The following is a 72,089-nucleotide window of genomic DNA, read 5'->3' as shown; positions in this document are numbered from 1 at the left end:
TTCGCAGTGCCCTCCGAGATCAGGACATGATCGGACAGGTTGCCCTGATGCTGGGCCCACTGAAACTTCAGGTCCCACTGCAGAGCCCGCATCCGCCACCTGGCGTGACGCACCAGAAGGATGCAGGAGGCCATCAGTCCCAGAAGCCGCAGCGTCAACCTGACCGAGACCCGGGATAACGGCCTGAAGACAGGAATCAGAGCCTGAATATCCCGAACCCGCTGCTCGGGTGGGTAAACCCGAAACTGCGCCGAGTCGAGAACCGCTCCGATGAAAAGGAGCTTCCGAGAGGGACACAGGTGTGACTTCGGCACATTGATGGAGAACCCCAGCAAGTGCAGGAGGTCGGCCGTAGTCTGGAGGTGGCTGACGACTGTCTGGGGCGAGCCCGCCTTCAACAACCAGTCGTCGAGGTAGGGGAAGACTGACACCCCTTGCCTGCGCAGATGGGCTGCGACCACCGCCATCACCTTCGTGAACACCCGTGGGGCGCTGGTAAGGCCGAAGGGGAGCACGGTAAACTGAAAGTGCTCTAGGCCTACCGTGAACCGCAGGTAACGCCGGTGGGCCGGCAGGACGGGGATGTGGAAATAGGCGTCCTGCAAGTCCAACGCTACCATCCAGTCTCCTGGGTCCAGGGCAGCCAGGACCTGAGCCAAAGTGAGCATCTTGAACTTCTCCGTCCGGAGGAAGCCGTTGACGTTCCGCAGATCCAAGATAGGGCGTAGGCCCCCTTTGCCCTTCTTGGGTACCAGAAAGTAGTGGGAGTAACAGCCACGTCCTACTTCTGGCCCAGGAACGCGCTCGATGGCCCTCTTGGCCAAGAGGGCCGAAACTTCCTCTTGCAGAAGTTGCAAGTGATCCCCCGACACACGGTGGTATTGAGGTGGCATGGATGGAGGGGAAGACTCGAAGGGGAGGGAGAAACCCCTTCGGACAATTTGCAGCACCCACCTGTCCGAAGTGACTGTATGCCAGTGGGAGAGGTGATGGCGAACCCTGCCTCCCACAGGCGTCACATGGACCTGAAAACTCGGGACTAGGAAGGTTTTGAGGCGGGGGCTGCTGAGGGAGGTGTGGACTGGCCTCGCCGCTGACCCCGACCACCGCCGCGGCGGTTCCCACGTCCGCCACCGCGCTGCTGGACATTTTGCAGCGTGTGGCTGGCGGTCCGTGGTGGGGCGCCCCTTCCGTGGCCACGAAAGGAGCGAAAGGCACCCGATTGCTGGCGTGGGGCCGTAAGGCCCAAGGACTTGGCCGTGGCCCTGGAGTCCTTGAAACGTTCCAGCGCATGGTCTGCCTTGTCGCCGAAGAGGCGACGGCCATCAAACGGCATGTCCAGGAGGGTGGCCTGGACATCGGCCGAGAAGTTGGCGGACCTCAACCAGGCGTGGCGTCGAACCGCCACCGTCGTTGCCATCGCCCTGCCCAGTGAGTCCGTGGTATCCAGCCCACACCGGATAGAAAAACGTGCCGCATCTCGGCCGTCCGCAAGGGTTTGGCTGAGTTTAGCCCTAACCTCCTCAGGGCATTGTGGCAGCACCTCCGCAACCGTGTCCCACAGAGTGTGGGTGTAGCGGCCCAAGAGACAGTTGGTGTTCACTGACCGTAGCCCTAGGCTCACAGACGAGAAGACCTTCTTCCCGAACTGCTCATATCTCTTGGATTCCCTGTCGGGCGGGGCCGACGGGAATGCGGTCTGGGAGTTGGAGGCCTGGATGACCAGACTCTCGGGGGTGGGGTGGGTGGACAAAAAGCAAGGGTCGCCCGGTGCCGGGCGGTAGCGTCTGGCCACGTTCCTGTCCACAGGGGGGCCTGTGGCGGGCTTGGACCAAGTGCCCAGAAGAACGTCACAAAAGGCCTCGTTGAACGGCAGGAGGGGCTCCGCGAAGCCGGAGTGCTGTTTGAGGACCTCAGTGAGGAGATTAGTCCTCACGGCCGCGACGGGGAGCTGAAGGTTTAAGGCCTTAGCTGCCTTCGTCAACACTACACTGTAAGCAGAACCCGCCTCCGAAGCCACAGTCGGGGGCGACGTAAATCCAGTGTCTGGCGAGGTGTCAATACCACTGGCCTCCCCAAGCTCATATGTCCAGTCCTGATGCGACTGGCAATCACGTGCCAGAGGGTCCTCGGACCCCTCCCATTGCTCCTCGTCACCTGGCTCCTGGAGACCAGGATTAACAGCCAGGGCCTCCTCGTGGAGATAGAAGTCTCCAAAGGCCGACGGAATCGGCGCCCCTCCGACTCCTGAGGAGGACCGTAGGAAACATTGGGGGCGGCAACCACATCGGCCGCCGGGGACGACACCTGAAGGGACGGCGCCGGCGAGGTCATAGGGTCGACCGGCGAGGTCCCAGATCCGGAGCCGGATCCAGCGAGGTCGTGCGGCGCCGGGACCGAAGTCGCCAGCGGCGCCGGGCCCGAAGTCGTCGGGACCGAAGCGCCCGACCCGGAAGGACCTCCAGACGGAGCCGATCGGCCCGAAGGCGCCACGGGAACCGACTGAGGAGGGAGGGCCCTCATGGCCATGAGGTACCTCTCGACCTCCTCCTGCGACGCGCCGTGCCCAGGGACCCGAAGGTGTGGGGCAGGCGGCGACGCTTGCGACTCCCGCGGAGCCGCGTGGGCGGTGTCGCCCGAGTCCCCGGTCGCATCGTGCGAGCGACGGGGCGGGTCGGAGGATCGATGGAGTCGCTCCGACCTCTCATGCCTCTTACCTGAGGACTTGGAACCAGACGATCGGTGTCCACTCCCGGAACGTCGATGACTCCGACCTCGCGACCTGTCCCTCGACCTCCCGTGGGACCGGGACCTGGAGCGGCGCGGGGCCGACTGCCTCAGCTCGAGACGCTTGCGGGACCGCTCCCACCTAGCCTTCGACGTCAGGGCCCGGCAGTCGGAGCAGGTTCGATCGTCGTGGTCGAGGCCTAAGCACTTCAGGCACCGGCGATGGGGGTCCGTGACCGACATGAGTCGGCCGCACTTCGAGCAAGGCTTGAACCCGGGCATCCCTGGCACCGATAGTCGAGAATCGACTAAATAGAGGATCAAAAAGATCAAAAAAGTTTTCAGTCAAAAAGTGACTGGGGGTAGAGCTTCTTCCGGATCTGCGCTAGCTGGCGCGGAAAAAAGAAGAACTGACGTCAGCGCGCATGGGCGCCGTCTATATACTCCGACGACGTCATCCCGGCGCTCACGACGCCGACGACGGACGCGGAGCCGCAGACGACGCCTACCAGCGCGCAGGGGTATTGCTACGCAAAAATTTCCGGATCCAGTCTGACGCCTGGGGATATTCTAAGGTAAGGAATCTATCACTAACGTGTCTCTTTCAGATCTCACCGCATTACGCGGCTCCTCTGTCCCTCGTTGTGAATTAGGCAGCACCATCTTGGGGGTATTCTCTTCACAGCAGCGCCACTCAGGGCAGCGTGCTAGGCGGTGTCAAGGAGAGAGAGGAGCGGAGGCTCGAGCGGAGCAGGAGCGGAGGCGCCAAGCTGGGGAACAGATGGCTGGCGATTTGACGCGCATTTTAGGTCAATACGCTTGCGCATTGACCTAAAAGCACATGGGCACAGCACCAAATCGCCAGTGTAGGTAAAGTCTGTTTAAACGCCTATAGTCTCGCTCCGCTCAATGCGCATGCGCATTGATAGGTCACGAGACCTAAAAAAGGCATCAAGAGGTGTCACCAGGGAGAGGAATGAAGAAGAGGGAACGTGGAGGGAAAGTAAATGTAGCAGGGGCCGGAGCGGATCACTCTGAAGTAAGGCGACACTGTGTGTTGGTAAAAATCGCGCTTCACGCCCGTGGGGCGGTGGGTTGTATGGGGCACACACTATGTGTTGGTAAGAAATGTGCTTCATGCCCTTGGGGAGATGGGTTGCATGGTGTGCACACACTATGTGTTGGTAAGAATCATGCTTCACACCCTGTGCGGCAGTGGGTTTCATGGTATGCACACACTATGTGTTGGTAAGAATCATGCTTCACACCCTGTGCGGCAGTGGGTTTCATGGTGTGCACACACTGTCTTGGTAAGAATCGCGATTCACGCCTGTGGGGCGGTGGGTTGCATGGTGCACACACTATCTGTTGGTAAGAATCATGCGTTCCTTGGTTTTTACATACAAAAGTAAGGGAGCACAAGAAACCAACAAAGCCCATTAGGTTAGTTTGGAAACAAACCTAATGGGCTTTGTTGGTTTCTTGTGCTCCCTTACTTTTGTATGTAAAAACCAAGGAACACTTTTGTTGTTTTTCCAGTTACAGTGGGGACTTAGGGCCAGATGTAGGTAAGTAACATTTACCGAATCTTAATTACCGAATTTTACCGATTCGGTAATTAAGATTCGGTAAATGTGAGGGGTTGGTATGTAGGGAATCCAGATGTTCCCTTTTACCGAATCGGTAAAATTCGGTATTTACCGATTCAGTAAATACAGAATCGGTAAAGCCTATTGATTCCTATGGGCTTCAAAGCCCATAGGAATCAATAGGCTTTACCGATTCGGTATTTACCGAATCGGTAAATACCGAATTTCACAAGGGTGCAGGGGGTGTCACTTTGACACCCCCTGGCACCCCCTAAACAGGCGTGGGTGCCATGTGGCAGGCATACCTGCCCTAAGGGCAGGTCTGCCTGTCACATGGCATAGGTGTGCATGCACACATGTGCATGCACACCGGAATCGGTATTTTACCATGGATTTGTATTCCATGGTAAAATACCGATTCTGTAAGCCATGTGCAGGAGGTACATTGCCTACCTACATTGCATTTTCGGTAATTTTACCGAATCGGTAAATATTACCGAATCGGTAATTATTTTACCGATTCGGTACATATTACCGAATCGGTAAATTTACCGATTCGGTAATGATACCGATTCGGTAAAATTACCGAAAATGTGCCCCTACATCTCAATAGCCCTTTACCGATCGGAAACGGCCGAAAATCGGTATTTTCGGCCGATTCCGATCGGTAAAGGGCTACCTACATCTGGCCCTAAGAGTGTTCGCTGCTCTCCCTACCTCTCTTTTTGTTGATCGGTAAGAATCATGCTTCACGCCCTTGGGGCAGTGGGTTGCATGGTCCACACACTATGTGTTGGTAAGAATCGTGCTTCACACCCGTAGGGAAGTGGGTTGCATGCTGCACACACTATGTGTTGGTAAGAATTGTGCTTCACGTCTGAGCGGTGGTGGGTTGCATGGTGCACACACTATGTGTTGGTAAGAATCGTGCTTCACGCCCGTGGGGCAGTGGGTTGCATGCTGCACACACTATTTGTTGGTAAGAATCGTGCTTCACACCCCGTGGGGCGTGGGTTTATATGGTGCATATGCTTAGTATTGGTAGGATTCTTGAGCTCACCTACGATTGGGTGAAAGGATGTGTGAAGCACACTGTACTTTGGTAAAGAACTATGCCTCACACATTATGCGGATGCCTGCATAGAGCACATATCACATGTTAGTATCAAGCATAGCTCGCTCACTCACTCACTCTGTTTGGGGTTGCTGATTCATATACCTTGAGGCCTCATGGTTCGCTACTATCAAAGGATGGATGGTTCAGACACTGCCCATTGGAAGGCCGTGCAGCGCACACTGTCTGCGACATGCCTCGACACCTGGCGAAAGCCTGCTGGTGATTTGGTCCTGAATCATATTCGGTGGACTGATCAAGTCTGGCAGAGACGCCGAGCTCCCCCCTCTCTGTTGGGGCTTTGGCGCCGAGTGCTGGGGGCGTGTTGATGCACACTCGGTGGTGCAAGACCGGGTGAGGGCTCCACACATCTTGTGGGCATGTTTTGGGGCATTCAAACACTACAAGTGTTCCACGCGGGGAAGGTAGAGTTTTCACACGTCGTAGATAAGTGCACTTGTTTCACACGCAAAGCGGCCTTTGCACAATTCCTGCATCTGTTTTTATATCGTAGTAACGTATTATATATAGAAGATTGTTAAATTAAAAAGGCGATTTATGGAATCCATCAACCATACAGGTTAGGGTCGAGGAATTGAACCAAGAGCGTTCTGAAGGGAGAGGTTGGAGCAATCAAAAGGCCAAGTATAGAAAGAATCCATATGCAATTAGTAGGGTGACCAGGCACCAGAATACTATGTTTATATACTCTGGTACTACCCGCGGAAGAATATAGGGTTCGAATGGCTCTGTGTAGACCGTGTCGGGCATCAGAGGAAGCTGCAAGGATCAAACGGTCACATTTGTATTTTATCTGCGTGATGTTCAAGAGGCAGCAGTGGTCGATCACACACTGTACAGACTCCATACCATGAGAGACGCAGGACCCAGTAATCTGAAGGTCGTGTTCCGATGCTAGCTGAGGAAAAATGCAGGATTCAAAATGCTAAGTATAGAATCCATAATCTATATAATGAGAGGCGCAGGACTCAGAAGACGGTGTTATAGGGTGCACATTCTACCTGCAGAAGGCCACGGGATTCTGAGGACGATATATAGAATCAATAAGGTGTCAGAGCGGTGGCGCAGGAATAAAAAGACTGTATATGTAGAACCCACGTGCTATCTAAGCAACACTGTAGGATTCAGAAGGTGATGTACAGAATCCATAGGGTGTTAAAGCGAAGGTACAGGAATAAAACGCCTTTGTTGATGTAGTACCCACCTACTATCCGAGGAAGACTATAAAGAATCAATAAGGGAACGGAAGGCGAAGAAATGTGATAGCAGAGTCCACGGGCTGTCTGGGGAGGACTGCTTGATTTTAAAACTATGGACAGTCCATAAGATCACACAGAGAGGGCCGGAATAAAAAGGCTGCGCTTACACTGGGTCCACTGTCTCTCTGCACAAGAGTGCAGCTGGGCTCAGAGGGAGATGTACAGAATCCATAAGGAATCAGACCGAAGACGGAAGAATAAGAAAGCTGCGTTTTTGTGCGGTCCCCGAGCCCTCGGCGAAAACGGGATGAATGAAAGAAGGGACAGAGAGGAGGAAAGGTGGGAGGGAACACGGCCTGGGGGAAGCTGGCTGGGGAGGGGGAGGAGAAATCCAAGTAAGGCTGTGTGCGGGGAGAGAGAGGGGAGGTGCTGGAGCTGGGGAACAGATGGCCGTGAAAGTTTATGGCCCAAAAGCGCGTGCCTGTGGCCACATGAACTCATAGAAAACCGCACCAAAAAACCCTTGGTTTGACAATTATTTTGAGCACTTGAATTCTCTCCATTTTCCATTCCTTCAGAATGGAAAAGGCGAGACATAAAAAGATAAAAACAAATGCTGTGACCCATGTTGCTGCATAGTGGAAATCAATTCACAAAAGGTTGAATAGTCACGTTTCAGTTGATGGTTTCAAACTTTGACTGCTAAAACTGATACTAGTGAGGTGAAACCTTTGCCCAAACACTGTTAATGCAAACAAATGACAAAGTAATACTATGAACACGTTCTGCATCAAGCCACATAATTTAGTTCCCATGTTATATGGTTTGAGCCTCTCCTGCTGCATAATTCCAGTGCCCCTGGATATATTGCAATTTGTAAATGCCCGTAGCATGCGGGCATGCTCTGTTCAAATTAGTGGTACTTAATCATAAATTGAAACACTTAACCGTAAAAAAAAAATTAACGCCCCTTGACCAGCTGATAAACCATACCTTGCATGTTTAAAGCCGGACATTTTTAGGTTGCAGATGTCTGTAATGTGAAATACAACTTGGGGAGTCAGACGTTGTCCTAGGACTGCATTCTGCCCGTCCCTGGTCATTGGCTTTGTAACTCACATGTTCTTGCCTCCTTTCTTTGCTTGAGGCTGTCCAGGTACAGTTCGTCCCACCCAGTGCTAAAGCTATGTTCACTGTATTCATCCACTAACTTGTTTTCGGTCAACAGGCCTTTAAATCTGGTTATCTCATGAGGTATGCTGGACATTTAAAGACAGAGATCAAATGTCAGGCACGGTCTTCCGAGGGGTTTGTTAGGATTCGCCATCGTCAAATGAACATGGAATAGCTGTAGCAGTTTTTTATAGCGCAAACTCAAGCACTTTACATGAGCGCCAGTTGCATTGCAAAGAGACATTCACATTTAGGAACAGGTAGATTAAGTGATTTGCCATAATCACAGGATGTTGCGCTGCCACAACGACTTTAGCCTGCTTCCCCACTTCCAAAGTCAGCCTCATCCACGTTTACAAGTATGTGCATAATAAACCACAGGGTTTCCATGACTTGTGCCTCAGACAAATAAAGCCTTACGTCAGCAAGCAAATGGACGTGTACTGTACACGAGGGGTCCTATGTATTTAATACTCCATTACATTTAGTGTGTTTTTTTTTTTTTAAATATCCCCTCATTGCATTTAAATACGGTTCAACCTTTTTACTATCACGAAGCTAGATAAAGTGCATGCATCTCCAGTTACCTCCATATACCTATGTATGTGTTGGATTCTGAAGTTCGACCTGCTGTGACAACCATGTGCATTTGAAGGAGGCAATGCTCAGACTCTCACGGCTCATGACCAGCAGGACTTGATCCACACTTCACAGGCAGCCACACGACCACCACTTCTGGCACATCTTGGCGCACACACACCCTTCTTTCAACAGGCACATGCTCACAGCCAGGGTGGCTGTTGATGAAGGTTGGAAACTACAGCGAGATTGGAAAATGCCCTTTTCTGAAGCTTGCTATAAGAAATTAAGACATTGTCTTTACATAAAGTATTGTTCTAACAAATGTTGAATTGGACACTTTACAATTAACACAACACAATGACAGCAGTATTGCAATATTCCATTAAAACTAATAGGAAACTGCGACCATACATAAATAGCAGCCACACAGAGGGTCTAAACAGTCAATCCAGTATCCATTCCATTCCATTCCATCCCATCCCATTCATCATCATCATCATCATCATCATACCAACCCACTCAAATCCATCCACTCTCCACATCAATCAATCTATTCAAACCCAAGCAACTAATCAGTTCACCTAACTTAGTCATCAATCAATTCAGCCCCCGTCTCAGGTCTGTCCAGAAGGCTCCAGCGTGTTAATCCAGGGGTCTCAAACACAAGCACCCGTTTCCATATCAAATGAATCAAGAGTGCCACCCATGATTTAAAAGTTTGCTCTTGAAGAGAGCTTTTCACTCCCTTTACCACAGCTCCACCCTGCTCAGTTATAGGCTTTAACAGGGGTGATTAACAAAACAAACTGCTCTGAGCCAGGCTGCCTCATAATTCGAAGTTTGACTATGCGAGACACAGTCCCTCCAAATGTAATTGTAGTTTGTTTATTAAAACAGCATAATTCAAAGTTGAAATAAAATGTTTAAAAAGCACTGATGATGCCCATGTCGCCCGCCTCCTCTACCTATAGACCTACTGCACAGTAGACGTGCAACATTGCAAAAAAAAAATATAAAGTCAATAGAGCTTGCATAGGCAAGACCCACTGGCTTCGCCAATACGAGTTGTACTTTGTTGGTAGACTTGTGCCAGTATATATATATATATATATATATATATAGAGAGAGGTTTGTCCCCACCCCCTATATGTAAAGCAACCTTTTTTTCTTCTACTGGATGGTTCAAAATTGACAGAATTTGCTACTTGTTGTGTCTAACATTTAGTTTGGTTACTTTTTTGTTACAAAATGTACACACTGAAAGACAGCCTTACCTTGCTGCTTAATTTTTCCCCTCAAAAAGAATATGTATGTAGCATACTATTTTGCATCTGTTTCCCATCAACGACTTTGTAAAGCCGCACTGCACTCAAGCATTTAAACAGATTTGCAAAATGTAGGGGAATTGTGTACATCTGTAAGAACTGCCCAAATGGAAGGGTCCTGGTTGGCTCCTATGCGATAGCTAGCTTAGTGAAGCAGGTTGTTCTGATCGGGTTCTATGTAGATATTTCTAATGTTTTTGATGTTTCTTTTGATGCAAAGTTGTCAATAATTGTTTTGCATCAATAAAGAAGTATAAGTCAAGGAAGCTTCTTTTTTGTGGCATGGCATGGTAAATCATCAACTCACACTAGGTAAGCCAAATGCAGAAAATACCATTGATGTACCATTCTCATTTTTATAGTAATTACCAAAATGGTTACCATTCCCCTCTCATCTGTCCACTGCTCCGAGGTTGGCCAGGTTCGGTGCAAAAATGCAACTCATTGCTGTGTCCCTAATCTGACTTAGACCCTACAAAAAGGAAGACATTTGTCAAAAAGGCCAATGCTTGGTGGAGTGTGGGAACAAAGGACACGTGGCCTCTATAGCAAAATCTTGTATGGTATTTATGCAAATTCACATTAAACATAACTAAGAAATCCTTGTCAAAGACACTCTTGCAAAAAAAAAAAAATCTGCCCTCTGCATGGAATTGTCAAGATTTAAGAACAAATGACTACGTGATCATAACACTTTGACTATGGTTCTAGGCATGAGCCATGGTTCAATAAAATTTGCATGGGCTTGACCTTTGTCATGGGTGGTATTAGGGGGAAGCATTACGTAATTTGTGTTGCTTCTTTTGTCCTTTCTCTGAACAGAATCCAATTACCCCAGTACAGCTTTTTGAAAAGGTAATCACTGGTGCCATGTGTAGCTCTCTGGGACAGGCAAGTATGGTTGCTGAGAGTATGCTGAAAAATTTCATAGGCCGTGTAAGTCCAACTACTGTCCCTCAGATCCACCTCTTTTTTTTTTAATATCAGTTCTGTCCAACATAAGATCACTAGTACGTGCAAGAGTGTTTGTCCTTTTTTCAGGGACTGGCAAATCCTGTGTGGTAAAATTGTAGTCCGACAGACAAATCGATACATCACTCTCCTCATTCATATTTCAGCAGTGGAAAAATGTGTTTTGTTGCACTCCCACCCCCGCCTTTTCAGCACCCCACAAAAGTATGGCTACACTGGTCTTGATTTTGAAGGAGAAAAAAAAAAAAAAGACAAAGAATAATAGATGTGCTACACCCATCACCATTTTGTCCAACCAGATACTGAAGAAGATCCGAACTAGTTTATACAGGTTTTCCTTAAACTGGCCTTATTTGCTCTACAAAAAATGTGGTTTTGTAAACATCTGGATTCAAGTATGAAAACACAAATTCATTGTTAAAGTTAGTGAACTTATTCGGAGATAATTTTTAGATGCATTTCAACTCAGCTAAACATTTAAGAATCTTCCCCAAATATGTTTTGCATCATTTATGGCCTACTTACCCAAGAACCTTTTCAAATTTCGCCAAATCCTCATGACTACATGCCCAGTTCTTACAGCCACTCCATGTGTGCTTCATAATCATTTAAATGCATTTTTGTTGGGGGGAGGCAACTAATACGGACAGCTGGAGCAAAACTGGTAGCTTTGTGTCTCTGCCCACCATCAATAGATGCAAGAGGGGGCCTAAACAGATATGACACTGAATCACTGTAGAGATGCAGTCCCGAGGGAGTCTCGCTTTCTCTCATTGGGTCCCAAATAGCACATAGGCTTCCAACACCAACTACAGGGGGGAAAATTAAATCTGAACATCGCATCTAGTGGCATTATCCAACTGTGGACAGCGCTCTAGAACCATTATACAAAGAGCTTCCTATCCCCACCGCAAATTACATAGTGCACAGCATGTGAATCTATAACTGGATTACACTGAAAGTCTCAAATACACAGAGTAGATATTTGCCTGTGCTTGATTCTCCCAGACACCAAAGCTGCGAGGGTCCTTTATTTCAATTTAAAAAAGTACAGATTTGAATAAAGAGGGCAATGAGGTTGGAGGGAAAAGGTAACTGTGAAGTAAACAGTTTTACAAAGATGCTGTGTTTAGCAGGGGTCATTTTTGTGGGAGTTCTAACGCAATTCGTCACCTCATTCAAAATAGACTTTATTCTACATGTTCGGTCAAAAACAAAACAAACAAAAAAAAAAACACAAGTGCACCACAGTGGAAAGACAAAGAATGCTGAAATTCCACAAGTCATTGGTACAGAACAACACATTTACAGTACACAAACATGGATCAAATTAAACAAAAATAAAAAGTAAACAATTTATAATTATGTAGATAAAAAAAAGCTATTTAGAGGATCCCTGAAGTTACCTACAGACGAGGGCGGAGTTTAGTGCTCATCATTATGAGCAAGATGCTAATTTCTGGTTAGTTTAGTGCTTCCTTCAAACACAAAGTACGAAACATTCCCCAAGTCACACCCTGAACAGACAGTATCAGGCAACAGCAATGAGAAGAATGCACATCATGCCATATATTCACTTTCCCCGCACAGAGCATACTCAAGTCAATCTTCTCACAAGGTACAACACAGCAAGACTATTAAACAAATCATGTGCTCTTTCAAACTGCTAAGTGCATTGAGTATACAGAAGTCCAGCTGCTTTCTTATAACATGCCATGCACTAGGAAAAATGTATATTTGTACAATTTCACCTCTAGACCCCCAAAAAGGTAACAATATACCTAAACCACTCTCTGGCACCAGCAAAATAAATACATTATTCTTTTGCTTCCATCCCAGGCACAAAGCTATCACTAATGCAGTGGAGTGTCAAAAATGCTAGAACTCCTTTGTTAGTCATTTCACTGTTGGTGGCAACACTTTGTTAGTGGCACCCACCATCAAGAACATTCGGAGAATATATTCAATGTGCTTTAGCTAAAATTAAACCCTAGGGTGACAACACATAACAAAGGTGCTAGATCACACACACACACACACAGAGAAACAATGCCACCAGAAGTCATAGCGCCTTTCAGCTTAACTTTATCCCAACACACGACATGCAACAGAATATTAAACACATCAATATAAATAACATGTCTGGCCACACACTGCCAAGAGACAATAATTCAAGTCTCACAATAAACAATCGGTCCACCTGGCAGTGGCTTTTGTTTCTTGGCCCCTAGACAGCTTTTTCAAGTATGCGCACAAGGCATGGGAAAAAGGTATTAAGTGTTAAAGTTGTAACAAACAAAAGTGCACAAAATCATGAACCACGCCGTAGAGATCTTCAACAAACACAAGGAATGTTAGACTTCCATAGAAACTGCATACAAAAGATAGTTTGTGTGAGGAAAAGACTTATGTGAACCAATAAGTACCGGCACTGCCAGCAGAATAATCACCAGCACAGACCAAGTAATGGGCCTGTTAAAGAGGCGATGCTGCTTTACAATCCAAGATTCCTGGCCTTTCATTCTTTGCACCACAGAAAAGCTTTATGACAATGACACAGTCTTAGAAAGAAGGATGCAGTCAAACTGATGCTTCTCCCACAGGTTATCACTCAACTGCATTTCAGCCACTATTGTAAAAGACTTAAAGTGATCCTAAACGCAAGTACTTTGTTTTGTTTTTTTTAAAAAAATTGAAGCTCAGAATTATATTGCTGATATAATCAAACAGACAAAATGCCCAAAACATCAAGTAAAATATTTATGGGAAAGGAGAGCTATGATCGGCCTCCAAATAAAACACAAGGGAAGAGTCACAATTTTCAGTAAAAGTATGCAGAATTAACATATCTGGTCTAATAGGAATTCCCTCGCATTGTGTAAAAGGCAAAGCATTTCGTAATTAAGGTCCTTGGACAACCAAGTCTCTCAAAGAGACCGTACATAAAAACACAGGAGCGAACCAGCCCCCTAAAGAAAACCTTCAGGAAGCTCTTGACATGAAGAGATGAATCATAAAGGTTAAACATTCACTTGTGACCTAGCACCGTGGAGGATAAGGTGCTCAAATGGGTGGCAAGGGTAGTGGGGGCAAAAATTTATGTTACCATTTAAAAAATAAAAAAGTTACTATTCCACCCAAAAAAAGAGACACCCACTTTCAAGGGAATAGACTAGTAGGTCAAGCAGATTAGCTTTTGGTTCTGCATAGTCACACTTGCTCCTGCATTTTTTTTTAAACATTAAACAATACATGCCAAAACCCAATGCCACTGGTTACAAAGGTGGCAGGACTGCCAAGCTGCTTTACTTAAAACCCTTCTAAAAAGGGGCACACCTACCGGTACATAGTTTAAAGATTGTGTATCGGGCAGCCATCGTAATTCAGGCACCAGGAAGACACACCATGTGTCTAAACAAACAGATTTAGGTTAATATGACTAAAGCAGTACATTTGTGAGAAGTGCTGACAGGATGTGATGTTTGCTCCTTGCAGGGGTGGTTATCTTCACCAAATGGAGTAGCCACCATCTGAGCCGCCCACGAAGTAGTTACCCTTCCGCTGTGTCACCACCACATTGGCACCCTGCATAGCTGCCAGCTGGGCTGCATTGGGAGGGACTCCTGGAGGCGGTGGCTGTGTAAACAAAGCAAAAAGATAAATCAATTCAAGCAAAGCCAAAAATAAAAGTTTTATAGAGATATATACACACACGTTTTACCCATACCAACCTAATTTCAAAGGATCAAGTACCCTAAGCACGCATATCTCAAGCAACCACCAAAATTTGAGAATGTGATAATCTTCATAGTCACTCTGTCCACAGTTGCCCCGTTCCACATTGCTATTCTGCATGAGAACCCATTAGTGTTAGCTAATTGCATTTTACTGCCCAGATGCTGGCATTTCAAAATATCCTCGAAGCAAATTCTGTAGTGAAAGTACACTATTCTCCACTCTCACAAATACACACCAGCAAAAAAAAAAAAAGGATTGCTGTAACACAACTTGCAGCAGGTGAACAACATATTTTACTTTTCCTAAACACAAAAGTGCATGTGCTCAACTTAATCCCGTAGATAACAATAGCAAAGCTAAAAACAAGAATCAGACCCTGGTGCTTTTTGACTTCTCTACTTAGGCAGGATTAGAACAGCCAAAATTACCAGCAACATGCAGCTGGCTATGCGTCTAGCCAACATGTCAAGGGAAAATATTGTAACCATACACATAGTTTGAAGACGTACAGCCACAAGTTGCAGTGCACACACCATGCCAGCTCGACAATTACATTTTTTTCTTTAAAATATAGTTCCGTTGTTACTTACAATAGACACACTCTCTCAAAGGGTAGTGGTGCATTGGTCCACTGATGTTCCTCCGAACAAGAAAATACTGCACCAGAGAGAATGGGTTTCATTAAACCAGTTTAACCATCCAACAGTGGAGTAATAACTACCCAGCTAGGGTAGCAGTGCCAGTGATCGGCAGATGCATTGAAATATATATTTATTTAAATGGCTTAAGTCAATGGTTAGTTAACCTTTCGACTTCTGTGGGGCCCTATATAGATATTCAATAATGGGACCAGAGTCATTATTGCTACTGGGGATCCTAAGTAATTTCGATGATTTTAACCACAAAAACAACTCACAAAACTGCAAAAGCAAATACTGAAACAAAGGCAAATAACTAAAATATTGCATTATTTCACAAACAAAATTTTAACGGGAAGGCTGGAGCTTATCTAAATTCAATGAAGGACAGCGATCATCCATACTATATCCTGTTTGATGCACTTGCACTGCTACCACATATCAATCTGATGATACCAACTTCATTTTTAGTGTCCAATTTAAAGCACTTTATGAATTTTACATTGTATATTTTGCTTCTTTATTTAAATACACTTTATCACTGTTATTACCATTTTATTTTCTAAACAGTCACAGATTCCCTCTATAGACATCTCGGACACTCTGGTCCCTGGACCCCAGGTTAAGTACAACAGGTTGAAGTAATAACCAGTTAAAATGCAATGCATAACTGAACGCATTCTTCAAAACATTGGGCAAATCTTAAGAGCAGCAACCAGTTATAAAATTCTGTAAACTTAACAGATGTGTTTCCAAAACAGAACTGTCCCGCTGTACAGAACTCATCGCGACCAATACAAAGGTTAAGCACATTACCATGGATTGTACCCTAAAATGGGATACCCATACTAGTCCCTAATGTTTGCTTCAAAATGGTACTTATACTCATGTGACTAAATCAAAGCAGTACACAGCCAGCACCTACTGTTTTCTAGAACCAAAAGTACATCACGGTTTATTGTTGATAACAGGACAAACGCAGAAGCAGGCATGGTGTTGCAAATTCAGAAACTATGACTACAAGGGGCTTCAGTGGCAGCTCCTCATGGGCCCTCTTGTGCCAGCCAAACAGTCATGCACACTTTACATGTTCCCCACCAGGCTGCATCACACAGCCAGGTGCGAAACATGCACAGGCTCCCGGTCCCCGTCTGAGGACCGAACCACAGCGCTCAGGCCAATCATAACGCAGCTTTGATATTGGCTATGTGGAGCCTGTGTGCCCGGGTGCTTCCCACTGCCAGCCGGGACAGAGAAAAATGTTTTATCTGATGTGCAGCTTGGTTTCTAACCCAGTGTGGGCACATGCACAAGAAAATATACCCTTGGAATGACCGCTATAGTGAAGGTTCAGAATTTAAACTATCTAGGAATAATTTTGGACGATAATCAAAGTTGAAATAAACTTTTAACACCCTGAGCAGTTAAAGTAATTTCAAATTTTGCATGAATACTTTGTTATGAACCTAAAAAAGAACCAATTATGTTGTGCAAAAGAAAGTCTCATATGAGAATTTAGCAAAAAAATTCTTAAGCATGCTACTAGCAACTGCAGGGAATACTGGAAGTTTTATTATCCATTCAGAAAAAGGCTGTGCCGACTTGGAAGATCAGATTAATATTTCTCGTTTATGATTTTGATTCTCTGGAGTGTCCCTTTCTCCATGCAACTTTACAAAAATGTGATATTCCTGCCGGATTCACTGTACTTATTTCCCTACTATATTCTAACCCCTCTGACCGCATCCAAACCAATGGCTCCACTCTCCGAGTCCTTTGCCATATCTTGAGCCTCCAGGCAGAGTTGCCCCCTCTAGCCCCAATTGATCATAGCTATGGACCCATTAATTCGCCATCTCCAAGAACACCACATGCATCATGCCTCCATTTCAAATCTGGGCCACTTCTAGTGTCTATGTATGCCAATGCCATACTACTATTTGTCTGGCATTCATCAGACAATCTAGCCACTTACCAAATTGTGAGGAAAATGATTCGGTTTATCGGTCTTTCTGGCTTATGCATCAATTGGGGTGAGGTCTGAACTATTCCCATTTACCACCCTTTCCACCTGCGAATACCCTCTCAAATGTTCCACCGACACCACTACGTATCTAGGCATCATTTTAGATAGAGACAAAGAACAAGCTATTCACTTTAACGAACTCCTTCTTTGCTTCATTATGCAGTCTCCTCTTAAAATTAGGCTGGGCCGGTCAAAGACCCTGCATTGCCTGAGACACCCTTACTCTTCCGTATAAATACAATGCCTTTGTCATCCGTGACTTTCACATTTATTTTCAGGTTGCCTAGGCTCAATTTACCTACTATTGGTTTTACCCAGACACCAGTCTGCCTTAACTCAAAACCGAAGCATGATCTGGCCGACCCCACACACTTCAATGCACTACAACCATCCCCCACAAATTAATCAATTTTAGTTTTTTACATAGATCCTACACTATACCTATTGCCCCAGTCATTGCAACATTCCGGCCTGCTGTGTTTGGCATCTTAATTCCGATGACCTCGCTGGTCCTAGTGAGGAAATATAAATTTTTGGTCAAGTTGTGTTCCCTATCGTGTACCCCACCGTCTCCATGTACCAGCTTAAAGTGCATGTAACTTCCCTCCTGTGCTAGCTATGAAGACGCAAATACATTTGCGTCCAACGTTAACATGTCCTCTTTCAGACCCACCCTGAATGGGTTGAATATTCAGTTCCTAAGTATGCCATGCCAACGTCTTTTTGTGGTGTACTTTACACGTTTTTCAGCTCTGGCTAAGTAGGCCCTGACTTCTGCCATCGAGCTTTTTTTCCTGCTTTCCGACTCTGAAAGCCTCAGCCCAGGCTGCCTCTGAACCTGTGAACTCTGCCTTACTTCCAGCGCGGCTCACCGCGCTTGGCTCAGCCTGCTGCCTGCCAAGACTGACTTCAACCTTCGAATTATCTGGTCCGCTCCTCGAAAATGCATTCCTGCCTACTAGTTTAAGTAAACATCCCCCAGCTGCAGAGCGAAAGGGCCCGGCCACACTGTCTCTATGCAAGTAATTCATAGCTTCTGTTACCATGCTACCATGGAAGGCCCATGCCCCCACGTTTCTCATGCAGACACTTAGGCGCTTATACACACACTCTCAGCCAGTATAGAATAGCTTCTGCCCCAGAGACCTTTCCGCCCAGATAACTCAGTTCCTAAAACATCAGATATCAGATATGATAGAAACACAAGTTGATCTGACATGCCAGACTTCTGTCTCTTTCCGTCAGTGTAAATGTCAAGTCCCCAGCACCCTCCAGCTTCACGTCAATCACACGTCATGCAGCTGCGCGCGCATCCAGGCCTCAGATTTCTGCTGACATTGCAAGATTCTGCTTATTGTTGCCACCCACTTATGACACCTACCTGTGACGTTTCTAGCACACACCTCTATGTTCACGCCTCCTAATTACGTATCAGTATCACGTGTGTGTTTTATCTTGTTTCTCTCAGCTGTTACGCCTACTGTATTGGTTTCTAGAATGTAACTTAAGTATATAAGCGATGTATTGTCAATAAAATGTTGCTCTATCCCTTCTTACACCCCTGTGGTGGTAAGAACCAGATATCCAGTCATGACCATTCCTTTTTAAGGAATAAAACCCCTAAGAACTCTAACACCACGGACTCTGCCTTTTTCTTTCCGATTTGAGTTATTTTCGATTAAGTACTTACCTGCATAGAAATTAAGACGGTAAATTAAATATTTACGACACTAGAACCCTCCCAATTCTAAGCACTTCTGGGTAATGTCTTGCTCATTCCAAAGAACCTCCATAGTTCACTGCAATTGCATTAGATGAGGGAGATTGCACTTCACTGGCGTATTGCAAAGCGCCAAACAACTAAAGCCTGCCTCTATCTAACCTAACAAGAAGCGTACTCCTCATTGCAACCCACTTCTGCCCAAATTGAAGAAATTTGCCAGCCTCACTGATCCTACTTCTTATATCAGCATCAATAGTCCATCCAACCAGATTAAGCCCCTCAATCACCTGCTGCTACAGCCTCATTATGTCACACAGCCAAGACACCGACGCATAGGCCGGAGTATACCTCCACTCGTGCTCTCCCAATTGTTTATCCTTTTATTATTCAATGCATGGTCAATTGCTATTCCTACATGCGGCATAACTCTACTTAACTGAGTCAAGTCAGGATCATATTAAATGACTATAGTGCTAAATGTCTTGCTTATTTTTCCTGTTTATTCTCTTTACTGTATTCTATTTGTGAAAAATCTCCAAATAAAGAGTTCTAATAAAAATAAAAATTGTTCACCTTTATTGTTAAGGGTTAAATTCTAAAAGGAACAAATGATGGACGGAATGCTGAACAATGCAAGTAAACATTAACCCCAATCACAAGGATCTGGGTTTAATCCATTATTCTTTTGCACTCCACTCCACTCCACTCCAGTCCAGTCCCAGCCATATGCAAATCAGTCTTTCACCGTGCTCCTGATTGGAACAGTCCACGGGGGGGGCGGGGGGGGGGGGGGGGAGACACAGATGGACAGAATGCTGAACAAACACCCCCCCCCGCTCCCCCACTCACAATAACCAGGGTTCTGCCCAGTGAGCACGGGGTGAATGTTTACATTGGATAAACTACCACATCAATCCACTGGTCCCATTTTAGGATCTTAAATGTTTCCCCTTTAACCACACTTAACACAAGCACTGTTTTCACCCACTCTGAGCTCCGTTTAAATAACCAGGTCTGCAAATATTTTCTCATCTTGTCAAATTTGTGTGCATTCAAAAACAATATCAGACACGGCTTTGCTAGGGCACCACTTCGAGAACTTAAAAGTGATAATGGTGAAAGGATTGTTCGCCTGTCCTTCAACCCCCTCCCACTTTGCTGCTTGTTTCAATAGTAGTCATCTAAGTTAGTTTCCGTTTCAACACTGAGCACAAGATTTACTGTTTGACTCAACTGGTCAAAGGTCGTAAAGCTGGGAAAGATGTGCAGTCCAGCCCTTTTGAAATATTTGAGGGAGTATAACAGTGGTGCGGCCAGAAGACGAAGTGTGCTTCCTACATCAGACATGCATTCTTTTTGAGCCTAGCAATTTAGTACGGTTTTTGCGACTCAGTTTTGGACAATCACAGTCAGCTCTTATATGTTTTATGTAAAGGTGGGACACTGGCGCTTATTGTCGATGTTAGTTCTGGACTACTTGTCTTGCATGAGGTGATCATTTTAGACTCTTGGGCCGATTTACAAAAGTAAAGTTACACAAGTCTAACTTTACGACTTTCAGTATTCAAAAACATCATTTACAAGTAGTAAATGCCCTTTGTGTATACAGAAAGTCAAAGTTAGACATTTCGTCTAACTTCGCCTTTGTCAATCCGGCCCATTAGATTTAGAAACTTATATATAACTATGAGCAGCATCAATGTCAGGGATAGTACCATGAGCGAATTTGAACTGTCCACCATTAATTTAATTGTACTGTACGACCTAGGGATGGGATCCGTTGCTTTCACTAATTAACTAAAAAGTTGGAAGGATTGATTAAATGTAACACCATTGGTGTTTAAACTCCTTGCTACTAGCCCATTAAGGGCTTGATTGATAGGGTGTACAAGTGTACATGCTTAGAGATGAGACTCCCTAACACGAGTGAGGTCGATAACAGTATTTATGTGCATATGAAGTTTAAATATGAATCAGGATGTATACTGTGGCCTTTGTGTTTTTTTGAGGTAATCTAAAATCATGGTTGGCACTGCCCATTCAGGGCTGAACAACTTAACCGTAAAATGTTTGAATAATAACGCAACCCCGAATACCTATGTCCACTAATATAGAATTATCTGTATTGCACATTGACATATTCTATTTTATTTCAGTTCTATTACGATTTAGCCACTACAAGATGGCGCTTATGATTTGGACTCTTAGTCCGTCATTTATGTTTATGTATATGCCTTTAATTACTTCTGCCTCACCGACGCCAGTTGACACTGACGAAGGCAGAAGCTGAAACGCGTTGGTCCATTTGTGCAATAAATCGAAGGAGATTTGATCTACTGCGTGTGCTGGTCTGGTCTTTCTTTGGCCGTGGAGCGAGATATATATTTTTTTTTAACCACTCAGCGTTTTTTATTTTGGCATGAAGATCGTGCATATTAGTGGTGGTCCACACATCCTAAAATAGCTGAATATAAGCATATGAAGTACGAGAGTAGGTGGCTTATTTTATTATCTGTCAGCATATAGAACAGTGGGTCACATGCAAAATAGGTGCTTATAACAGCATGCATAAGGGAACTACTTAAAAAACAGATTAATATAAGTTCCTTCTTCAAGCTAGCACACTTTGTAGAAAATATTAGCGGTTTTGTGTTAAGCAGTAGGTATTTTATGGTTGTTTTGTGGGTTGCGTCCTACACCTTCCACAAGCTCTGTTCAAGTGCTTAGAGGAAGTTTGGAACTTGATTTGCTTTATAGAGCTAAACATAAATCATTAAAGTTTTGGAACCAATTCAGTTTTTTTCGTGAGTAGGTCATCCTTTTGTCTGGAATTGATTAATGTACATTACAGGCGAATCATAAAATAGGGAAGTTTATGATTAAGCACTTGAGATTCTCATGTGCATAAACTTACACAACTGGCAATGCACCATACACATTTAAATTTTGACTTAGACTCCAAAAGTTATCATAGAGGGGCCCTGTGCACACAGGACAGGCATCAGATTCTAGATCTTTCATGCAATTGAAAATTATGTTTTTTTATTGACTGTGCAAAAAGACTTACCATCTTGGATCGGTGAAAAAAAAAAATGACACTTGCATCATTCAATTGGTGTGCACATGCTTGCTGATGTATGTGATTGCATACATCAACATGCATGCGGTACGGTAACTGATTGACATTGGCGTGAATATCGCTATAAAGCGTTAGCACAACGCAAATAATGTAATGACTTTATTTAAAAATCAGCGATGGTGCACAGCATCAATAAAAGAAATTGGCAATAGGTCGTAAAGGCAAGACCTCTTGGCTTTATTTTTTATACTGGAATGTATTTCTTCTGCACTGTTATTTATTTTAGGTCTTAACTTGAGCTGTTTTATGTAACAATATTTTTATGGCTATTTGCTGAATAAAAGCTTTTGATATGTAAGAGAAGCAATATGTATAATGAGATAGATTGACTAGAGTCTCACATATATGGTTAAAACTAATCATTCAACTTATGTACCACCAACCTACCTCTAGGTAAACCACAAGGCATCTTGGGATAGCCTTTGCTTACTGTGGCAATTTTAAATAAATACATTGGATTACATTACAAATACCTTCAATTTACGCAACTGGTGAGTTGCTCAAATTCTAAAATGTTTAAGATAATGGGCACACTAAGTGTGCCATTTAGTGTAAATTTATTAACAGAACAGATACACTCTGCAAAGTATAGGCAGCACAAGTTAACCAGAATTTATCTTATACTTACAGGAATGCTGGCTGACGCGCCCGCACCAAACCGAGCCCCAGCATCGTACCCACCATCAACGAGGACTGTGGAGCCTGGTGGGTAGACTGCGCCGATTGGATAATAAGCCATGGGCATTGACTGCCCCATAGGGCCAACAGGCATTGGCTGCGCCATAGGAAGATACAACGAAGTACCAGGATAAGATGGAGACATGTGAGTGATGTTTGGCGCAGGTTGAGTCATATAGCCATGGCGAAAAAGCTGAGAATGAGACAAATATATCTGTTAAACACTAATTTGAGAACAAATCAGCCAAAACGCTGTGCTAAGAAGCCAGTGAATTACGAATTTATGTGCACATCTGTATCAATGGTTAAAAGATGTCTGGACATTATGCCTAAATCCATGAAACTGAAGTAAGACATACGTTTTATGTCACTGCCATCTAGCTAGATGAAGTTGCACAGCCTATTTTTTTTTATATTTAAGCAAGATTGGGTCTAGTCTGGAAGTTGCTCTCCTAACAGATGAAACATCATATATGCAGGACGATGGATTAAAAAAAATTTTAAACACTGGCAGAGGATATCTCCAAAGAAACAAGCATCTCATGGTAGATTAGGTGCTTTCCACCAGTTCAATCAATACATTTCTGACTTTTGAGAAGAGGCAATTGAGATGGGCGAGGCTACATTTAATACCATGTGGCAATTGCACATGGAGAGATTTGACACCAGGATGCTTGGCTTACAAAATTAATGTACTATGAAACTGTTGATTTTATGCCACTTTTATGGCAAAATTAGAAGTATGTTTACATTACAGCGTGGGTAACAAAAAACAACAAAAAAAACTAAACACCAGCCACAAGTCCATTAAATGGTTATCGGGTTAAGTTGGGCAATAGATGGGAAGACTCTGCCGGGAGTGGGCACCCTTCTTGAAAGTTGGGTTTAAACCTTTCTCGCAACACATAATTGAAGCTACAATAATGTGCATGGGGCAAGACTACATGTTTGCTGCTACCTAGCAAGTTTACAATCCAAGCAATATCTACTGAAGGAGATCAGCCCTTTTTGACATTTATTTTTAGTCCACACCCAAGAATCAATGATGATTGATTATCAGTCAACAAAAAAAAAAATAATAATAAAATAGATGCCTGAACTATACTTTTAGTCTAAACCTAATATCAATTTTTCTATTTAATAAAAAAAGATGTTCAAATAAGTTGTTGATAACAATGAGCAAGTCCATAACATAGTCTAACAACAAAAAGGTACTATGTATGAAAATACAAGCTTACACTTCAGTACAGATGGTGGTTTTGGAGGCTACTTACCTCAGAGTAAGCTGGAGGTGCATCAGTGTAAGGAGGAGCCTGAGGAAGATGCATGGACTGTGGGTACACAGGGGGTGCATTGGGCGGCTGGCCTGGATAACCAGGCTGTGACGGATACTGACCTAATGGATAGAGAAGAAGAAAAAGAAAAAAAGTCTACAGTTTGGTTTTTCTGATATTTATATATATACTTGCAACATTTATAGATTTTTGCATAGTGAGACAGTGGCATCTTAGGGTCATTTTTGAACTCTGAAACGGCATAACTGGCTAAGTACATCAGACTAAACCCATTGCGTGCGTCGGCCAATGGCTGTCGCGAGCACTACCTCAGCAGTGCTGTGTACGTCCGTTGACCGATGCTGCCCCGCCCACTCAAAACTCCCACACTGCGGTGGAATTTGCGCCACGGTTAAGGAGTTCACTACTACGTAGATCTTTACAGCGTAGACACAAAGAATCCATTCTGTATTTAGGTATTCTTAGTAAAAAGAAAGGCAGTGATCTGAAAGACAGATAACTAGTCCGGACCTAGGTTTGCGCCGGAGTTTAGGAAACTGGGCTCTTCATGGCCATATGCCATGGTTTGGGCAATTATACACACTTTATTTATGATTGGAATCACCGATGTAAGGCTTCCACATTGATATGGTGAGCAACCAATATTGGAGGGGGAGGGTGGGGGAGAAGAGCGGTAGCTTCAGCTGTAGAGGTAAGATACTAATGGCAATCAACATCTGCTCATGCACAAAGTTATGTAGCCATCTAAAATCTGCAGGTAAAGGAGGAAAAAAAGTTACTTATACCTTCTGTAACAATCTTTTTAAAGCATTCTCTTCCTACAGGCGCATTTCTAACCTTTCAAAAATCTGCCGCCGTTCGGTTGAATCAAAAAACATGTCCACTGGTCCCTGCACCGGTAGGGGGTGCTGGCTCTGCTACAGGACCAGACGCAGCATCCATATGATGTCACTAGACCCCGGGTGTCATTTTCCCATCTATTTTCTACATGCACTGGGGCGGACAGACAAGCTGCTCAATTTACAGGACTGGTTATACCATGGAATCCTGGAAGGCTAATCTTGCAAAGTGACCTTCCCTTCAAACTCCGAGTCCAAGTAGGAATGCTTTGCAAAAGTGTAGAGGGAAGCCACAATTGGCACCTTTCATAGAGAGTTCAACCGGGACTAGAGTTATGGGTTTGAAGATTTTGCTCTTGAAGAATGAGCTCTAATGGCTTGCAGTGGTTCCTTGCATGCCAAAGCATACCATTCTTTGATGCACAAAATGATCAAATGCCCTAGTGTACTGCATTCGCCTGGTTTTGCCTGCATACCCAAGAAATCAATGGCCAGGTCCGGTGGAGAAGTGTGGCTCAATGGTTAGAGCGGCAGACCCTGATGCAGAGGTTTGGTCCGGGACAAGGGTTCAATACCCGCCTCGGCGGGTCTTGGGCTCAATTTCCTCGGACCGGATTATCCTCGCCGCCTATTCTAATCATGGGTCCCAGTCTGCAACTCTGGGCAATAGCTTGCTTAATCTCCACAACAGCACTGGGATGCCTGGCTTCACCTTGGGGGTGCCCAGGAGTGGACATTCCACAGGAAAAAAACAGGAAGTGTTCCTAAGCGGTATACAGACAGCGCCGGGACACCTCCGTTGGAGGTAGCTGTGCGCTTTACAAATGGCATTTACATTCTAAACTACTTGTTTTTGTCAACAGAAGCTGACCACTCTCTTTGGGGGTCATGTCTGTGTGGCTGTTCCTCCTCTTTCGTGGGATGTAGAAGAGGTGGAAAGAAGGCAGATCAATGATGGATTGGCCTAGATGAAAGGGCATAGGCACCTTAGGTTGAAAAACAGCCCTGGTTCTGAGAACCAGTTTGTCAAGAGAAAACTGAAGTTCGGTGGGGCTCACAATTAGAAGGTGGAATGGTCTACTTCAACGTTCTAGAAAGCGTTGCCCCATTGGAAAAGCGATTGTATTATCAGATCAGAGCGACCTGTAAATAGGCCAACCCTGCGTTTTCTCAGGCCCCTCAAGTCAATGTTGCCCTTGAATTTGTTCCTACCTACATCTCACCGCGCAAGATGGTCCCCAGACTATAGGCACTCACACTAGCCGCATCCTCCATTAGCACAGAGCAAGTTCACCCCCCTTGGAGTGCAGAACTGGGCAGGGACATACCTCAGGAACAATGGATATATTGTTGTAATCAGATTATGCGCCTATGCGCCTCTCCCCTATCGCCTGCGCCTCATACATTTTAAATCTCTGCACCGGCTCTATCGCTCCCTTATGTCATTGCATAAGATGGGTGTTGGAACTGGGGTAGCCTGGCCTTGGGCAAGACTAGCATATCAGAGGCACAGTGTAAAGGTTGCAGACCACCCAAAAGTAATTCCACGCAATAGCACTCAAAAAGAAAACACTACACCAAAAATGTGGGAAAATACGTACTGCTTTATAAAAATAATATACTCTGTTCTCAAATTATACAGTGCAAGACATTTTAGTTCTTCACAGAATTATCAATTATACCTTTGATCTAGAGAAGTAAATAGCACTCTTCTTGCTGTGGAAAAATTACAGTTCAAAACATTCAGTTTTCATGAGTACAGAAATGCTTACTTCTGGGATTGAAACTCTCATTAGGATTACACTAAGCAGTGACACTTTGCATTATAAATCAATGACATCAATGTATCCCAACACTTCACCCTGCCAAATCACTGACTGCACCTCTTCTGCAGTGATAAGATCTCTCTCCCCTTATCTGCACCTTAACTTAGTGCTAGATTGCACACACAGAGTGACCTGCAGGAATTCCACTGGTTTTACTGCTCTTCACAACAATTGCTAGGAGTTTCGGAAGGAAGCTCCCTTGCTAACAAGAACTGTCAGCGCTCATCTGATGATAGTTTAAGTTCCCCTCTAATTTCTAGCTTAATAGCCACTTGTCAGAAGCCTGTAGAAGTGAGGTTGGGGTTATGTGACTCTTTTTCCCCCTCGCCTACTCTGACACAGCTCAGGTCTTAACGTTGACGGGATAACAGGACACCCTGCTAGGCGCTATGATTTGTGATTCTAGCGCTACACCAAGGAGGGCTTAGCCCTTTCCTTCCTCACCCCCTCTCTCTCCTTACTGTTATTTTCCTGTCCTGCTTCAGTCCACAGGAGTAGGGCCTTCCAGACGACTCCACCGTAACCACACCGGCAGCAATAGCGGTCGCCTATCCCCGCCCAGCCAGCCTCTTGGTCTAGCGCTGGAATGGGGAAGATTGATGCCAGCAGCCCTTTGCTCTTTCACGCGCTGCCTCAGGCTGTTACCGGTCACGCTGTCGGCAAGCTGGCTGTGGCCCAAGGTTCCCGCCTCGCGGGAAATGCAGGGCGCTCCTCCGCCTCAGTCCTCACCAGCCGGGTTCGCCGTGGAAGCCGGAAACCCGTCGCTGCTCGGTGCTCCCTCGCTTCTCCCTGACGCAGGCCTCTGCTGCGCAGATGCGGGGGAACCAGTGGCTCGGCCGGCACCGCCTCCTTCAGCCGGGAAGCACACGCCTCTGCTCTTGCGCAGGGGAACAGCGTCTCACCTCAAAGTCCGCTACCGGCGTGTATCAGTTAGACGTGCCACTCTCCCGCCGGCTGCACTCCTTCACAGCGCCTCGCGCCTTCCCGACAGAGACACCTCGGCCACACACGATGCCAGAACGCACCGGGCACTGCTCTTCTGCTCCGGTAGGCCTGACTTTTAGCAGGAAGGTGGGGAGCTAATTATTAGACCAATGAGGGGTCTTGAAGGTGAATGTGGGACACGGCCCAAGACCGGGAAAGTGTCCAAAGTTCCTGGTTACTTGACTGGACCAGATCGATATTAGCCCAATGAACGGGTTCGGTCAGAAGCACAAGGGGGAACGTCCTCTGAAAGATGTTGTCAGTTTATGAAACCAACTAGCCTCTTCTAGCGCGTCCTCATCCTCACACTGCAGCCCCTCTCCTATCGCACTGGACTACACAAAATGGCCTCCTGACCCCTGCCCTTTTATAGACTACCCTCACAGAGTCCAGTAGGGTCCAGAAGGTTCCAGAAAGCCTAAGGTTATCCTATGGGGCAGTCTATGGTGTGGCAGTTGGAAACAGTTAGGGCCCTCCATTTTGTGAATTACAGGAGTTTCCTGACAGAACAGGCCTCTGGGCCTGAGGTAAAAAACTATGAGGGACAAAAGAACACCTATCCCCCTGGCCAACACCTATAAAAAAATCAGTAGACAAAAATTATTAAGGGTATGAGGGGCAAAAAGGGGACAAAATAAATAATAATTGGGAGGGACTTCGCCAAAAAGCCAGACAGGTCTAACACGCGTCCCCCCCAGCTGAAAGTGGGGAGAACTACCCAACCCCTTGGGAGTCCTCATCACTAAGGCGGAAATACCTGGAGAGACTGTCTGCATTGGCGTGGTACACTCCAGGCTGATGTTCCACCCGGAAGTCCATTCCCTGTAGGGAGATGGACCACCTCAACAACTTGGGATTTTCCCCCTTCATTTGCATCAGCCAACGAAGGGGTCGGTGGTCAGTCTGAACCAGGAAGTGCGAGCCAAAGAGGTATGGCCGCAGCTTCTTCAGAGCCCACACCACCGCAAAAGCTTCCCTCTCAATGGCACTCCACTTCTGTTCCCGGGGAAGCAGTCTCCTGGATAAGAAAACTACAGGTTGATCCAGGCCCTCTTCATTCAGTTGCGATAACACTGCCCCAATGCCATGTTCTGATGCATCTGTTTGGACAATGAACTCCTTGGAGAAGTCTGGGGCCTTCAGGACCGGTGCCGCACACATTGCCTGTTTCAATTTCTCGAAAGCTTGCTGACAAGCTCCCGTCCAAACTACCCGTCGAGGTTGTTTCTTGGAGGTGAGCTCTGTGAGGGGCGCTACAATAGTGCCATACCCCTTCACAAAGCGACGGTAGTAACCTGTGAGGCCCAGGAAAGCTCGGACCTCAGTCTGTGTCTTGGGGGGTTCCCAGGCCAAGATTGCCTCAATCTTCGCCTGCAGGGGCTGCACAGTCCCCCTACCCACCAAGTGTCCAAGGTACACAACCGACCCCTGCCCAATCTGGCATTTGCTGGCTTTGATGGTCAATCCAGCTTGTTTCAGGGCCTGGAGAACTGCCTGCAAATGCTGCAGATGGTCCGCCCAACTGCTACTGAAGACAGCAATGTCATCCAAGTAAGCAGCAGAGAAACTCTCCAATCCAGAGAGGACCTGGTTCACCAGCCGCTGAAATGTGGCAGGGGCGTTCTTGAGCCCAAAGGGCATCACACAGAACTGGTAGTGTCCCTCAGGCGTGGAGAAGGCTGACCTTTCCCTTGCTCCATCTGTCAAGGAGATCTGCCAGTACCCTGAAGTGAGGTCAAAGGTACTCAGATATTAAGCAGCTCCTAACCGGTCAATCAATTCATCCGCCCTAGGGATCGGATGTGCATCAGTCTTAGTCACTGAGTTCAGTCCTCGGTAAACCACACAGAACCTCAGTTCAGGTGTGGTGTGGCTTTTGGCACGAGCACCACCGGACTGGACCAAGGGCTGTTGGAAGGTTCAATTACTCCCAGCTCTAGCATCTTGGCAACCTCTCCATGGATGCTAGCCTTCACCTTGTCAGACAGCCGGTAGGTCTTGGACTTCACTGGTGGGCTGTCTCCTGTGTCCACATCATGGGTACACAGGTGGGTCCTTCCCGGGACAAGGGAGAACAATGAAGAGTACTGCTCCAGTATCTGGCGGCAGTCCTCCCGTTGCTCAGGAGTTAGAGTAGGAGAGAGATTCACTCCCTCCACTGACCCATCCTTCTCTTGGGACGAAAAGAGATCTGGGAGAGGTTCGCTTTCCGCTTCCTCTTCCCCGTCAGTCACCATCATCATCAACATGACTTCGGGCCTCTCATGGTGGGGCTTGAGTCGGTTGGCATGCAGCACCCGTAGGGGCTGTCGAGGGGTCTTAAGGTCCACCAGGTATGTGGCCTTACCCTTCTTCTCCAACACCTCAAAGGGGCCTGTCCAGCGATCCTGGAGGGCGCTAAGCTCTCCAGGCTCCATCACCCACACTTTCTGTCCAGGCTCCAATTCCACCTGGTGAGCATTGTGGTCATACCACTCCTTCATGACTGCCTGGCTGGCCTCCAAGTTGTCAGAAGCTTGCTTCCACAACTTCGCCATTTGGCTCCTGAAGGCCAGCATGTAGCTCACCACATCCTGGGGGGGTTTCCTGGGAGACTTCTCCCAACCATCCTTCACCAGGCTGAGAGGACCGCGTACAGGGTGCCCATACAGAAGCTCAAAGGGGCTGAAGCCCACTCCCTTCTGGGGCACTTCCCTGTAGGAAAAGAGTAAACAGGGTAGGAGGACGTCCCATTTCCTCCGCAGGCTTTCGGGCAGACTTCTGATCATGCCCTTCAAGGTCTTATTAAACCTCTCAACCAGTCCATTCGACTGGGGGTGATAAGGAGTGGTGAACCGGTAGGTCACTCCACACTCCTTCCACATTGCCCGCATGTAAGCGGACATGAAGTTGGTCCCCCTGTCAGACACAACTTCCTTGGGAAATCCCACTCGGGTAAAGATTCCCATTAGGGCTCTTGCCACTACAGGTGCAGTGACTGTCCTCAGAGGTATTGCCTCTGGGTACCGTGTGGCATGATCCACCAGAACCAGGATAAACCTGTGACCAGCTGTTGTTGGTGGATCCAAAGGCCCTACAATGTCGATGCCCACCCTCTCAAAGGGTGTGCTAACGACTGGAAGTGGTTCCAGGGGAGCTTTTAGCTTCACCCCTGTTTTCCCACTGGCCTGGCAGGTTACACATGTCCTACAGTAAGTGTTGGACGCCACTTTCATCTGAGGCCAGTAAAAGTGGAGGACAAGCCCTGCAAAGGTCTTGTCCTGGCCTAAGTGTCCTGCCAGGGGTATGGCATGAGCCAATTCCAAAAGAAAGGCTCGGTACTGTTGCGGGACTACCAAGGCCCTTGATGAACCAGGCAAGGGTACCTTGGGTTCACTGTAGAGGAGTCCATCCTCCCAGTAAATGTGGTAATGTCCCGTAACATCACCTGCTGCTTGGGCTTCAGCCTGTCGCCTCAGTCCCTCAAGGGTGGGGCACTCCCTCTGCCCCTTACAGAAGTCCTCTCTGGTAGGACCTCCCTCCACGTGCCACTCCGCAGGGATGGGCAAATCCTCCAGAGAGTCTACTTCCCCCTCCACGGACTCCTGGTCCACCACCGCAGGTGGCCGATCTGTCTCATGGGGTGTGGAAGCCGGAGCAGGCTTTCTCTGTCTCCGGGTCTGTCCCTTCTTAGCAGCGGGTTGGGCCATTGTTCCAGGCTCCAACCCAGGCGAACTCCCTCTCCGGGCAGTCGCAGACCGTGTGCTGACACAGGCCCAGTCAGGTGTACCCAGCATCGCAGAATGCGTCCGGTATTCCACCTCTCTCCAAGTGTTGTGTTCCATGTCATTCCCCAACAGACAATCGACTGGCACGGCAGGGCTTACGGCAACTCGAAGTGAACCTGCAACCCCCCCCCCCACTCAAAGGGAACCTCAGCCACTGGATAGTGGCCCATTCTGCCGTCAGCCATCACGGCGGGGTGGAGTACATTAGGAACAACCTGCTCTGGAGACACCAGCTGACTTCTCACCATAGTCATGCTGGCTCCTGTATCTCTCAGAGCCTCCCCTCTCTGGCCATTGATGGTAACCCATTGCCCATACTTTGTAGTATTTGGGGGCACCTGGATCTTTGGCACCATCTCCCGCTCTCCCAGGGACACTAAGGTGACACCCGCCCACTCACCCCCCTTATCTAAGGGCAACTCCTCCCCGAGCGCTACACTAGCTACTCCCGGTGACTTTCCTCCGGTGGGAGGGGGTGGCCTCTTTGGGCATCTGACATCCCCCTTATAATGTCCAACACCACCACATTCAAAACAGTGGAGAACCCTTGGCTGCTGGCTTTGGCCAGGATTAGTGTTTCTGGGCGGGTTTGCCCTAGGGGTGAAACCTGCTCCCTTCCCTTGGAAGTTATTTTGGGGACCTTTAGAGAACCCTTTCTTTTTCTCTCCCCCCTCCTTCTTCTGGGGGGCGCCCTGTCCGGCTTTTGGAGATTCCCCTCCAGTCCCCTTGGAGGACACCCGGGTACTTGTCCAGATGTCCGCCTCCTCTGCAAGCTTCCGGGGATTGGTCAGCTTGCTGTCCACCAGGTGTTGGCGCAGCTCGGGAAAACATTTCTCGAGGAGGTGTTCTCTCAAAAATAGATCGTACAGTCCCTCATAATCTTTCACCTCACTGCCCTGGACCCAACCCTCTAAGGCCTTTCTGGCGTAGTCAAGGAAGTCCACCCAGTTCTGAGTGCTCAATTTGTGGCTCCCCCTGAACTTCTGTCGGTACCTTTCTGGGATAAGCCCGAACTTCCTTAACAACGCCAGCTTCATGGTGGGGTAGTTAGTTTGTTCCTCTGGTTCCAGGGCCAGCAAGGTGTCCCGACCAGCAGGAGGCATGTACCTGTACAAACCACCCCCCCAGTGCTTCTCCTGCACCCCATGAACCCTCAGAGAAACCTCATAAGCAGCCAGCCACTTAGCTATATCGTCCCCCTGACTGAAGCTCGCTATCAGGTCTTTTGGTAAATGGGGTTTGGTCTCCCTGGCTGACTCCTTTGGTTCGCTGCCACCAATCCTACTAGGAGAGGACCCCCGTCGCAGACTTTGGAGCTCCAGTTCCTTCAGTCTGAACTCGTGGGCCATCCTCCTCTCCTCTTTCTCCTGCTCCAACTTAGCCAACTCCCACCTTAACTGTCTTTTCTCCCTCCTATCGGTGAGCTCGGCTTCCGTCAGGCTTCCCCCAGAGATGCTACTGCCCCTTCTGGAGTAGGACACTGGTCCTGGGAGTAAGTTTTCCCCTTCAGTGTGGAATAACTCTTCTACCTCCCCCACCGTGTCCTGGTCGGCCTCTTCATCCTCCTCCTTCTTTCCTTGGTGTGCCTCCACCCAAACCCTAAGACTGGTCTGGAGCTCCCCCTTCCTGGCACCATGTTTGAAAAATACCCCCATTTGCTGGCAGAACATTTTCAATTGTGACACGGAATAGACCTCTAGGTTTTCCACAGCGAACTCCATTGTGAGTCAGGCAAACCTAGATGCACACCAGAAATTTCAGAGTTGCAAGGGCAACCTAAAGCCAACTCCACCCACCACCAGGAATAAATTTGGAAAAATCAAAAAGACAAATTGGGAGGGCCGCCAGGAGAAAACTCCTGGTGTAGGTTTAGTGTATTACGTCAAATTACTAGTGAGTAGCTGCAACCAAGTCAGAATCCCACCGCTAGGCACCAATATGTTGGAACTGGGGTAGCCTGGCCTAGGACAAGACTAGCATATCAGAGGCACAGTGTAAAGGTTGCAGACCACCCAAAAGTAATTCCACGCAATAGCACTCAAAAAGAAAACACTACACCAAAAATGTGGGAAAATACGTACTGCTTTATAAAAATAATATAATCTCTTCTCAAATTATACAGTGCAAGACATTTTAGTTCTTCACAGAATTATCAATTATACCTTTGATCTAGAGAAGTAAATAGCACTCTTCTTGCTGTGGAAAAATTACAGTTCAAAACATTCAGTTTTCATGAGTACAGAAATGCTTACTTCTGGGATTGAAACTCGCATTAGGATTACACTAAGCAGTGACACTTTGCATTATAATCAATGACATCAATGTATCCCAACACTTCACCCTGCCAAATCACTGACTGCACCTCTTCTGCAGTGATAAGATCTCTCTCCCCTTATCTGCACCTTAACTTAGTGCTAGATTGCACACACAGAGTGACCTGCAGGAATTCCACTGGTTTTACTGCTCTTCACAACAATTGCTAGGAGTTTCGGAAGGAAGCTCCCTTGCTAACAAGAACTGTCAGCGCTCATCTGATGATAGTTTAAGTTCCCCTCTAATTTCTAGCTTAATAGCCACTTGTCAGAAGCCTGTAGAAGTGAGGTTGGGGTTATGTGACTCTTTTTCCCCCTCGCCTACTCTGACACAGCTCAGGTCTTAACGTTGACGGGATAACAGGACACCCTGCTAGGCGCTATGATTTGTGATTCTAGCGCTACACCAAGGAGGGCTTAGCCCTTTCCTTCCTCACCCCCTCTCTCTCCTTACTGTTATTTTCCTGTCCTGCTTCAGTCCACAGGAGTAGGGCCTTTCAGACGACTCCACCGTAACCACACCGGCAGCAATAGCGGTCGCCTATCCCCGCCCAGCCAGCCTCTTGGTCTAGCGCTGGAATGGGGAAGATTGATGCCAGCAGCCCTTTGCTCTTTCACGCGCTGCCTCAGGCTGTTACCGGTCACGCTGTCGGCAAGCTGGCTGTGGCCCAAGGTTCCCGCCTCGCGGGAAATGCAGGGCGCTCCTCCGCCTCAGTCCTCACCAGCCGGGTTCGCCGTGGAAGCCGGAAACGCGTCGCTGCTCGGTGCTCCCTCGCTTCTCCCTGACGCAGGCCTCTGCTGCGCAGATGCGGGGGAACCAGTGGCTCGGCCGGCACCGCCTCCTTCAGCCGGGAAGCACACGCCTCTGCTCTTGCGCAGGGGAACAGCGTCTCACCTCAAAGTCCGCTACCGGCGTGCATCAGTTAGACGTGCCACTCTCCCGCCGGCTGCACTCCTTCACAGCGCCTCGCGCCTTCCCGACAGAGACACCTCGGCCACACACTATGCCAGAACGCACCGGGCACTGCTCTTCTGATCCGGTAGGCCTGACTTTTAGCAGGAAGGTGGGGAGCTAATTATTAGACCAATGGGGGGTCTTGAAGGTGAATGTGGGACACGGCCCAAGACCGGGAAAGTGTCCAAAGTTCCTGGTTACTTGACTGGACCAGATCGATATTAGCCCAATGAAAGGGTTCGGTCAGAAGCACAAGGGGGAACGTCCTCTGAAAGATGTTGTCAGTTTATGAAACCAACTAGCATCTTCTAGCGCGTCCTCCTCCTCACACTGCAGCCTCTCTCCTCTCGCACTGGACTACACAAAATGGCCTCCTGACCCCTGCCCTTTTATAGACTACCCTCACAGAGTCCAGAAGGTTCCAGAAAGCCTAAGGTTATCCTATGGGGCAGTCTATGGTGTGGCAGTTGGAAACAGTTAGGGCCCTCCATTTTGTGAATTACAGGAGTTTCCTGACAGAACAGGCCTCTGGGCCTGAGGTAAAAATCTATGAGGGACAAAAGAACACCTATCCCCCTGGCCAACACCTATAAAAAAATCAGTAGACAAAAATTATTAAGGGTATGAGGGGCAAAAAGGGGACAAAATAAATAATAATTGGGAGGGACTTCGCCAAAAAGCCAGACAGGTCTAACAATGGGCCTACTAGATCACAATAGATGTGTACGCTGTTTTGCTACTGGCATGGACTTCGCCAATCTGGCGTGGCTTTGCCCAAGAGTTTCTGCGTTCTGGCAGGGTGTATGCACCACCATTAGCGCCATCACACTTGAGCGCATCATTCCTGACCCCCTGGTGTGTTTTCTGGGTTATGTCAAACATACATCAGACACAATTGGCAAACCTTCTGCAATGCTGCTCATCCTTGCCAGGCGCAGGGTGTCCATTCACTGGGGGAGAGGACCGGCACCCAGGGTGAAAGCTTGGTTGGGTGATGCAGCTCACTGCCAGACACTCCTGGGCAAATTTTGGGATCTGATGCCAGCAGACACCTGGACATTTGGACTCCTCTCATCTACACCGCTTGACTGCCTTAGATGACACCTCCTTGAACTTCCCCAGTACGGACGTGTCCGGCAATGGAGATGCGGTCGCTGGGCTGGCCCCCCCCACCGAGTCCACCCTTAAATGCCTCACCTGTTGGCACCTTGACCGCCACCTTCCAAGGACTCAAATGTGCATTGTGCCTCTCCTTTTTTTAAACACTTTATTATCGACTGCAAAATCAGCAATGGTAATAATAGGTACATGCAATATGAACAGTCTTTTCCGGCTTACATCCCCCCCATTACATGGCAATCGTATCCATATCTCATGTGCAATACAAGGAAACTTGTCAAGAGGTAATCGGATCATAGGCATGGTTTAACATATCGTGTGAAGGGTATCACAACACAATTTAAATAGAGATGTAATAATTTCCCTTTTATATAACTATAGGCAACCCCTCAACCCAAACCCACCCTATCCCACTCCTGGTCATTCCATCATCAGTAGTTCCACTGTCCGGGGGGGGGGGGGTGTCTAGAGGCTGTCAGACTATAGGGTACAGATACCCTTCAACTACTTGTCGGTGGAGGGGCCCTACATTGAAAAGGACCTGCTAGTTTGTGCGTATTATTGGGACTTCACCACCTATGATGGGACCAGGTCGAGCGTTTCTACATCAATCAACATGGCTTCCCAATCTAATACTATGGGCTGTTTCCGTAGTCCTCTCCTCCCTTCGAAGGGCGGCTCCCTCCACCCGTCCGCACCATACCAAGTCCGCCTGCTAAGCAGTCACTACAGGGAACCTGGGGGATTTCCATCTAATTGTTATGACCCTGATCGCTAATAGAAGTGCAAGGTCCCGAAATTTTAGCTGGACTTTCTGCTTTCCCGACCGTCTACGTAATCCCACGAGGCACGGTAGGGCTTAGTCAGGGACCCGGCAGCTGTGTCACAGTAGTTAGCGCTCGGCGAACTTCGGCCCAGTAGCTCTGCAGTCATGGGCAGGACCACAGCATGTGCAAAAAATCCGCTTCATTCCCCTCTACAGTGAAGGTAGCAATTGGGAGGGGGGGGAGGGGTCTTAAGGGTAAGCCAGTAATCAGCATGAAGGATTCGTGGTCCAGCAAGGCAGCTCCAAAAAAGGTCCCCACTTCCTCTACCCCACTATCCGCCCAAGGCTATGGGACGAGGAGGTTGGCGCGCTGTGAGGGGTCTGATTGCTTCTAGGGGCTGCTATCCCCACTTCTGATGCTGTCCCTCACCTATGGACCTGGCCAAGCAAGGAAATTGATAACTGAAACTACCGACATGGAAGAGGCGTGTGACTACCTCAAGTGGGGCAGTCAGGTCATGGACTAAGGGGGAATTGTCAGGTGAGAGCGCTGAAGGCTGCCTCCTGTACGAAGTCAAGACCCCTGCAGAGTAGGCCCCCGCCCTAGCTGTCATCTCTTTTCCCGGCACTTGCGTATTCTCAAGGCACTGCCTGAGTCTGCTGACGGTGAAAAAGGAACTTACCCATATCGCTGCTGAGGACCCCGGGTCTACCTGGACTCCCTGTGCTGGTTGGCTCGCCGCCGCCAGACTGTGAGCTCCGACGGCCAGCGGGGACGCAGTGTCCGAGGGTCAGAGCCAGCTGCCTGTCAGATCCCCGGTTACTTCGGCAGGAGGCGGGAGTTGGTGTTGGGCCCAGTTTGTGGGCCGGCTCCTACTGGGAGAGCCTGAGGGGGGGGGGGGGGAGGGCAGCGTTGTCTGGAGGAGGGGTGCCCCACCTCAGGAAATTGGTCACGAAGTGGAGGAAGCTTGGAAGAGGCCCCGCCCTTGCACTGACTGAGAGGAGCGCCCGGGGGAAGCGAGGCGGGCCTGGAGGAGGTAAAGAGGGAGGAGTCCGCCCTCCTTGTGCCTATGCCAAGATACCCCACGCGCAGAGTTCGGTTTTTCCTGAGGGCATTGACATTCCTGAAACCTCCCCACTAGAAGATCGGGTGCTTGACGGCCACGTGCCCGACAGCACCATTTCTTTGATATACAAGAAATTGGTTAATAATCGAACGGATCTGTTGGTGCGGCTTCGAGAGGTTTGGACTAGTGATTGTTTGGAATTGGATGACGAGGACTGGCAGTCGGCGCTATCCTCGCCGAGAGAGGTCGAGATTCCGGCCCGTCTTCGATTCGTTCAACTTAAAATCCTACACCAGATATATGTCACCGGCCCGCGCTTGATTCACATGGGTTATTCAGTAGATGGTTTATGTAAGCGTGGTTGTGGATTGGTTGGCACTTTCCTCCACATAATTTGGGAGTGCCCGGAGTGGTGGTGTTCTGGAATAGAGTGCATGCTGTGACGGAAAGAGTCACGGGGTGGCATTGCTGCCCAAAGCAAGGCGTTGCATGTTGAATGTCTGGGAACCGAATGACTATGACGTGGCACAGATGCAGTGGGCGATCCTTGGGAATATGATTGCTAAGTGAGACATCGCGCAGTTGTGGGGCTCCCAGCAGCCGCCCACGGTCTTGGCGTGGAAGGAGAACATGGATAGGTGTATGTGGCACGCGGTAGACCCAAGAAATGGAATAAAATTTGGAGCCAGTGGAACTCCTACCGTGGAAACATATGCACGCCTCCATTCGTGGAGACCCCAGAGGTTCCTCTCTCCCCCTGATCCGGCATTCCAAGTATTGTGTAACCTTTATGATCACTGCTATTGTTTCCTCACTGCCCCCCCTCCACCCCTGTGCCAATGATGTCTGTATTAAATTGTACTGCGGTTTCCTTACTTCTTGAACACATGTCCGAATGTAATGTCTTATTGCCTTGTGTGCAAGTTCTTTTTTCTTTAATAAAATAAAAATTATATTAAAAAAAACTATACGGATCGGGACACCGCCCTGCAACTCGCCAGGGAACGCAAGAAGGTGCTCTTTGAAGGCATAGAAGTTTCACTATACGTAGGTGTCACAATGGGCGCCCACGAGGGGCGCTGAAAGTTCCTTCCCGTGAATAAAAAACAACAAATGAACAGAGTATGCCATGCTCTTCCTGGTGCGCCTCAAAATCACTCACCGGGGTAAACACTTCTTTACTAACCCTCAACATGTATACAACTTTCTCAAAACCTTAGCCAGTGTATCCGCAGCCGTACCTCCCCCTCCACTCGACCCACTGACGATGGGGGCACATTGGATATACAGTAATGCTTCTGCCCCACCCAAGGACTCTGCCGCGATCTCTACTTGGTCACTTTCATGGCTGCAGATCCCTGTTGACCCACCGCCTGGAACACTGAGCCCCGCGTCATGAGCTGCTGCAAGACCCCCGCTGGGCCTCTCCTGCAGATGGTGTAGTGCTCCGCTCAAAAGCAGTTCTATACCACAGACATTCTGGGCTGAGGACTTCTACAAGAGTATGGAACATGGGGACTTTGGGAAAGGGGCGGGAGGGATACACGACACAGCAGGTTTGGGCTGCTGTTGTGGGTGGGGGGAAAGGACTGTTTATGCCTTTTTACTGAATGGACTAGCACATGTAGCCCCGGTTTAGTTGACCAGCTCAGTAAGCACCAATTACCCACCACTAAAATGTTACACCACCATAGAGACCCGACCTAGTCCCCCCAAACTATAACTTCCTGACATGGAACGTACGTGACCTGGAAGACTCTCGCAAGTGCGGACACATCCGCTATTACCTAGATCGACCAATGGCCACTGCGCTATGCTCCAAGAGACATCTCGGCCTCACCGCGCCTACTTCATTCACATCCCGATAGGCGACCTGTAGGTGCTTCTCATCTTACTCCTCTTATGCCCAGGGGACAGTTATATTGGTGATATCGACACTCCCTTACACCGACCCACAAGGCCACTACAGTATTTTATGGAGCAGATTGGCTGCTCAGTGTATAACTTTTGTCTCCTGCTATGGACTGAACACTGCGATCCAGAATTCTTTCGGCTTCTCTGGGGTAAAATACTTGACATTGGCTCAACACATTTGAAAGACTAATGTTACCCTGGATCCGACGCTAGACCGTTCACACCTGCAACCCCATCACTACTCCAACGCACATCACACCCTCAACCACATTATCAATGGTCATCCACACGTTCGGGAAGGCTCCTGCTTCTCCACTGCTCACTCCTCTTTGTCACGAATAGATGGCTGGCTTCTCACTAGAGGGTTAACCCCATGGTTGTCGCACACTTCTCACCTCTCTCGCACATACTCCGACCATTCACTGGTGCTCATCACTCTTACACCCCCTCACGAAGAAATCGCCATACCTGTCCTGGGGCTTGCCCCTGCAGGCTCTGTTAGACCAAGTATTCAAGGAAGAACTTGAGCAGGAGATTACTGATTTTTTCCCCCCGAAACAACAACTCTGTCACACAATACTCCACAGTCTGGGAGGCCTTTAAGGCCACCATACGCAGTATCTGTATCGCCAAAAGTGGGGAGATCCTGAAAGGTATCCGCTCTACACTTCGGAAGTGAGAACTAGAGCTCAAACAAACCGAAACACAGATACACACTGCATCCACCCCAGAGTTGAGAGCGCGCCTGAGACACCTGCTCACTGACTATCAGGAGAAGGCCGAGAGGGAATGTAAGTTTAGGGTGAAATACCACCAAGCCCACCGTTATGGGAGGGGAAAGACCAGGTAAAGCGCTCGGGTCTCTGATTCGGTCCCCTATATTCTCCAATACCGTCCTTGAAATCGTTGAGGAGGATAGTCAGCTACACAGAAACACCCCAGCTATAGTGCAGTCTTTAAACGGTTCCACAAAACCCTGTACAATACACACAGGACGCAACCAGTTAATTTCACTTCTTTTTTGAGGGCACCGCGATAGCCTGGCTGGGAGATACTCGGAGGAAATTACTCCTTGCGCATCATGAGGACAAGGAGATTATATCCGCTATAATGCAACTACAATCCGGCAAGGCCCCAGGACGTGATGGCCTACCGGATTAATTCTATACAACATACCGCCATTTACACACTCCCGTGCTTCAGCAGGTCTTTGAGGAGGCCCGTGAAACTGGCATATTGCCCCAAACAATGCAAGAGGCGCTAATAATATCCCTGCAGAAGCCGGGCAAGCTGGCTACGCAATGCGACTCATATAGGCCCCTCTCCCTAAAAAGTGTAGATGTTAGGATTTTAGCAAAACCGATTGTGAATCGCATTAGCCCCTCATGACTGCCCTGGTCCTTCCCGAACAGTCAGGGTTTGTGCCAAGCAGAGGCACATCTCACAACTTGCGCACCCCGTTTGCCGCCCTCCAAGACATTGACCCCGATACGAACGCTGCGGCAGTCTTTCTCGACGCCACCAAGGCGTTTGATTCCCTAGAATAGGATTACCTTGCATTTGTCCTGCAACGTATGGGGTTCCCCGCTCCTTTTCAGCTTGAATTAACTTGTTATATACTGGCCTGCAGGCCAGCATCATGGTCAACGGCGCAAGATTCTCCTCATTTTCAATAGCCTGAGGTACTAGACAAGGGTGCCCTCCTTTTAACCCTGGCTATTGAACTCCTGGCTGCCAAAGTCCGACAGCACTTCCGGGACCACGCTCTCATCTATCCAGAGAGACAAATACTAATAGCTTAATATGCAGACGACCTCACCCTCTATCTTCGCAACCGGGAAGAAAGTCTCAACCCTATTCTCAGATTGCCCATTCTTTTTGGTCACTTCTCTGAGGTAAATATAAACGGAGGGAAGTCCCAGATTTACCCCCTCACTAACGCCACTACGCAGTTCATACCAGACCATCCCCTCACGTGGTACGAAGACACACTCACATAACTCGGTATAGTCATTACTTCCAATCGGAGTAATTTGATGACAGCCAATTATGGGCGAGCGCTCGATCTACTAACTGAGAAAATCACCAGATGGATTGCCTCACCAATCTCCCTGACTGGGCAAATCTCCCTTACAAAAATGGTGGTTTTACCCAAACTGCTCTATCTTTTCATTAATATCCCTTACGCCCCTAGCTGACATTTCTTTAAAACCCTAAAAACTCAACTCATTCGCATTATCTGGGGTGGGAAACAAGCCAGGTTGAGCTGGGAAACAATCACTCGGCCCTTCAGGGATTCGAAGTACCAAACCTGGAGTTATACTTCAGCTGTGCTCAGGCTCACTTTGCTGCAAACTGGATAAATCCACCCCACCCCTACATGCCCAATCTTGCGATAGAAGACTGATGTGTGACCCCAACCCTGTCCCCAACCCTGTGCTCCGCTTACTTGAGCGCACCTACCATCCCAACGCTCCTAGCCTCCACCACTGTACACTGCACTACCAGCGCTTGGTGTGATCTATCCAACCAACTTCACACCACCATCCTTTAATCCCATGGGGCACAGGGTCAAGACTGATTTGCATATGGCTGGGTTCAAACTGGAATGGCATGGTGAGCAAAAACGATGGATTTTGGCCCAGATCTCTGCACTGGGGTTGAATGTGTGACATTGTCCTGCATTCTGTCCATCAACTGTTTTTGCATGGATTACATTATAGTTTCAGGAGGAGGAGTTTTATCATCCCTTTATTATGTCACATTGTTACACACTCTGGGTCATAAAATTAAAGTCTAAGGGGTTCATAGTTCGGATATCAGGGAGATGTGTGTGTACTTGACGCAGAAGTTCACAGTCCCGTACAGGTAAAAACCTATACGGCAGAGTCGTACACTAAAGAACCAACCACCGGATGTTTGTTAAAAGGGCAACTAAACTCTTAACCAGTCGGCCCATGAATGGGAAGTGAGCATAGCGTTATCGGTCAGAATGTGAAGCAGATATTACAGACTGAACGGGGCTATGCTTAAAGATCACGCTGCAGCGGGTTAATGAGCACCGTCAGCGGCTTTGAGTAGTGACATTAAGGGCAGCAGAAACTACTGCGCAAGCCAAATGAAGGGATGGTCAGCAAGAGGCAACAGAAAAAAAGGCCAGTGTCCTAAAGTAGTCATCAAGAACGTGGTTAACATAGGATTTATACAAGTCAGAACTGCCCTTTAATATACGATATTTCATTTAATGTTCCATTGACACTAAAGCACAGATCGTCCATTAACACTAGAAACTATATACCCAGATTGCGTGGGGGGGGGGGTAATTTCTAACTGATTAAGAAGAGTTCCGAACATTCAGCGCCGACACCGTATTTCAATTTGCTTTTTGAGCTCGCACCATAGCATTTCGCGTGTGTTCAAAAAACCGCAGAGTGCGGAGGCCCCGCCCAATGCCTGCGACAACCTTGCTTTGGCTGGGAATAACGAGCCCGCCTCCAAACCTGCTACGGTTCTTCCCCATAGTAAGTCCGGGCTAACTAAACGGGATCAGTGGGTACCAACACAAGCACCCTGTGCCGTCCCCACTCCGTTGCTTCAAGCCCCGCCCCTTCGGGACAACGCCATACCTTTGTTGTTCATGTTGACCCGTACGCTCCCCACTTCGTGTACGGTGCTTCCCTTTCCTGGTGTTTTTCGCTTCCTGACTCCCTCGGTATCTTTCTCTCACTTGACTCCGTGGCCTTTGTCTCTCTTCCGGTTTTGTGATTAACTTCCTTGTTGTGAAGCTGCCGTTATATATACCGTCTACGTCACCACCGTGACGTCTTGACGCGATGAAGCAACGTCTGTTATTAAGCGCCGTCTCCCAAACAAACCATCTGTCTTTTTTTGAGTTGGGTAAGCGCAAATTTGTGTCACGAGGTACTAAAGGACATATTAGCGAAATTAGCTTATTGACTGCGAGCGCCTTTAGCAAACTAACCATACATTATTTTTTTAATACAATATTGATTTAGACTAATGCTGGGTATTTATGAAAAACTGAAAAAAAAAATTTTTTAAACCAATGTGATAATCATAAATGCTTCAAAGAGTCTGATCTGGATTCTGGATTCTCGTAGGTTGAACTTGTACGGTTCCTTTTCCAAAATGGAGGCCCTTCTTTATTTCCATCTGAGTTAGACGAGGAAGCCTATAGTCTAAAAAAAACTCGTCTCTTTTCTATGTTTCTGATGCCTAGCAACTGACAGCTGTAAACATGGCAGTCATGTTGGTACAGAGAAAAGCAAGAGTGTCTTGAAATGGTGTTTCCTCGCATTGCGTGAACCCTAGTCTGCATTTATTTCCAATATTCAGAAGCAAAATAATGTATACTAAATTCTTAAACGTGACGAGGATTACCACGTATTGTCTTATATGTGAACTGGTTTATAGTTCAGGAACTACAACGCGGAGAAATCACTCTTATTGGAAATAACAGTTACAGATAAACAGCATATTATCTATTGTTTTTCCTCTGCAGCCCTCCATAAACAATTCTTCATAAGGGACAAATGCAAACAACAATGGGAATTTGGAGGGCAGCCCACCGCAGAGATTTGTGCCCTTCTGGTAATTTGGGGTGTGGAGCAGTGCAGTGACTGCTCAGAGGTTGTGCGAATTTTGGGCTATTTTTGTTGCGCAAGGGGTATATAGCCAGGCCAAAGGTCAAAACAAGCTTTATTTGGATCATACAAAATGTCCACAAAAGCATACTATACAATAAAAAGACTAAAATCCATTTATAAGTAAAAAAAAAAGAGACATCTAATTAAAAAAAAACATCAGGAGACATCAGTTCATCGTTTAAATTTAAATAAGCACAAAGCTAAACAAATATGCTTACGTAGCTTCACAATTCAGTCTTTCCAAATGAGCAAGTTCATTCCTTTGTTTCATTGCCATCAGTATATAACTGATAACAGCATTACAAACTGAAACTTTATCCAAGTACCGTAAATAATTAAAAGCAGTTTTATAGGTGAACAGGCAATTAGATTTAAAAATCGGACGGAGATTTTTTTTTCTAATTTCAATATAAAACTTACAAAACAATAAAAAGTGAAGGGTACTTTGTTTGGACCTGCCATCACACGGATAATTCGGCATAATGGCGCACCACTTAACCCTTTTAGGGAATGCAAATAAAAAATGCAACGAACACAATCTTAACCTGGTAAGGTAAAATCTATGTTGTACATTAGTTACGAAGGCAAGATATGGTTGTACACCCGTGGCCATGGGACCCTCGAGATAACAAATGACTGTTTTCTTAGAGCGGCCCTTACACTCAACAATCTCCCTTTTAATTCAGCCTTACTGGGATATTGAGCATCTCCCAGGATAAAGTTATTTGCAGTTAATTTGCAGTCCTCTAAAAGACCAACAATGTAACTTAACAAGGGAATTTTTTTACAGCCATCTTGAGATATATAATCTAAGATGATATGCCTCGTAAAATGAGTCTCTTCCCTAAACCAGATTCGATGCCATAAATTTAATGCGGCCATACTTGTTCACATATATACGGGCATCCAGTTTCCCTGTGAACAATAACAGAAGGTGTGGCACCGGGGACAGCTAACAAGCGTGTAAGGAAGTTGTTTTCAAGAGTTTGTAATGGAGAAGTATCAGTCTGGCCCCATAGGGCCCCCCATAACAACTCCCTGCGATGCACTTTGCTCCATACAACTTGAGAATCTCCCTAACAGGCTTGTTACCGATTTTTTAGGAGAATTTGAATATGGCCTCCACCGTTTTTACGAATTTCAGCTTGCTTAGGGTTATATGCTTTTTCCAATCGCCCTTACTGTTAAAAAGGATCCCCAAGTAAGAAAACGTAGATGTTCTCTCTATCTGTGTCCCGTTGATAACATTTTATTTTAATATTTCTTTTATCACAGGACATTACCAGTGTCTTACTTAGGTTAATTTTCAAATATTTCTCTGTCATAAAGCCATTAAAATATAGCCAGGCAATTTGTAGGCACCAGCCACCATTTTGTCCTGGTAATTCAGTGGCTGGTACCTAGCTAGTGGTAGTTTTTGCGGTTGTGGAGTGTTTGTAGTGGTCAAACAGGTCTAGGTTAGCATAGTTAGTGCAAGTTATCATATTAATATTACATAGGTGATTATTAGGGCATACCAGGATGCTGACTTCGCTCACAAACAAGATGATTTTTTTTTTGCACTTTTATATAACGCAAACTCGACCCAAAGGTATCAGAGTACTTTACATGAGCACCAGTTGCATTCCAGATGGACACATTTATTTTTAGACACAGGGAGATTAAGTGATTTGCCATGAATCACAGGATGCTTGAGCCTCAAGACAGACTTGAAACTGGTTCCCTAGCTTCAAAGTCAGCCGTTCTTCATAAAAAAAACACTACATTGTACATCTTGCGAGTACGCATACGCATGTTCAAGACTTACAACGTAGTGTGTTTTTTATGAAGAAGGACGTGAAATGAGCAGGAAGGAGAGCAGCCAGGCGGGTGAAGGCGGCAGAAACACAGGTAAGTGCTTTCTTCATATCTTTTTAAAGCATTTGGAAGTGGGGAGGGAGAGGAGCTATGCGTAGCTCCACAGAGTTTCCCCCAAACTCTGTGGAGCTACGTGTAGAGGCACTCCACCAGCTCCACCCAGGCCTAGAAATGAGGACACACGCCGGTAGCTTGGTTAACGTGAAAGCGCGGTATGGGGCGCTTGTAAACAAAAAAAAGTGACGAAATAAAAAACAAGCATTGGCATAGCCAATAGGTCTCGCAGCTGGTAGGTGTAAGTAGTTTTTGTGAATATGGAGCTAAGTAATATTTTGCAAAGTGTCCTGTTAAAGATTTTGTTTTACCAATTACAGCATTTTACAGTTGTAGTGTAGTTGAAGGCCTATTAAAGTGAGTTTGTGTTGGCTAGTGTTTAGTATCTATAATAATGCATTTAAAACACCAATAAAAATGTAGTCACTTTTTTTGTTATTTAAAAAGCACACGTTTGTTTTTGTTATCCACACACTACTAAATACGATGTTGTAATTGCAAAATATTTACAATAGGTGAATAAGAGTAACTTTATTGACAGTTTGAAAATATATTTGACCCCTAGTATGTTATGACTGCTAGTGTGTTGGCAATGCAATAGGTCTGGCATTTGCGAGAGTTTGAGCTATTGGCATGGTAGGGTACATTGAAGGGGCAGAGAATATACAGAGGTGTGGAGAAGGCAGGGTACATTGATGTGGTGCACAGAATACAGAGAGGGGGCGGAGAAGGCAGGGTACATGAAGGGGTGCACAGAATACACAGATGGAGAGGAGAAAGCAGGGTACATGAAGGGGTGCACAGAATACACAGATGGAGAGGAGAAAGCAGGGTACATTGAAGGGGTGCACAGAATGTACAGAGGGGGCGGAGAAGGCAGGGTACATTGATGGGATGCACAGAATACACAGATGGAGAGGAGAAAGCAGGGTACATTGAAGGGGTGCAGAGAATGTACAGAGGGGGTGGAGAAGGCAGGGTACATTGATGGGGTGCACAGAATACACAGATGGAGAGGAGAAAGCAGGGGACATTGAAGGGGTGCAGAGAATGTACAGAGGGGGCAGAGAAGGCAGGGTACATTGATGGGTGCTCAGAATACACAGATGGAGAGGAGAAAGCAGGGTACATGAAGGGGTGCAGAGAATGTACAGAGGGGGCGGAGAAGGCAGGGTACATTGATGGGGTGCACAGAATACAGAGATGGAGAGGAGAAAGCAGGGTACATTGAAGGGGTGCAGAGAATGTACAGAGGGGGTGGAGAAGGCAGGGTACATTGATGGGGTGCACATAATACACAGATGGAGAGGAGAAAGCAGGGTAGATTGAAGGGGTGCAGAGAATGTACAGAGGGGGCGCAGAGGCAGGGTACATTGATGGGGTGCACAGAATACACAGATGGAGAGGAGAAAGCAGGGTTCATTGAAGGGGTGCAGAGAATGTGCAAAGGGGGCAGAAAGGCAGGGTACATTGATGGGGTGCACAGAATACACAGATGGAGAGGAGAAAGCAGGGTACATTGAAGGGGTGCAGATAACATACAGAGGAGAGTGCCGAGCATAATCAAAGAATTGAGAGTAGATACAGAGCATCTCTCTGGAACCGTTTTGTACCTCCCTTCCCTGCTCATTATGCAGGGACTGAGGTAGAAGATTTTGATTAATCGAACAATAATAATGCAGACTAGTGCACACAATCAGGCTTTCGATATTTACTGTCCACAGACAACCGTCGGCAGACATGAGAGGTTTGCACACACACACACACACACACGACATCCGTAGGCAGACACATGGGAGGACTATACATACAGAAAGGAGGTTCTAATGCAGGGGTACTCATAGTACGGCCCGCGGGCCACCCGCGGCCCGGCAAGCCTTCCTTGGCGGCCCACGGACCTTACAGACATGTGCCAGTTTAAAAAAAAAAATCTCGAGTGTCAGTAAGCTGCAGCAGCCTGGACTCGGAGAGGCTCTCCTCTCTAGGGGCCGGGAGATTCCAGCCATAGAGTGGAGCTGCAGGGGCCCCGGAAGAGGTGAAACTGAACAAAGCCTCATTAAAAAGTTAATGGACTTTAAAGAGAGAGGGAGGGAAGGAGACAGAGAGAGGGAGGGAGACAGAGAGAGGGAGGGAAGGAGACTGAGAGAGGGAGGGAGACTGAGGGGGGAGACAGTGAGAGGGGGAAGACAGTGAGAAGGAGGGAGACAGAGAGAGGGAGGGAGACATAGAGAGGGAGGGAGACAGAGAGAGGGAGGGAGACAGAGGGAGGGAGGAAGACAGAGAGAGGGAGGAAGACAGAGAGAGGGAGGAAGACAGAGAGAGGGAGGCAGACAGAGAGAGGGAGGAAGAGAGAGGGAGGGAAGGAGACAGAGAGAGGGAGGGAGACAGAGAGAGGGGGTGACAGAGAGAGGGAGACAGAGAGAGGGAGGGAGACAGAGAGAGGGAGGGAGACAGAGAGAGGGAGGGAGACAGAGAGAGGGAGGAAGACAGAGAGAGGGAGGGAGACAGAGGGAGGGAGGAAGACAGAGAGAGGGAGGAAGACAGAGAGAGGGAGGGAGACAGAGAGAGGGAGGAAGAGAGAGGGAGGGAAGGAGACAGAGAGAGGGAGGGAGACAGAGAGAGGGGATGACAGAGAGAGGGGGGAGACAGAGAGAGGGAGACAGAGAGAGGGAGGGAGACAGAGAGAGGGAGGGAGACAGAGAGAGGGAGGAAGACAGAGAGAGGGAGGGAGACAGAGAGAGGGAGGGAGACAGAGAGAGGGAGAGAGGGGGGAGGCAGAGAAAGATAGGGAGGAAGAGGAAGAGAGAGGAAGAGAGAGAGAGATATGTGTGTATGCTGGATCTGGTGGGTCAGTGGACGAAGACGTCCGCTGCAGGGGCCTGTGTTCAACCTCATGGTCACAGGTTTTTTTTAGCTCTAGCCCGCCCCCTCTCTCACTGACCCTGCCCCCACCGGTGCGGCCCTCGGCCACAAACCACACTGTAAATTTGGCCCCTGCGAGAAAGTTTGTGAGTACCCATGTTCTAATGCATACAAGCAGGCATTAGAAGCCTACTATGCACACATACGAAAGGGTTGTACACACACAGGAAAGACATCATAACACACACAAACAGGCATTACAGTGTACAATGCAGGTGGTTCCTGTAGCTGGATAACAGATACGTAATCTATAATGCCACGCCATGCAACTATAGTTTCAAAGCGCTGTATATCCGAGGAGAAACACAGTGCACTTAGGGTAAAGAGACACACCGCTCACAGACCCACTGACGTCCCTAGCCCTACCCGGGCCTTTAATCAGATCAGACGGGGTGAATAGGGGGTCAGAGCAGCCTACCAGCTCCTACAAGCTATAAATAGAGTATTCTGGATCCTTTCCAGATGGTGGTGTTTGTGTATCTAGCGCTGTGATGCACACACTGGCTCTCCGGTGACGACCACCCTGGCAGCAGGTGTAAGGTGGCTGAAGCAGACAATGCGCGTCTTGACGCCGGAGAAATCCCATTTCAAAAAGCATCCAGGGTCCTGCATTATAGCTTTGGGCTTTGCTGACAATCACTGATCAGGAAGTCCTTTGCTAACTGGTAACGACCTCTGCTACTGGACGCAGCCTGTGGTGGGCACATTGCTTGTACTGCAGAAAAAGACAGAGTTTAAGCAGCACGTGAGAAGATACCTCGGGCTGCAGGTGGAAGCAAAGTACAGGCCCTGCACCCTCCTCAGTCTGCATGCATGCACGGAGCTCGAGTTGCCGTGGCTCTGAGATTTTGGTGGCTTACTGCAAAGTTGCCAGGTTTTGCATGTATGTGCACTGAACACCAGGTTTGTAGAACTGAGCTTCAATTTAACAAATGAGTGTCTTCTGGGAGTTGTAGTTTTCGTGTGCCAATATGTGAAAAAAATAGGCTAATCTCCATGCCCGATAACGATCTGTAGTAGAAAATATCAGGAGTAAGAGAGATGGCGATCGGCACAAATGAACAGCTGGTAACCTTATTTGTGGCACAGAACCGTTTGCAACCTAAAAGATTGGCTTTCTGGATAAGAAAGTAAGGTTACCAATAGGCAAAGAAAAGGGACTGCTAGAGGCACACACAAAAGCCAGCTGCTGCTGTGTGTAGAACCACCAATGAGCCCAGCCTGCTTTGAGCATGTAAACACACTCCATTCAGCGTCATCGGAGTGCAAAGTTCCTAGAGAAAAAAACAACAATAACACAGTGTGAATACACAGTGTCTCTGCTGCTGCGTGCTTACTTTCATAAGCACTGCTAGGGCAGACTGACCTGGTGGTGACAATCACAGCTGGCATGGCTGCAGGAATCCTCCGTGGAGCACTGTGCCCTTTGCAGCTCGCCTCATGCTCTGTCTCTCCCGGGAAAGGCTTGAACTCCTCACTGTGCTGTATGCAGCGCCAAGGCCGTCACGAGCTCAGCCGAGGGGGAGGCTCCGGCTGTGACTAAGAAGAGCAGCCGTCACTCCCATCCATCAACCCAGCTCTGTCCTCTCACAACATGGCGGGCACGGATTTCACCAAGCACAAGATGCAACAATCATTGGCCACGCTGCAGTAAAGCTGCGCGGCCATGAAAGCCATCATTTGCAATAAAAAACAAGTGGTGCGCATGTCACACCTGTGTGGGCACAATCATAGCTCCTCCAACGGCCTATTGGTGTCGATTACACGCTTGGTGCGCGTAATAGACACCAATAGGCCATGGGAGGAGCTATACGCGTGCTTCGGGCCAATTGCGTGCAGTCTTTACAATTAGACACACGCAAAGGCCAATGGGGTAACACTCTACAAAAAAGCACACGCACGAGCGTTTCACAGTCCAAAGTGGCTGCTGAAACTCAGTTTTTCGTTTACAAAATGCCTCACGCTGCGCGCAGCACTGCTATGCAGTGCACCGCTAGGCGCAAGACCTAAAAACCATGCAGCCGCATTCAGCAGCACAAACAAACCAAAAACATGGCCACTATTGTATCAGCGTGGCGTGCCATGCTGTGAAAAAGAAATAAAAGAAAGCGTTGCGGGAGAGTGTGTCTTGACTGCGACAGCAGGCAGGTGAAAACCATTTAACAAAACAGTGCTCAGAGGCTGTAATTAAAGCCTACAGAGTAAAAACACATGTAACAGGGGATGTCTGCATGGGAGGTTACAAAATGAGACAAGGTGGTACTAAGGAGGAACTACTAAGCCTATTGACCAATGAAAAGCCACAGTTTACAAAGAACAATGACACAAGCCTATGAATCATATGAGAACATATGGGCGGAGAGTGGGCGTGACTTCAAGACCATACCTGAATACAGTATGCCTCGCAGAGCAACAGGATTAAAGTTTGTTCGATTTTGTCGAAGAGAGCCTTGAGGCAGGTGAAGTACATGAGGACGATGAGGTGCAAATAGTGGATTGGGAGGCAAGGCAGCAAAAGGAGGGGTGGGTGGGTACTACTAATTGGTGTAGCTGTAGTATTTTGCCTACGGCATATTCCCTTCACACTCATGGCGGAAGTGGTGGAACCATGCGGAGACCAGATTTGGCGAAACGGCTGGCCCCCAAGAGGGAACAGATAAGGTAACGCAAAACGGTCCATGCACAGCTAAGATGGTATCAGTAGGTGTGGAGGCTAATGAGCCTCAGGTCAGCAGGGAGATCCGTTTGAACAAAGGTCATTATGTGAAGGATAGAGGTGTGGGTACACACGACCAAACACTGGACACAAGTGGTTCAGTGGCAGGGTTCTAAAAACAGGGAAGCTCAGGTGGGGTAGGAGTGTCAGAGCTGGGTAAGGAACAACAGGGATTGTCTGTAAAAGGTCTGAAAAGTCTGTGGGGGAAGAGAATACACTAAACAAGATAGCAAAGCAGAGGAAGGGGGAAAGACAGATAAGCTGGAGAGTAAGGAATTGAAAATTTAAAAATAGCCTTATTTGGGGGACATCAAAGCCTTTGGGAGTACATCTCATGGAATCCACTAAAGATCAAATTTGGAAGGGAGAAAACATTGAAAAGTTGAGTTGCAACACAGGGAACTAAGGTCAAAGGAAGGGTCCAAGGAGGAAGAATTTGAGCTGACCAAGTGACTAAAGGTCCTTGATACTATTGAGAATTGGACGACAGCTTTCCTTATCTGTGCTAGCATCTATTGCGAAAAGTGCCTGGAGCGATTGGTTACACTGTTTAAAGACATGGTTGTTTTTAGAACGGCACAAATAAATTATGCGGGGATACACATGAATCCAGTACGGTGAGGCGTTCTGGGCCCGTATGGCATTTGTTACAGAGGCACTATGAAATTGAAATTGATATGGACCTTTGGCAGCATACAATAAGGCCTGCCAAGTTTGGTAAAACAATTTAAACAGCAAGCGGTTTGCCGATTGTGTATCAGCGCTTTCTGGGGCGCCCCACCTGAGGAGGATTGAGGGGAGCAAGTAGAGGTCAGGCCAACCAATTGGGCCCTTGCTGGGAATGCAAATGGAGCTGCATGAAGGAATATTGTAAATTCCATCATGAGTGCTCAAAGTGTGCAGGCAGACACGCTCTGGTTAACTGCTTTGGGGTGGGGGTCAGGACACAACATGGCAGGGTCAGCAGTAATTGTAAGGTGGAGCTCAGCAGGGGTTACAGGTCAGGGAGGGGAGGACAGGGACCTGCAGGGAAGGGCCTGTATACCCATTAAACTGAACAGACTGGGGTTTTGGCTTGCTACATATGATAAACAGGAAGGCACTAGGGTTTTGCTTCAGGGGTTTACATGGAGTTTCAGACTGAGGTACCAAGGCCCAAGGGTGAGACGGTGGACAGATAATTTGAAATCAGCTAGTGAGCACAAGCCAGCAGTGCAGGACAAGTTGCTAAAAGAAATTCAAGAAGGTAGGATGTCGGGGCCTTATGACGATTGGCCAATGGATGACTTGATTGTGTCCCCTTCGGAGTGGTTTCTAAGACTGTCTTGTCTTGGCTAAAAGGCCAGTCATTGAATGACTTTATTCCTGAGGAGCAGGATTGCGGTCACTTACTCCTCAGTGGACTTGGCCTTATCTTTGGTTGAGAAAGTAGAACAGTGGTGTGCTTATGTCGAAAGTGGCATTAAGTCTGCCTTCCGTTTGTTGCCAGTACACCCTGCTGACTTTCAGCTGTTGGGGATCCAGTTTGAGGGCAAATGGTATGTGGATGAAGCTCTACCAATGGGCTTTTCTATTTTGTGTGCCCTGTTTGAATCCTTCAGCACCTTTTTACAATGGCTGTTTATCAGCTGTACTGGCCACGAACAAGTCACACATTGCCTAGACAACTTCTTTTTTGTGTGTAACCCCGGTTCCACAGACTGTCAGCCTGTGCTGTCAAGTTTTTCTGGAGCTCATGGGGGACCTCGGGGTGCCATTGACCCCAGAAAAGACAGTAGGGCCCAACCCAGTGATATCATTTCTCTTAATCAAAATCAACTCAAATTTAATGGAAGCCAGGTTGCTTGAAGATAAGAAATGGACCATGCAACAGTTGCTGGACTCAATGTTGGTTAAAAAGAACATCACAGTCAAAGAGGTACAGGTTTTGTTGGCAACATTTGATTTTGCATGCAGGATGGTGACACCAGATAGGGCTTTTTAGAAGAGACTGAGATCGGCTCTTTCGGGGCTACCAGTGCTGCACCATCAACGTTCGCCTGTCATCTGGGGTTAAAGAGGATTTGAGGATGTGGTGAGTTTTTCATCACTGTTTTAATGGGATTACCTTAGGATCACTGGCATACGTGGACTGGGATGCCCAAATGTTTTTCAGATGCGTCAGGGGGTATTGGTTTCGACCTACACTGGCAGGAACATTGGTGTGCTAAAGAGTGGCCACAAGCATAGAAACATGGCAGCCACAGCATTGCCATTTTGGAATACTTCCCCTTGCTAGTGACAGTGACACTGTGGGGAGACCAGTTAGAGAACAAAAAAGTTCTGTTTTGAGTGGACAGTATGTAATTGGTGCAGGTAGTTATTAGGCAATCAGCAAGGGATGCATACGTGTTGAAGTTGCTGAGGGTCCTTGTGTTAAAATGTCTACAGCTTGATATGGTATTTAGAGTTAGGCATGTCCAGGTGTGGACAATGACATTGCTGATGCTTTGTCTCATTCAGAGTGGGAGAGATTCCATGGACTGGTCATGGAGGCGGACAGTGTCAAGACCAGAATGCCACAGGACTTGTGGACAGTAGAAGAAAAGGAATGCTTCAGTTGGGAGAGGATTTGTTAGCTGTATCCACAAGAGCAACATACACCCAGGCTTGGGCCCAGTTCTTGGCGTGGGGCACAATGCAGATCCAATGCTTGGGCTAGGGGGGATGACGAAGTGCATTTTATCATGCAATTGATAGAGAAAGACCAGTCTAGGGTGACAATTTCTGTGAAGTTAGTGGGTATTGCATTCATGAGAAAGCTGTGGTGGGCTTTTGCACCTTCTGCAGGTGAGCTGGAGAAAAGGATTTTAGAAGGGTGGGCAAGAGAGCGGGGTCAGTTGGGTAACAAGAGAAGGTCTTTAAGTATCTTTTGTAAGGTGCTTTTGGTGTTGCTGGGTGTTTCCAGCATAGTGAGGCTGTTCTGCTTTCCACACTTATGTCATGGATGTTTTTGGCACGTTCTTAGTCTCGGAGCTTTTAAGAGGTAAACGGAGCCAGGGGTAACTTTGGGAGGAGATTAGCGGGTTAGGAAAGGGCTAAGGGTTTGGCTCTATATGTGTAAGGCTGATCAAAGGGGTCAGCGTAGGAGTGGTTTATAATCTGCTTACCCTGGGGTAAGTTTTGCCCAGTAGGATGGGGTCTGCCACTGAAGTGGCAGCTTGTTCAAGGGAACAAGAAGGTCTTCCAGCACTTGGACTGGAAGTCAGTCTCTGCTTTCCAGCTGTTGCTGATATTAAGCAAGGCCCTAGTGCGCATTGGCTTAGACTCTCGGGGCTTCATGTCACATTCCTTCAGAATTGGGATGGCCACAGTAGGCAGGGTTGGAGTTAGGAAATGATAATGGGTTCGGGGCAATGGTGTAGTGTCTTGCATTTCTGCTTAGCCAGTCTAGTTATCCTGTGGAATGTTAACATTCATGTCATGTCTTGGAATGTTGGGATACTGGACAAGGAGTCAGTTGAGAGCTGGGCTGAGCAAGTAACATACTGCTCCTGGTGGGATTCTCTGCATATGCTTCTATCTTCTACTTGGAATAAACTTCTAAACCTACTACTTCGTCTGATTCCTGATTCGTACACCATTACTACAAATTTGGCGACGATCTGGTTGAACTACTGCCTGCTACTTCAAGGACTTTTAAGATTAATGAAACTGGACTTCCTTTTCTTCTAACCACTGATTCTTACGCATACTGGCACCTTGCGAGCCCCACCAGTGACCATTCCACCGGTCGCCCACATTCCCATGAGTGCCGGTCCCTACCATCATTTGCTGCCTGCCTTCGTGGAGGACTCCCAAGCTTTACGGCCTGCTTGTTATACTTCTGCTTGCCTCTTCTACTGCCTTTGGAGGGCTGTCCCTGTGTGCCTGCCCTGCCGCCTGCCTGTATTGCTGCTCTGAAGCACTGTTTTACTGGCCGGTTGGATTTCACCTGCCTTCGGAGTGCGTCTCCAGTGCGTGTAACCTGTCAGGACTGTCAAACCTCTTAATAAACAAAGACTCTCTATAAACATTATAGTGTCCAAATCTAGAGTTCCAGGTAAAAAGGTTTAAAGGCAGAACAAATCCTCAGCAAATACCATTTCTAAGTTGGCACATAAGGAGACATGCTGGCCCACCCTCAGCCCAACCCCACACCTACCACACTAACAGACAGGGGCCCATACACGACACACCACAAAAAACAACACTGCTGCACACACATAAACAACCAACACACACACGATGAGCCCTGACATGTACACTGACAAAGTCAACACTGAACAACCTACTGTGTACCCACAAATCATGAGTGTGACACATGCACCAAATGAAAACATCCACATAACCTGCATTGCATGGGAAGCCACTGTTGTCCCATAATAAGCCTTTGAGTGCCTCCTCCACCCTTACACAGTCCACAGCCACATTGTAATGACTATCGCCCCAGCCAAACGAAAGGAAACGGTACTGGGCAATGGTAATGTGAAAGTGGCAGACACCGCATTTACGATAGCACCAATATATCAACAATGCAAGGAGACAACCAGGAATGATACAGAGAAACCACTACACAGGAGTAACTTGCTTTAGTGCACATAATAGAGTTTGAGTCCTAGAGTAGCCAGGAGCATGGCCACTGGATAGAACAGAACAGGTACATCTGAGGCAGCACATGAGAGGGGCAACGAGCATCAACAGTCCATGGTACAGAGCAGATACATCTGAGGCAGCACATGAGAGGGGCTAAGTGCATCAACAGTCCATTGTACAGAACAGGTACATCTGAGGCAGCACATGAGAGGGGCTAAGTGCATCAACAGTCCATGGTACAGAACAGGTACATCTGAGGCAGCACATGAGAGGGGCAATGAGCATCAACAGTCCATGATACAGAACAGGTACATCTGAGGCAGCACATGAGAGGGGCTAAGTGCATCAACAGTCCATGGTACAGAACAGGTACATCTGAGGCAGCACATGAGAGGGGCAATGAGCATCAACAGTCCATGGTACAGAGCAGGTACATCTGAGGCAGCACATGAGAGGGGCTAAGTGCATAAACAGTCCATGGTACAGAACAGGTGCATCTGAGGCAGCGCATGAGAGGGGCAACGAGCATCAACAGTCCATGGTATAGAGCAGGTACATCTGAGGCAGCGCATGAGAGGGGCAACGAGCATCAACAGTCCATGGCACAGAGTAGGTACATCTGAGGCAGCACATGAGAGGGGCTAAGTGCATCAACAGTCCATGGTACAGAACAGGTACATCTGAGGCAGCACATGAGAGGGGCAACGAGCATCAACAGTCAATGGTACAGAACAGGTACATCTGAGGCAGCACATGAGAGGGGCTAAGTGCATCAACAGTCCATGGTACAGAACAGGTACATCTGAGGCAGCTCATGAGAGGGGCAACGAGCATCAACAGTCCATGGTACAGAGAAGGTACATCTGAGGCAGCACATGAGAGGGGCTACGAGCATCAACAGTCCATAATACAGAACAGGTACATCTGAGGCAGCACATGAGAGGGGCTAAGTGCATCAACAGTCCATGGTACAGAACAGATACATCTGAGGCAGCACATGAGAGGGGCTAAGTGCATAAACAGTCCATGGTACAGAACAGGTAAATCTGAGGCAGCACATGAGAGGGGCAACGAGCATCAACAGTCCATGGTACAGAGCAGTTACATCTGAGGCAGCACATGAGAGGGGCTAAGTGCATCAACAGTCCATGGTACAGAACAGGTACATCTGAGGCAGCACATGAGAGGGGCAATGAGCATCAACAGTCCCTGGCACAGAGCAGGTACATCTGAGGCAGCACATGAGAGGGGCTAGGTGCATCAACAGTCCATGGTACAGAACAGGTACATCTGAGGCAGCACATGAGAGGGGCTAAGTGCATAAACAGTCCATGGTACAGAACAGGTACATCTGAGGCAGCGCATGAGAGAGGCAACGAGCATCAACAGTCCATGGTACAGAGCAGGTACATCTGAGGCAGCACATGAGAGGGGCTAAGTGCATAAACAGTCCATGGTACAGAACAGGTACATCTGAGGCAGCGCATGAGAGGGGCAACGAGCATCAACAGTCCACGGTACAGAGAAGGTACATCTGAGGCAGCACATGAGAGGGGCCAAGTGCATCAACAGTCCATGGTACAGAACAGGTACATCTGAGGCAGCACATGAGAGGGGCTAAGTGCATCAACAGTCCATGGTACAGAACAGGTACATCTGAGGCAGCACACGAGAGGGGCAACGAGCATCAACAGTCCATGGTACAGAACAGGTACATCTGAGGCAGCACATGAGAGGGGCTAAGTGCATCAACAGTCCATGGTACAGAACAGGTACATCTGAGGTAGCACATGAGAGGGGCAATGAGCATCAACAGTCCATGGTACAGAGAAGGTACATCTGAGGCAGCACATGAGAGGGGCAACGAGCATCAACAGTCCATAGTACAGAACAGGTACATCTGAGGCAGCACATGAGAGGGGCTAAGTGCATCAACAGTCCATGGTACAGAACAGGTACATCTGAGGCAGCACATGAGAGGGGCTAAGTGCATCAACAGTCCATGGTACAGAACAGGTACATCTGAGGCAGCACATGAGAGGGGCAATGAGCATCAACAGTCCCTGGTACAGAGCAGGTATATCTGAGGCAGCACATGAGAGGGGCTAAGTGCATCAACAGTCCATGGTACAGAACAGGTACATCTGAGGCAGCACATGAGAGGGGCAATGAGCATCAACAGTCCCTGGTACAGAGCAGGTACATCTGAGGCAGCACATGAGAGGGGCTAAGTGCATCAACAGTCCATGGTACAGAACAGGTACATCTGAGGCAGCACATGAGAGGGGCTAGGGGCCCGATGTAGGTAAACGGGATTTTCCGATTTCAAAATACCGAGGCGGGCCGAATCGGTATTCTGAAATCGGAAAACGAGATGTAGGAAAAAAATACCGACTGAAGACCGATTCGGTCGGCATCGGTAATGAGATTCGGTACGTTCCGATTCAGCTCGGTCCGAATCGGAAATTACCGAATCGGCCAACAACGAATCGGAAAATACCGAATCGGCTACCACCGATTCGGATATTTCCGATTCGGCGAATACCGAATCGGTAAAAGCCGATTCGGTAAAAACCGATTCGGCAATCATAGACCCATGGCGAAAAAGCCCATAGGAATGCATTGCATGACCCGATTCGGCTTTTACCGATTCGGATAATACCGAATCGGATTTTACCGAATCGGATTTTACCGAATCGGATTTTACCGATTCGGATTTTACCGAATCGGTAAAACCAGACTCGGCAATAGGCGATTCAGCCAATGAGGTGGCTCCCCCTCCCCCACCCAAACAGGGAGTGGCAACCCTGGCAGGTGCAGCCAATTAAGAAGTTTCTAGAAGTTTCTGGAAAGCCTGCCTGAGCCCAACACACAGTTAGCAGCAGTGGGAGAAGGAGGTTGCAGACTGAGCAGGAGCAAGAGAATATGGCAGATCAGGCAGGAAGCCAGAAGTCCTCCCAAAAGAGGAAGCCCAAATTCACCACCACAGAACTACAGGTGCTGGTTGAGGAGGTGGTGAGGGTGCACCGCCAGCTCTTTGGCAAGCTGTCCCTCAACGTGCCAGACAGCACCAAGAGGCGATTGTGGGCAGACATCGCCCAGAAGGTAAATGCTGCTGGAGTCACCCCCAGGTCCATTGAGGAACTTAAGAAAAGGTTCTATGACCTCCGCAGCCTCACCAAGAGGAAGCTGGCCGACCTCCAAAGGCAGGCAGGACTCACCGGAGGAGGCAAGAACCCGGCGCCACCCCTCACCGAGCTGGAGGAAATTGTCTCCAGCACCATCGAGAGGGAGAGCATTGTAGGGATCGGGACCCTGGACAGCACTGCGATGGCCACAGCTACAGGTAAGAAGCATGCGCATCATGACACACCCTACCAGACACCTCCCCATTATACACAATGCATAGGCAAACACCAGCACTGTACTGTCACCAACATACAAGAGACAAGCATCATGGTACATGTAGTCAGCAGGAGTTAGCCAAATATGTCAGTGCAGAATCACAAGACAGGAAACAGTGTGACACGGTGTAAGGAGATGCAAGGACATGTGGAATGCCATAATTGTACTGACTGTAATACATCGGCACTCAGTTTACAAATGCTTCTTTGTACCTAGGGGCACCATCAGGCGGCACCACTGTGGCAGCAGAGGGAGCTTCGACTTCACATACTGCAGTGGCAGGGCCGAGCACCAGCCAGCCTGGCCAGGAGGAGGAGGAAGAGGATGAGGAAGGAGACACCCCAGGGCTTGGAATGGAGGGAGTCCTGGTGATTGATTTCCAGGCAGTGCACTCCCCAGTACTGCCCAGCTCACCCCCCTTGCAATTTTCCCCATACAACTCCCCAACAAGGCAGACCATTCCGCCGACAACATCTCCTGCCACAACCGTGGCCTTGCCACCCGTCCTACCTGTCCTGGGAGCAGGGGCTCCGGGACCGGCCAGCACCACACCACCACCAGTGGCACCCCAGCCCACTCAGCAGGCCGGAGGCAGCAGTGCCAGACGCCGTGCCACCACCACCACCACCACCACCACTGCTGCACCAGCACGGGAGGGCAGTGTGTTCCTGGGCCTGGAGGGCCAGATGGTCAAGATCCAGCGCCAACAGGCCAGATCCACCATGGCCTGCCAACGCCAGCTCCTGCAGCACAACCTGCAGATGGGGGAGTTGGTGAAGGGGTTCCAGGCTGTTGTGGACAGCAACAAGGAGGTGGCAGCAGGGTTGGGCAGGCTGACCACTGCCATCACCCACTCCTCTGCCAGGCAGGAGGAGCATGAGGTTGCGCGCAGGAGGGATGCCCGGGTGCTCAACCGGGCCATGGCCCGCCTTGCAGCGGCGACTGCACAGCTGTGCCATCGTAGCGCAAATCAGGAGTCGGTGCAGAGTCAGCATACTGCTGAGCTGACCAGGGGGATGGCCAGGATCACCACGGCCATGGAGGCCATGTTAATTTCAAACGCCGCCTCCAATCCTGCCCTGGACCTGGGTGATGCTGGTGACAGCAGCAGCCGCAGCAGCCCGGCCAGCGCTGCATCAGAGCCAAGGAGGAGCACCAGGCGCTCCGCTGATGCTGCTGGCCATTCGGAGGGGGCCGAGGGACACCCCAGTGGGTCTGGAAAGCGGGCCAAAAAATAGGCTGGCAAGGGGGGATGATCATACCAGAACCCTGGACTTTATTTGTTTTGACAGACTCCATTTTTCTATGCACTTCAGTGATGTAACTGTGGTGCATCACTATTAAAAAGTTTATTTCCCAAGCAACATTTAGCTGTCTTTGCATCTGTACTCAGTCAGAAATAGTTCTCAGTGATCTCCTCACGTCTGTATCTGCCATCACATGGCGTACACACCCCAGCTGGCTGTGTCAGTGGCACAGCTTCGTCGTCGTCATAGTCCTCGTAGTCAGACAACTCCACCTCAGTGCCCTTCTTGACCGCAAGGTTGTGTAACATTGCACATACAGCTATGATCTTGCAGCAGGTGATGGGGGTATACTGCCTTGCACCTCCACTCTTGTGCAGGCATCTGAATCTACTTTTCCAGATGCCAAAGGTCCGTTCTACAACATTCCTTGTGCGTATGTGGGCCCGGTTATACCTCCTTTGGCTGGGTGTGGAGGGGTTGAGGTAGGGGGTGAGTATGAATGAGCGGAGGGCATATGCACTGTCGCCTGGAAGAGAAAGGGGTCACATTAGACACATGCATACATGTATTACACCTACCTACTATGTGTTATGGGGGTCTGATGATGTGGCTCACCTAGGAGGTATCCTTCTCCAAAATCGCCAGCCATCAGCCGTGCATATATGCCGCTCTGTTGGAATATATAGGAGTCATGGGTACTCCCTGGAAATTTTGCTACCAGGTCTGTGATGGTGCACTTGGCATTGCAGATCACCTGCACGTTGATGGTGTGTGTCGATTTCCGATTGCGGTATATGTATTCGGTGTCCGCTGGTGGGCAAATCGGAATATGCGTGCCATCTATGCAACCGATGACTTGGGGAAAGTGTGCCATCTGGTAGAAGTCCGCTTTGGTTTGTAGCAGTTCTGCGTGGGTTGCAGGGAATGAGATGTATTGGTCCATCCTGTCTATCATGGCGTCAAGGAATATGTGGAAGAACCTTGACAGGCTGCTCTGGCTCACCCCTCCTGCTGCTGCTACTCCACTTTGATAGCTGCCAGACGCTACCAGGTGTAGGCTGCATAGCACCTGGACGTGCGCAGGGATGGCGTGTGCCCTTGGGGTGTGGTGGTCCAAGTATGGCTTAAGGTCCCTGATGAGCTCAAGTATGGTGTCAGAGTCCAGCCTGTATCTCTGTAGGATCTCAGCCTCAGTGAGCATGAACAGGGTTATCCTCTGTCTGTAGACCTGTTCATTTCTTAGCCATTCCCTCAGTCCTTCCTGCTGTAGCCGTAGCCGCCTCGCAATGACATAGAAAGCTGCCATCCTGCAAGTTGCAATGCATTTTGGGACTGTTTATATGGGTTGGAGTTGGTTACCACCTGATTGCAATCCATGGTAAATACCGAGTGAATTCTACCGATTTTGAGCCGATTTCGGTGTTTCTGTGCCTCCCTACATCTCCCCAACTGTCGGAATCGGGGAATTTCCCGATCGGAGATTTATACGAATCGGCATGTTTTCCGAATCGGATCATGTCCGAATCGGTATTTTTTCCGAATCGGTACATGGACCGAATCGGTGATTTTCCGATTCGGTGTCGCTAACGAATCGGTAGTGGGACCGAATCGGTGATTTTCCGATTCGGTGTCACTAACGATTCGGTAGTGGGACCGAATCGGTGATTTTCCGATTCGGTGTCGCTAACGAATCGGTAGTGGGACCGAATCGGTGATTTTCCGATTCGGTGTCACTAACGATTCGGTACATGGACCGATTCGGTCTTTGTAACCGAATCGGTGTTTTTCCGATTCGTTACATATCCGATTTTCGGTATGTACGTATCGGATTCTTTCACATTCGGTACACATTCCGATTCGGTTTTCTGTCCGATTCGTTCTGTTTTTGGTCCCCTACATCTCGATGGCTGTTTACCGATCGGTAAGGGCCAAAAATCGGTATTTTCGGCCGATACCGATCGGTAAAGCCCTACCTACATCGGGCCCTTAGTGCATAAACAGTCCATGGTACAGAACAGGTACATCTGAGGAAGCGCATGAGAGAGGCAACGAGCATCAACAGTCCATGGTACAGAGCAGGTATATCTGAGGCAGCACATGAGAGGGGCTAAGTGCATCAACAGTCCATGGTACAGAACAGGTACATCTGAGGCAGCACATGAGAGGGGCAATGAGCATCAACAGTCCCTGGTACAGAACAGGTACATCTGAGGCAGCACATGAGAGGGGCTAAGTGCATCAACAGTCCATGGTACAGAACAGGTACATCTGAGGTAGCACATGAGAGGGGCAACGAGCATCAACAGTCCATGGTACAGAGAAGGTACATCTGAGGCAGCACATGAGAGGGGCAACGAGCATCAACAGTCCATAGTACAGAACAGGTACATCTGAGGCAGCACATGAGAGGGGCAATGAGCATCAACAGTCCCTGGTACAGAGCAGGTACATCTGAGGCAGCACATGAGAGGGGCTAAGTGCATCAACAGTCCATGGTACAGAACAGGTACATCTGAGGCACCACATGAGAGGGGCAATGAGCATCAACAGTCCCTGGTACAGAGCAGGTACATCTGAGGCAGCACATGAGAGGGGCTAAGTGCATCAACAGTCCATGGTACAGAACAGGTACATCTGAGGCAGCACATGAGAGGGGCTAAGTGCATAAACAGTCCATGGTACAGAACAGGTACATCTGAGGCAGCGCATGAGAGAGGCAACGAGCATCAACGGTCCATGGTACAGAGCAGGTACATCTGAGGCAGCACATGAGAGGGGCTAAGTGCATAAACAGTCCATGGTACAGAACAGGTACATCTGAGGCAGCGCATGAGAGGGGCAACGAGCATCAACAGTCCACGGTACAGAGCAGGTACATCTGAGGCAGCACATGAGAGGGGCTAAGTGCATCAACAGTCCATGGTACAGAACAGGTACATCTGAGGCAGCACATGAGAGGGGCAACAAGCATCAACAGTCCCTGGTACAGAGCAGGTACATCTGAGGCAGCACATGAGAGAGGCAACGAGCATCAACAGTCCATGGTACAGAGCAGGTACATCTGAGGCAGCACATGAGAGTGGCTAAGTGCATCAACAGTCCATGGTACAGAACAGGTACATCTGAGGCAGCACATGAGAGGGGCAACGAGCATCAACAGTCCATGGTACAGAACAGTTACATCTGAGGCAGCACATGAGAGGGGCTAAGTGCATCAACAGTCCATGGTACAGAACAGGTACATCTGAGGCAGCACATGAGAGGGGCAATGAGCATCAACAGTCCATGGCACAGAACAGGTACATCTGAGGCAGCACAAGGACGTGTGTCATGCGCACCGTCCCATGGACAATAATAATGCAAGGGTGGTTACAATGGACATTCCTGACATCAATTACAATCACATTTCAGTGATGTGAACTGCACCTCACAGCACAGAATCAGGTGGACTGTGTGAGCTTGTTGCTTTGGACATAGTCGCAGGATCTGATACAGGAATGGGAGATACAGGCCCAGTACTAGTGACTGACACATGAGCCATAGACCCAGACACACAGGCAGCACCAGATACAGGAGTGTGAGACACAGCTACAGATCTAGTGACTGACACATGAGCCATAGACCCAGACACACTGGCAGCACCAGGTACAGGAGTGTGAGACGCAGCCACAGCTGTAGTGACTGACACATGAGCCATAGACCCAGACACACTGGCAGCACCAGATACAGGAGTGTGAGACACAACCTCAGATCGACTGACTGACACATGAGCCATAGACCCAGACACACTGGCAGCACCAGATACAGGAGTGTGAGACACAGCCACAGATCTAGTGACTGACACATGAACCATAGACCCAGACACATTGGCAGCACCAGATACAGGAGTGTGAGACACAGCCACAGCTGTAGTGACTGACACATGAGCCACTGACCCAGACACACTGGCAGCGCTAGATACAGGAGTGTGAGACACAGCCACAGATCGACTGACTGACACATGAGCCATAGACCCAGACACACTGCCAGGACATGTCCCTGTACAGTGACCACCAAATACCATGCCAGCATCTGAGACATGAGAGTGGCGGACACACACAGTGGCAGTACCTGAAACAGGAGAGGGTGCAACTGACACATTCCCACTATCTGACCCATGAGAGTGAACTGCAGCTGACCCACTAGGACCACTGAAATGATGAGCCACAGGTCTGTATAGTCCAGGAGGCAGGGTGGCTCTGGGAGCTGGGGACAGATGTACTGGAGCGACATAGGGGTGGTCAGGTGTCACCGGTGTGTGTTTCCGTTTCTTTGGGATATGTAAGGGCCCCCTGGACATCACTGGACTGGTAATTGGTGCGGGCTCATCGTAAACATCACCCTTCAAAGGGGGATCATGTGTTGGTGGGGGTCTGCTCTCTGGGGACGTGCTGGACCCTGCTTAACGTTTGCTGTGGCCCTGCCTTCTGACTTCTGCATCATGTGTAATGGGGGATGCAACAACAGTGTACTCCTTCCTCTACTTCACCGTGGTCTGGATGGGAGTAGAGGTATGGGGGGACTCCACCGCTGACACATGTGGTTTACATTCCTTCACCAACACCAGCTTCAGTGGACGCAGGGGTGATGTATGCCTGTCCTTGGTGGATGTTGTGTCCATGGGAGAACCCTTGGCCCTGGGAGGTATCTGCTCCCTGGGAGGTGCCTTGGCCGTGGGAGACGCCTTGACCTGAGGAGGTGTCCTGTCTTTGGATTGTGCCTTATCCGTGGGCGGTGCTCTGTCCCTGTGAGTTGGCTTGTCCTTTGTAGTGTCCCTGTCCTTGGGAGTGTCCCTGTCCTTGGTAGTGTCCCTGTCCTTGGGAGGTACCCTGTCCTTGGGAGGTACCCTGTCCTTGGGAGGTGCCCTATCCTTGGGAGTGTCCCTTTCCTTGGGAGTGTCCTTGTCCTTGGGAGGTGCCCTGTCCTTGGGAGTGTCCCTGTCCTTGGGAGGTGCCCTGTCCTTAGGAGTGTCCCTTTCCTTGGGAGTGTCCCTGTCCTTGGGAGTGTCCCTGTCCTTGGGAGGTGCCCTGTCCTTGGGAGTGTCCCTGTCCTTGGGAGTACTTTTTGAGGGGGATGCCTGTGTGCCATGTGAATCCCTGTCCCCCAACACCCCTTTAGGATCCTGTGTGTCAACTCCAGGGTAGCTGGTGTTGTGTTCTGTGAAAGATTTCCCTGTGCCAGGGGATGGTGTCTGTGGCCTCCGTGCCCTGCCTTGCTGCCTGTGCCTGCTTCTAGTGCGATAGCCAGAAAATGAGGCCTGTTCTGAAATGTCACTCTCCCCTGAGACATTAAGTGGTGTGGATGGGGGAACTGAAGTAGAACCTTGTCTATGCGATTGTTGAATGGCTGCAGACACTATGTTGGATAATGACTGTACTGTTCTGTGGAGACCTGCAACATCGCCATGCATCCCCTCCATGAATGCCACCACCTGACCCAACTTCCAATCCTGGTCCAGGAATGCATTAATATGTTTCTCTGCCCTACACACAGCTGACGCAGCAGATCAACCGCCTCGGCACTAAGGGCAGTTTGTGTCACAGGGGCAGGAGTAGCGGTGCCTGCACTGAAGGCCACTCTGCTCCCCCTACTCTGGCGAGCACGAGCAGTACTTGTTGCAGTTGGTGGCAGTGTGGGCCGAGTGTGCTGTGTACCTACTGAAGGTGTAGATTGTACACTCCCTGTCTCCAACAACAGTTCAGACTCACCACCACTGTCTGAAGATGAGGACGATGGGCTCTCCACATGTGAGTCCTCAGGAACAGTTCTGTCCCCCTCTCCGGGGCTGCTCTCTTCAGTCTCAGTCTGCGTGAGTGTGATCTTTGATCCGGATGCATTGCCACCACTTAGCTCCGTCGTTTGTGGGTCAGTGCCCTCGTCCAAAGCTGTAAAAGAGAGAAAAGAGGTATACCTAAGTGCCACACTCACGTATGCAAATTCCAAAATCCAAACTTCCTTGACTGCTGACGAACATGTAGCACCCATCCTGCACACGAACCACCCCGACCAGACATCCTCAAGTCATAGAACCGGGGGTGCCTGTGAAACATGTACATCAAACAAACAGGGCAAGTGCATGCAGACCACCACACATGTGATGCCATGGGACCCCAGACCTCAATGGCATGTCCGTGGACCCTGCACTACAATGCAACTGGTATGTCCACCTGGCTGACATGGATGCCAACGCTCACTCCGCTAATGGCACCAACATGCAATTGCAGCACAACAGATACACCACGGATGTTACTACTGTGTCCGAGCAGCAATACATGCATGCACTCACAAGTCACAAACCCATTCAGTGTGCTTACCGCTAGTTTGCTGCTGCTCCCCTCTCAACCGAGCGGACAGGTCAGGATGTGTCACAGCTATGATACCGAGCATTAGAGGGGTCATGGTACGTCGTGCAAGCCGGCCTGATCTTGGAATCAGCCCCAGTGTCATCTCCGCCACATTCTTGCTGAGCCTGGAGATGTCGTCCCACCGCTTGTGGCAGTGTGTGTGTCGCCTATTGCACACCCCCACTGTCCGTACATCACGTGCTATGGTCATCCACACGGCCTTGCGAAGGTGCAGCTTGACCTACCATGATGGGAGACAAGAGGGGGCAAGTCAGTGGACAGTTGGCCATTCATACAGATAGGAGCAACACGTATCTTTCAGCAGCCATGCACAGTACAACATATGTGAAGGTCCCACAGCACACCACCAAGATTGCAGAAGCCAGGAGTCATTGACCACCTCATGCACACCAACATGTCCTCCACTGCACTTACCACCTGTCCGGGGGCACCGTAGAGCCGTTCATAGTGGCTGAGCACACCGTCCACATGGACCTCCAGCTCCACTGTGGTGAATGGATGAGACCGGATCCCTCCAACTCTCGGCATGGCAAGGTCCAGGACTGTGGCACAACAGCAGCAGTTGTTCGAGTGCTCAGCAGCAGCAGGTAGAGGTGATGTGTGCAGGCAGCAGAGGCTGGAAGCAGTGGTTGTGTGCTGCTGAAATGCACACATTTATAGGGCCCTGAGCTGATATCAGTGGCACACGTCTGCAGCAATTGGTGTTCCTGGGCTGCTTCATTCAAAATGAACCAATGACTGGCCCTGCTGTGGCGGTGCACGGCTTCCGCTATTTTTGAAATCGCTTACGCGTCCTGCGTTACCTGTTTCCATTGGCTACATGTGCAAGGACCATCACGGTCACACACCGCCAACCGCATGTGCGCGCTACCGCGATGGTGCATCATTTGAAATTCATCACTCACTGGTGTCACAATGGCGGAGCACACATTCCGAGGGGGCGGGGCAGGCTAACACATACATTTGAATGTGCAAGTGGAAATGGCAGTTGGTACCCCCCCTTTCAGTCACATTGCAGCACGCACCGCAGACCGCTGGTGCAGGCGGTGGGTGGCCGCCCTGTGTCTTGCTGTTACCCTGGCATGTATGGCCATGGCCGGTCACCCACCGCCGGGTGCGGGCCGTGGGTGGCCGCCCTGTGTCTTGCTGTTACCCTGGCATGGATGGCCATGGCCGGTCACCCACCGCCGGATGCGGGGGGTCACCCACCGCCCCACCGCCAGGTGCGGCCAGTGGTCACCTGGCGTTTGGCATTTTCTTTGTTTTGATGTTACCCTGGCATGGATGGCCATGGCCGGTCACCCACCGCTGTGTGCGGGCGGTGGGCGGCCGCCCTGTGAACTGGATAGTTCTCTGATTGTCCCTAGGTCACTCACACAGAGCCATGATTCCAAACAACATTGATCCCTGCACCTGCTGATGACAACAACTCAGACAAACCTGTGTTTAAACATGGAGATCACACAGCCTTGAGTGTTTCCGTGATTTTTATTTACAGGGTATGGATTTGTGTCAGAACATATTTACAAATGGGTGGTGGAGTGGAAGTGTGAGTTGAAGATCATGTCAGATGACACCACCGTGGGGACACCATATTGTGTGATGTACACCTAGTACAACAGACGTGTGCCAATGCTTGGCAATGTGGGGCAAGATAGTTCACAGAGTCAATGCCAGGCTCAAGGAAGGGTGTAGTCAGTGCTGGCCCCTCTTTGTGCGGGTGGCTGGTTCTTTGCCACTGTTCTGTCCTGGATCCAGCCTCGGATGGCCCCTCTGTCTTGGAGCCTGAGTGGACCCAGCTGTGGGGGCAGGTTGTTCGAGGGGCACCTCCCTGTCAGTGGCCTCAGGTGATGTTGGCGGCGGTGGTGGTGTCCTGTCCCCTGGTCACTTGGGGGAGGGGGAGATGGTGTGGCACGGGATACGCACTCCCTCCAAAGAGTTGTTTTCTGCCCCATGAGGTCCACCATTAGGCCCATACGGTTGTCCATAGACCGCAACAGCTGGCAGGTGTCAAGGGAGTCTTGGCGCGCCCGATCCGCCTGTGCCTGCGACCGCTCGTACGTCGCTTGCACTCTTGCAATGACATCCAGGGTCTCGGTCCCAGGATGTTTAGGAGTTCTAGTGCTGGACCCACCCCCACACCCACCACCACCCTCCCTGTAGACATGGGGGCCTGTTTGTAGTCGTAGTGCTGGACCCACCCCCACCACCACCCTCGCTGTAGACTTGGGGGCCTATTGGGAGTTGTAGTGCCTGACCCACACCCACCCCCACCCTCACCCTCCCTGTAGACATGGGGGCCTGTTGGGAGTTGTAGTGCTGGACCCACCCCCACACCCACCACCACCCTCCCTGTAGACATGGGGGCCTGTTTGTAGTCGTAGTGCTGGACCCACCCCCACCACCACCCTCGCTGTAGACATGGGGGCCTATTGGGAGTCATAGTGCTGGACCCACCCCCACACCCACCCTCACCCTCACCCTCCCTGTAGACATGGGGGCCTGTTGGGAGTTGTAGTGCTGGCCCCTCCCCCACCACCACCCTCCCTGTAGACATGGGGGCCTGTTGGGAGTTGTAGTGCTGGACCCACCCCAACACCCACCACCACCCTCCCTGTAGACATGGGGGCCTGTTGGTAGTCGTAGTGCTGGACCCACCCCCACCACCACCCTCCCTGTAGAAATGGGGGCCTATTGGGAGTCGTAGTGCTGGACCCACCCCCACACCCACCCTCACCCTCCCTGTAGACATGGGGGCCTGTTGGGAGTTGTAGTGCTGGACCCACCCCCACCACCACCCTCCCTGTAGACATGGGGGCCTGTTGGGAGTTGTAGTGCCTGACCCACACCCACCCCCACCCTCACCCTCCCTGTAGACATGGGGGCCTGTTGGGAGTTGTAGTGCTGGACCCACCCCCACACCCACCCTCACCCTCCCTGTAGACATGGGGACCTGTTGGGAGTCGTAGTGCTGGACCCACCACCACCCTCCCTGTAGACATGGGGGCCTGTTGGGCGTTGTAGTGCTGGACCCACCCCCACCCCCACCATCACCCTCCCCGTAGGAATGGGGGCCTGTTGGGAGTCGTAGTGCTGGACCCACCCCCACACCCACCACCACCCTCCCTGTAGACATGGGGGCCTGTTGGTAGTCGTAGTGCTGGACCCACCCCCACCACCACCCTCCCTGTAGAAATGGGGGCCTATTGGGAGTCGTAGTGCTGGACCCACCCCCACACCCACCCTCACCCTCCCTGTAGACATGGGGGCCTGTTGGGAGTTGTAGTGCTGGCCCCTCCCCCACCACCACCCTCCCTGTAGACATGGGGGCCTGTTGGGAGTTGTAGTGCCTGACCCACACCCACCCCCACCCTCACCCTCCCTGTAGACATGGGGGCCTGTTGGGAGTTGTAGTGCTGGACCCACCCCCACACCCACCCTCACCCTCCCTGTAGACATGGGGACCTGTTGGGAGTCGTAGTGCTGGACCCACCACCACCCTCCCTGTAGACATGGGGGCCTGTTGGGCGTTGTAGTGCTGGTCCCACCCCCACACCCACCACCACCCTCCCCGTAGACATGGGGGCCTGTTGGGAGTCGTAGTGCTGGACCCACCCCCACCACCACCCTCCCTTAGACATGGGGGCCTGTTGGGAGTCGTAGTGCTGGACCCACCCCCACCACCACCCTCCCTGTAGACATGGGGGCCTGTTGGGAGTTGTAGAGCTTGACCCACACCCACCCCTCCCCTCACCCTCCCTGTAGACATGGGGGCCTGTTGGGAGTCGTAGTGCTGGACCCACACCCACCCTCACCCTCCCTGTAGACATGGGGGTCTGTTGGGAGTTGTAATGCTGGACCCACCCCCACCCTGACCCTCCCTGTAGACATGGGGGCCTGTTGGGAGTTGTAGTGTGAAATCAGGGTCTCCTCGAGACTCTCTACCTGCTAAGATCATGAAGATGTTAGACCCAAACTTGTATCAGGTATTTATAAATTTGCTTAATGCTTCTTTAAGGGAATCTCATGTACCCCAGGCATGGAAACATGCGATGGTGGTGCCCCGCCTAAAAAAGGCTGGTGTGGATGCCTCTAATCCTGCTAACTTCAGACCCATTTCCCTGTTGCCCATCTGTTCGAAGATCCTGGAAAGGCACATCAATACTCAATTGAATCATCTTGTGGAGAGTTCTGGTTTTTTACATTCTTCCCAGTCTGGCTTCCGAGCCCACTATTCCACAGAGACTGCGCTTCTCGGAGTTACGGAGAGTTTACGACACGGTATCGATCAAGGTGAAACATCTGCACTCATCCTGTTGGATTTGAGTGCCGCGTTCGATACCGTGTCCCACTCCCATTCCATCCTCCTGAAATCTCTCCGTTTCCTGGGAGTGGCAGGTCCGGCCTTAGCCTGGATTGCCTCCTTCTTGAGAGGGCGTACCTTCCAATTTTTTTCGGCCAAAGCGACATCTGCAGTTTGTCCATTGGCTTATGGTGTTCCCCAGGGGTCTATACTCAGCCCCTTACTGTTTAACATCTACGTAAGACCCCTGCCCACCATTGTTGAGGAAGCGGGGCTGACGCTACACTCCTATGCTTACGACACCCAAATTGTCTTCTCTCTGTCTGGCAGTGATGATAACAGCCCTTCTGCTTTAAGGCGCGGCCTGGTACGTGTGGCCGAGTGGATGCAGAGGAAGTGTCTGAAATTAAAT

General features: G+C 48.9%; 1 protein-coding gene across 1 annotated transcript; it reads right to left on the bottom strand.

The window, feature by feature from the left end:
- Nucleotides 1-13,448: 13,448 nt before the first annotated feature.
- Nucleotides 13,449-43,255, bottom strand: DAZAP2 (DAZ associated protein 2). Its single transcript, XM_086965855.1, has 4 exons — nucleotides 43,115-43,255; nucleotides 23,919-24,040; nucleotides 22,595-22,837; nucleotides 13,449-14,338 (listed from the first exon to the last, which is right to left on the bottom strand). Exons 1-4 carry the CDS (start codon nucleotides 43,125-43,127, stop codon nucleotides 14,210-14,212), a joined length of 507 nt encoding a protein of 168 aa, XP_086821981.1. The 5' UTR covers nucleotides 43,128-43,255; the 3' UTR covers nucleotides 13,449-14,209.
- Nucleotides 43,256-72,089: the final 28,834 nt, after the last annotated feature.

This window comes from Lissotriton vulgaris, chromosome 1_1 (assembly GCF_964263255.1).
Source record: "Lissotriton vulgaris chromosome 1_1, aLisVul1.2, whole genome shotgun sequence".
In the NCBI taxonomy this organism is placed as follows: Eukaryota; Metazoa; Chordata; class Amphibia; order Caudata; family Salamandridae; genus Lissotriton; species Lissotriton vulgaris.
This window is presented reverse-complemented; position numbering and strand designations above follow the sequence as displayed.

Coding starts and splice junctions, on each gene's coding strand:
- DAZAP2 (XM_086965855.1), bottom strand. Junction 22,838..23,918: donor CACCTCCAGCTTACTCTGAG/GTAAGTAGCCTC, acceptor TCTCATTCTCAG/CTTTTTCGCCATGGCTATAT. Junction 14,339..22,594: donor GCGCGTCAGCCAGCATTCCT/GTAAGTATAAGA, acceptor TTGTTTACACAG/CCACCGCCTCCAGGAGTCCC.